This window comes from Primulina eburnea, chromosome 7, assembly GCF_022965805.1.
Source record: "Primulina eburnea isolate SZY01 chromosome 7, ASM2296580v1, whole genome shotgun sequence".
NCBI lineage: Eukaryota > Viridiplantae > Streptophyta > Magnoliopsida > Lamiales > Gesneriaceae > Primulina > Primulina eburnea.
In genome coordinates this window covers 6,863,767-6,935,855 of record NC_133107.1, presented here as the reverse complement: position 1 = coordinate 6,935,855, position 72,089 = coordinate 6,863,767, and the positions used below count along the sequence as shown (strand labels likewise).

Sequence of the window (72,089 nt, the reverse complement as noted above, 5' to 3'; positions counted from 1 at the left end):
ATTGCACCGTAATGATCCCGAACCAAATTAAATATTTTCATGGATGACTCAATAAATATTCGACCTGCAAATTGATCCGTGAGATCGTCTTATAAGAAGTTTTGTGAAAAAAAAAACTCTTGATTAAACAAAATTAACCAAATCATTTTTGGTATGTAAGCGCAATGTGGTGGTAGATTAGATTACTGAGGGATAGGGTTTTGGACACATGCAAGGGTTTCGTGACAGCATTCACTGTCTAATCCTGACCGTCAATGCTCTCAATTGACTAATCGTGGGGCCATTACTTAACAGTACTAGCCCTGCATTATTTGGTACGTACCACATAATACTCTTACCATTAGCCACTCTGAATTTATGGCGCGTGTCATCACGCCTAGATTTCTATTCCAATTCCACACGGTAAAAGTAAAACTTTCACTATCTGATGTTATCCCACGATCCATTTACGTTACAAATTTCTTATTTATATTATTAATAAAAAAACTATTATTTTTATAAAAAATATTATTTATTATTAAAATATTTATATGATTATTATGTCTCACAGATAAATATTCTTGAGACCGAAACTTGCTATTATTAAAACTCGTTTGTGTAAATAAATTAATAATCACATGGTGACGTATTTCCATTTGGCAAAAATTTATGTGAAACTGTCTCACGGATCGTATTTTGTGATATGAATATCTTATTTGGATCGTCCATGGAAAAATATCGTTTTTTATGCTAAGAATATTACTTTTTATTGTGAATATCAGTAAGATTGACACGTCTTACAAAAGACATACTATTTTCATTTACTTTTCAAATTATATTAATCATGAACATGATTACAAACATCATATGGGATGCTTGTGATCCCACATTATCTATTATGAATTATAATTTGGTGACAGATTTTTTATTCCTAAATTTATTATATATATATATATATATACACACACATATATGGTGTACATATGTATATATAAGTAAATAGTAGTGATTTTTCATGTAAAATAGTTACGGATCTATTGTTCACGAAATGGTTTGACTCGTTTTATATGTGAAGCGAATTAATATTTTTGATATAAAAACAATATTTTTATAAATGAGGTCGGGTCGAAATACATCTCACAAAATTATTTTATGAGACATTTTAGTAATAATTTTTGTGATTAAATAAATAGACACCTTGATGAAAAGTCATTGAATATATAAACATAATTTTTTTTGTCAAAAAAATTATAGATACGTACAAACGATAATTAGATACATAGGTATACATAATCTTAGTTGCTTTTAAATTTAGGATGAGAAAGAATGAAGACAATTAATTAAATAAAGGGAAAGGAATCTGGACCATCAATAAGAGACAACGATGGATCCATTCCTTAATCACACGGACGCAGACCTACACAGACAAACAACTTGTAAAACCCATCGCCTCCACCTTCATTCTACTCAGTTTTTTTATGAGACGATCTCATAAATCTTTATCTGTGAGACGAGTCAATCTTACCGATATTCATAATAAAAAGTAATACTCTTAACATAAAAAATAATACTTTTTCATTGATAACCCAAATAAGATATCTGTGTTACAAAATACGACATGTGACATAAGTTTTTGCCTCACACTATCTTTATGTATACTTAAAATATTAAAAATTTATTATTTTTTATTATGATAGAACCCGCAACAGTTACTTTTTTATATTTATCGAATAAATCTCGGGCTAAAATAATAATTTCCAAACAACGCTGGTCAGGTAAATAGAAATGGACAAAGGTTCACTCGATAAAATATTGGTATGAGGAATCGAAATTTTGATAATTGATCAAACACTCACATACTCCACCAACTCAAATATTTTTTGGAGCAGCGTATTTTATAATTTTTGCACTTTGTAAGAGACAAAGTAAATATCAAATGCACTAAATACATGAGATGCATCATGAATACAAAATACCCATAAATAAATATATAAATATCATTGTTAAAATTGATATTTTTTTCTTATCAATAAATTGAAACTAATTATTATAATACTCACCAATCTGATTAATTTGTTATTGACAAAAACTTGTGTGAGACGGTTTCATAGATCGTATTTTGTGAGATAGATCTGTTATTTGAGTCATCCATGAAAAAATATTACTTTTTATGCTAAAAATATTACTTTTTTATTGTGAATATCGGTATGGTTGACTCGTCCCACAGATAAAGATTTGTGAGACTGTCTCACAAAAGACCTACGCTATTTGAGTTAGTTACTTAGCCTCTTCGAATTATTACACAACATTGTTACTAAGGAAAATTTCTCAAATACTTCGTCATGAGCTTTATGTATAATGGCACAGTCAGGATTTTTAAATCTGACTGATAAAATCTTAGATAATACATACATATCCAATATTATTCGATTATATGTGACGTTACATATAAATCGAAATCATATTAGGGATGGCAATGGGCCGGGCCGGCTGGGGCAGGTTTGTCATTACCATCTCCATTCTCGAATTCCATCCCCACCCACATCCCCGCCCCGATCCTTGCTTTTTCGGGTTCGGGGAATCCCCAAACCCAAAACTTCGGGGATCAACTTCTCATCCCCGTCTCCGTTTGAAAAATATTAATATGTCAAGATGATGATGAATTCAGAGATTTTCTCAAACCAAAAGTTATTATTATCTATTATTATTAGAAATAATATTAATATTAATATCAATATTAATGATAATAAGATTATTAATATTTTAAAAAATAATATTATTATTATATTAATAATAATATTATTTTATTACTGATATTATTTTCGGGACTGGGTTCGAGGATTTCGGGGATGGAGATAGTAATCTCATACCTGCCCCGAATTACATCGGGGATTTTAAAATCCCCGAACCCGAACCCAAACCCGAAAAAATCGGGGATCCCCATCCCCGTTTCGGGTTTTCCCCGCAGGGACCTCAAACCCGTGGAGAAAGTTGTCATCCCTAATCATATTCAAAAATATATTTAAAATGCTGACAACTGACCTCAATACCTCAAATTTAGAATCGAGATATCGAATTTTAAATCGAATTAAAACAAGACAACTCCGCCTGTTTGAACACAAAAATCTGTTCTAAATTTGGAACTTGAGAATTTCAAGAAAAATGGCGCACAGAGAAGGAAAGAGATGGAAGTCAATAGATGCGTAGATAGAGAAGTTCGTGTCACACGCCATGTGAGATAACAGCTGTGTCCACTCTTGCCCATCTCCTTGTTTAAACTGTGTAAATTTTTTATTCCATGTCTAGTAAACAACTTATATTTTTGTTCGATTTGATTTATCTTACTAACATAATTTACATAACATCATATTAATGGATGATTTACTCAATATACATCGAATGATACTGATTGCCGGTGGACTAAAATAGCGAGATATACAAAGTTTTAACTTTGCCAATGAACAGTACAAAACGCGATTACGTCATTATATCAAGTCAACCAATATATTCAATAACACATAGATATACATAATTTAAGAATAGATATATAAAATTTTAAGTTATAAAAAATATAAGTCTCAAATTTATTTATTATGTGGAGGAAATTTTTTGCCCATCGTCATTGGGTCGAGTATTGCCTATCAATCCCAAGATAGGAAGGTCTCCGGGCATGCTATATTTCAATGAATTTTAGGCAGATTTTGAATTAAAGATATGAATAAAATATGATATAATATAATATTTGATTTGATTGATAAATGATAATTTGTTTGATTTGATTGATTAAATTTGAGAAATACGATAAATTATAATTTTTAGTAATAAAACAATATCAATAATATTATTTATTAATGATAATATTGTAATTTAAATTCAGTGATTTGATTAATGTAAGAGAAATAATTAATAGACGAATATATAATATGACAAAGTAAACATGAGATATAATAACATAAATTATCAAGAGTATGTGTCTTGTGAAACGGTCTCACGAATATTTATCTGTAAAAAGGGTTAATCCTATCGATTTTCATAATAAAAAAGTAATACTCTTATTATAAAAAATAATATTTTTTATGGATGATCCAAATAAAAGATATGTCTCACAAAATACGACCCGTGAAACCGTCTCACACAAGTTTTTGCTTAATTATCAAAAGATTAATTATGTATAACTTCAAACTATGTCTTCGAGTTTTTTTTTTAAAAAAATTATATATCAAATATTTATTATTTAAAATAAAATTGCTAAGCGCTAAATCCAAGCTTTTCGCGATTTTTAAGAGTGATTTCTTGATATATTATTACTAATTTTTTATTATTTGTTTTCATTTATTCTCATTAATGGCATCATAATTGTACATTATATTTAGAAATTCCAATGTTTGATGTACCTTGCAATCCTCATACGTCATATATAACTAACTAATAAAGTTCTACACAACTTTATTTCAATTTCGTAATTCATCTTGATGGAGTTCCGAGTCGAAATTTGACTGTTTTTTAAATAATATATTTAAATTCAATAAAGCTATATATTTTAAATTGGAATCATTTAATACACTTAAATTTTTTTTTGTGAAAAGGAAAGTTATATCATTGTTCTTAATGCAGAATTGAAAGTAAAAAAAAGAAAGTTAGTCTTTTCAGAAAATAATTTTTTTAAATGAAAGTAAGTCTCTTGTGAGACGATCTCACGAATCTTTATTTTTTAGACGAGTCAACCATACCAATATTTACAATAAAAAGTAATACTCTCATAAAAAGTAATATTTTTTCATTGATGACCCAAATAATATATGTATCACAAAATACGATCCGTGAGACCGTCTCACACAAATTTTTTACAAATAAAAAAGAAGCTTCGCTAATTTAAAGTAAAAATGTGAAACATGTAATTGACATTAGGATCCCACTTATGAATTGTGGCTCTTATGTTTTAATACCATTAAATCATATTGATCTTTCATATTTTTATAAAAATTGATATGTATATCGAGATCCAAATGTTAACATTTTACTGCAGGGAAAAATATTTCAAATGTAGTATAGAATAATCTCAGGCAACATAATTGGCGGCTCGATCAAAAGGTAGTAACTGAGTTCAAATATTAAAATTATATTTACAAAAATAGAAAAATTAAAAGTTTTCAAGAAATCATAGATTAAAATATGCAATATATGATCAAATAATGATTACAAAAATCACTCAATTATTTCCCATATTAACAATAAATTTTTTTGAGAAACAAACTTTTGGATCAAAATTTGATAGAATTTTTAGGACTTGTCCAATTTATTAGAAGGCAATATTTAATACAACCAAGCTTCAAAGTCTAAAAAGAGAGAGAATTCAAACATGTAATTTACTCCAACGGGGATGCCATCTATCCCTTGCACGAGGCTTTGATGCTGAATACCCATCCTACGTCCCTTACACAGTCCTTTTTGACTCCTTTCATTTTCACCTTCTCTCCTATTTCTGTTTATACACACATCATCTTCTTCCTTTCTGCGATGAAAGAAACGAAAGTCCAGTTCAGTTCCTAACCAGAAAAAAAACTAAATTACCCCATCAAGATTCAATCTTTGAACATGAAACAACGCCACTGTGCCGAATCTTTCTTCCTTTGTTATCACCTTTGTATCTTCTTCTTCCTTTTCGTTACCTTGTCATCTCCTCAGCTGTCTTCCGCCGCCGTAAATGGAGTCAATAAAGACTCCCAGCTGCTCATTTCATTCAAAAACTCGCTTCCGAACCCCGACCAACTCCTCAGCTGGCAGCCTAATATCTCCCCTTGCAATTTCACCGGTGTGTCCTGTAAAAACTATAGAGTTTCCTCTATTGACCTCTCTGGTTATACTCTCGACGCGGACTTGTCGAAAGTTGGGAGTTTCTTGCTTTCTTTGCCGGGATTGGAGTCTCTTGTGCTTAATAAAGCTGCCATCTTTGGTCAAATATCCTCTCTTTCAAGATTCTCCTGCGGCAGTGTGTTAAGTTCTGTAGATCTAGCTGGAAACGCCGTCTCAGGTCCTATTACTGATATCTCTGCCTTTGGGGTTTGTTCTGGTTTGGTTTTTCTCAATCTTTCCACGAATTCGATTGGCCCCCCGCTGAAAGAAGTTGCCGGGAGCTATGGGTTGTCGTCTTTACAAGTTCTTGATGTTTCTTTCAACAGCATTTCCGGTTCGAACGTGGTCTCTTGGCTTTTTTCGGGTGGGTTTTCTGAGCTGCAGCGCCTGTATTTAAAGGGTAGTAAATTGGGAGGGAGTTTGTCAGAGTTAAACATCAACAATCTGATGCATTTGGATCTTTCCCTCAACAATTTCTCCTCGAGTTTTCCCTCGTTTGGGAAATGCTCCAATCTGCAACACCTGGACTTGTCTTCTAATAAATTTTACGGTGAAATTGGGAACTCGCTTTTTTCATGCGGGAAGTTGAGTTTCCTCAATCTCACCAGTAACCAGCTGACAGGAGATGTTCCAATGCTGCCAATTGGGAGTATACAGTATCTTTACCTCCAAAAAAATGGATTTCATGGTGTTATTCCTAAAATCCTATCTGATTTGTGTACAACGCTTGTGGAGTTGGATTTGTCGTATAATTATCTGATAGATCCTGTGCCTGAAAGTCTCGGCACCTGCTCTTCTTTGGAGTTGCTCGATATCTCGAACAACAGTTTCGTTGGTGAGTTGCCTGTCGGAACCCTCTTGAATTTGAGAAATTTGAAGACTTTGGTTCTATCTTTCAATAATTTTGTGGGTGGGTTGCCTGATTCTTTTTCAAATTTGGGAAATTTGGAAACATTAGATGTGAGCTCCAATAGCATTTCTGGTTTGATCCCTTCTGGGCTTTGCCAAGATCCGAGGAATAGTTTGAAAGAGCTGTACCTTCAGAATAACATGTTCACAGGCGCAGTACCTGAGAGTCTGAGCAACTGTTCACAGTTGGAGTCACTTGATCTTAGTTTCAATTATTTGAATGGGTCAATCCCACCTAGCCTCGGATCCTTGTCGAAGTTGAGGGATGTTATCTTGTGGTTGAACCAACTGCAAGGTGAGATCCCTCAGGAGTTTATGTACTTGCAGAGTTTGGAGAACTTGATCCTCGATTTCAATGAATTGACAGGGCCGGTTCCAGATTCTCTTAGCAATTGCACTAATTTGAATTGGATTTCTTTGTCTAATAACCGATTGACCGGGGAAATTCCAGCTTCTTTAGGCCTTTTGCCTAATCTAGCGATTCTCAAACTTGGGAACAATTTGTTATCGGGTAATATTCCTGCCGAGTTGGGGGATTGTCGAAGCTTGATTTGGTTGGATCTCAATACGAATTTGTTGAATGGTACCATTCCACCTGCTCTTTTCAAGCAATCCGGCAATATTGCTGTGGCATTGCTCACCGGGAAAAGGTATGTTTATATAAAGAACGACGGAAGCAAGCAGTGTCACGGAGCTGGGAATCTGCTTGAGTTTGGGGGCATTCGGCAGGAACAGTTGGACAGAATTTCAACAAGGCATCCTTGTAACTTTACCAGAGTGTACCGAGGCATCACTAAGCCAACATTTAACCACAATGGTTCGATGATTTTTTTCGACCTTTCTTACAACAGATTGGAGGGTAGCATACCTAAGGAGCTTGGGTCGATGTTCTACTTGTTTATACTAAATTTAGGACACAATGATCTTTCCGGCACCATTCCTGAAGAGCTTCAGGGATTAAAGAGTCTCGCTATTCTTGATTTGTCTTACAATAGGTTGAACGGAACGATTCCCGTGGCATTGGAGAGCCTCGCATTTCTTGGAGAGATTGATTTGTCGAATAATAATCTCTCTGGACCGATTCCTGAATCAGCACCGTTCGACACATTTCCTGATTCTAGATTTGCAAATAATTCAGGACTTTGTGGATACCCTCTTCCACCTTGTGGGTCGGCATTGGGCCCAGCCACTGGTCAGCATCCGAAATCTCACCGTAGGCAAGCATCCCTTGCAGGCAGTGTGGCGATGGGATTGTTATTCTCTCTCTTCTGCATATTTGGTTTGATAATCGTGGCTGTGGAAACAAAAAAAAGGAGGAAGAAAAAGGAGGCAGCACTCGAGGCCTATATGGAGAATCACTCCAACTCGGCTACAGCACAAAGTGTGTGGAAGCTAAGTGCCCGTGAGGCGTTGAGCATCAGCATTGCCACTTTCGAAAAGCCTCTTGCGAAACTCACTTTCGCGGATCTTCTTGAAGCCACAAATAGCTTCCATCATGACTGCCTAGTAGGGAGTGGTGGTTTCGGTGATGTGTACAAAGCTCAGTTGAAGGATGGAAATGTTGTGGCAATTAAAAAGTTGATACATGTAAGTGGACAGGGCGATAAAGAATTCACCGCTGAGATGGAAACAATTGGAAAAGTTAAGCATCGGAACCTTGTCCCACTCCTTGGGTATTGCAAGGTTGGCGAAGAACGACTCTTGGTTTACGAGTATATGAAGTATGGAAGTCTCGAAGATGTTTTACACGACAGAAAGAAAATAGGGATAAAGCTAAGTTGGGCTTCCAGGCGAAAAATTGCTCTTGGATCTGCCAGGGGATTGGCTTTTCTTCACAATTGCATCCCACATATAATTCATAGAGATATGAAATCTAGCAATGTCTTGATAGACGAAAACTTGGAGGCTAGAGTATCAGATTTTGGGATGGCGCGGCACATGAGTGCCATGGACACACATTTGAGTGTTAGCACGTTAGCCGGAACTCCGGGATATGTCCCACCTGAATACTACCAAAGTTTTAGATGTTCTACAAAAGGAGACGTCTATAGCTACGGAGTCGTTTTACTTGAGCTGCTTACCGGTAAGCAGCCTACCGATTCAGCTGATTTTGGTGACAACAATCTTGTGGGATGGGTGAAACAGCATGCGAAAACGAGAATAAGCGACGTTTTTGACCCACAAATAATGAAAGAAGATCCAAGCTTAGAAATCGAGCTGTTGCAGCATTTGAAAGTGGCATGTGCCTGCTTAGACGATCGACCTTGGAAACGGCCCACGATGATACAAGTCATGGCTATGTTTAAAGAGATTCAGACAGGATCAGGACTCGATCCGGCTTCGTCGATTATTGCCATCGAGGAAGGCGGCTTTACTACAGTTGAAGGGGTAGAAATGAGCATAAAGGAGGGCAATGAATTCAGCAAGAATTTGTGAACATGGTAGGAATTTTGACGGTTCTTGATCATTCATTCGAATCCCATTTTCCCAATCAAAATTCCGTTTCAAACCGGAATAAATTGTACCAGTAATTATTGTATTTACAGCTAGTCGTATTAGTCCCTCGGAAGAAAATCTTGGTCTCATCATCATACATAAAATAACAAAGGTTGTTTTAGCTTGTAACAATATTGTTGTACATATATAGTTTGAGTTTGTCACCTTGTTTTAATTTTCTCGTCTGTCTTTATTTTTTTTTCCATGGATTTTCTCTGAAAAACAAAAACATTTTGATCCACATTTAGCCTTTGAAGGTGTCGAATCTATCAGCTAACAATGATGTTGACTGAGTGGATGATATTTTTAGTAACTTTATATTTATTTCTTTATTTTTTTTCCCTCCCCCACATTCCGACATCCCCACCACAAATTAAAATTAAAAAAAATGTCAAAATATGTCTCTTGTACTACATGCACACAGGTAACACACATCAAATCCTTCATTAAGAACTCGGGGATTGTTTTTCAAGCTGTAGGCCCTTCATATTCATGCTTGCCAACTTTCATGTTTGAAGCCATTTTTTGGGGTGTAATTTTCGATTTTTCTTTCTGTTCACTTTCATGCTCCAATAATGGCAAGAAGTCCATCTTGCCTGAGTCTTCCTTGTATTAATTGTGCGAGTTTGGAATACAAGATTGTGACTAGTGAATTCCATTACAAGGAAAGAAAGGGGAAAAACGATGTATAATCAGTTAATTTTTTACCCTTCACACCAATCTATAAAAGATCAATAAGAACATTTCAGTAGCTTTAATTACTTGTAAATCTCATTATATATGGAAAGACATTCGATACCAAAACTCGAAAATATAAGGTTGGTTGCCTGATGCAACATTACTTGTATTTCTTCGGTAGATGAGATCTCACATATGTGAGCACTACCCTCACTTCATTTTAGCAGGTAAGATTTTGCCACACATACAATTTTAAAAAAAAGAAAGTGGGTCTTATATATGTATGGACAAATCTTGGTTATCCATCCTATCATGGAGCAATGCCTACATAGGTAGGATGAAATAAACCTATTTCTTCCGTCTCATATATTTATATTGTGTGTGTTTTCACAAAGAATAATAAAGTTATTTTAAAATAAATTTTGGAAAGAAAAAATCAATTTTACTCTTCTTTAATGAATGTTATAATAAAATAAAAAATATTAAAAATAGTTAATACATTTAATGATGATGGTAGATCAGTAAAATAATTCTAAATATGGAAACGGAACTATATATTTGAGACACATGAAAATATGATATTTATATTCGAAAATGAGGGAGCTATTGTTTTGCAGGAAAAATAACAATCCTTTATTTCTAGGAAGATACTGAATGCTAGGTGAGTCTATGTTATACCATGAATTTTACTCTCGATATATTTGTATAAGATGATCAGCTGATTAACTCACTGTAAAATAAAAAAATCTTGATGAAACAAACATTTTTTGTTTTCAAATGAGACGATCGGTCGATTATTTATACAAAATAAAAATCGAGAGATCTATTCCTATTGTAGCATATACTCACCTCGAATGCCCATGTTGTAGAATACAAGTTGTCATGTTAGCCGATCATCTTACACAAAACAAAAACCGAGAGATCTACTGCGGAGGTAGCACATACTCACCTCGAATGCCCATGTCGTAGAATACAAATTGTCATATTCTATTTCAACTCTACTTATTTCCAGAACAGTGAGTGGTCCTAAAAAAATTACATTTTATTAATTATTTTATGTCCGTGCTTGTCTTTTTTAGCTTGTATATGTGCCATGCGCATGTGCACCTGAATTCATGCTTGAAAACTATGCGTTCCACGATGCAAGGATGCTCTACTACCAAAGCTGACTTTGCCTTTCTTTAGAATTCCGCTACTTTCGATTCTACTGCATGTTTTTCGATTATTATTTAATTTTTTTTGTAGTAATATTAAGCAGTATATATAGCAAACATTTTTAAAGTTTCGTGATCCGAGCCCGGGCTCGCGACTGCGTGAGTGCACAATGAGTCCCTATAGCAACTACTTCGTATTCGTATTCGCTTTACGGAAATGATTCATCCAAGTTTCTCTAAAAGTCTATTATAAATCATTATAAACTAATTTTAAATATTTCATTTTTAAGATGTGAGATAAGATATATCACGATATAGATAATGCTGTTTTGAGAATTCAGAAGAAGCAGTAGAAGCAATGGGACTTTTTGGAACCTGATGGAAAAAATATATCTTCTTATTTAATTTAATATTCCCTAGTGGACAATTCCTAGGCTGGACCATATAAAATAACTCCAGTTTCTTGTGGTTTCAATGCATCAAGCCACATTAATTTTTTTTTTTATAATATAAATAAATAAAAATGGACAGTGGGATTCAAATTTCTATTTTATTTATTGCTTGAGAAACTTGAGACCTGTCTTGATCTGACCGTCGACTGCTTGCATGATTTAATTATCTCATTTCTAATTCTTTCTTCACGTTATCTTGGGACATGGGTAAGGATTTTTTTTTTTTGTCTGAAAATGATTAAATGCATTTATTTTTTTAATCCATTTAAATGGATTAGGTGTGAAAATGGGCATTTTAAAATTATTATTTAAAGATTTTATTTTTTTTTTTGTTTCAGGGATTTAAAATTTTCTTTAATAAAACACATTACACATATATGTTAGGAATTTGACAAAAACTTGTGTTAGACGGTTTCACGGGTCGTATTTTATGAGACATATCTTTTATTTGAGTTATTCATGAAAAAATATTACTTTTTATGCTAAGAGTATTACTTTTTATTGTGAATATCGATATGGTTCTGTGTCTCACAAGAGACCTACTCTTGGAATTTTAATGGAGGAAAAAGAATTCGAGATGGAAAATGAAAAAAGAAAAAAAAAATCCACGATCCCTTCGAATTACTTTCTCAAAATAAATAGTAAGTATTGGATATATTTAATCCGGGGACATACTTTGTCATCAAATTAATTATCTATGCTCAACTTGAAGTATACAATTATTATAGTATTTCATAGAGTGGCATAAACACGTTTCTAATCATACAACTAATATCACAACCAAATTAGTTAACGACGAAGGAGCTGTATCATAAGAAGACAAAAACTTGTGTGAGACGGTCTCACGGGTCGTATTCGTGAGACGGATCTCTTATTTGGGTCATCAATGAAAAAATATTACTTTTTATGCTAAGAGTATTACTTTTTATTATAAATATAGGTAGGGTTGACCCGTCTCACAGATTAACATCCGTGAGACGGTCTCACATGAGACCCACTCATAATAAGAATATTAAAAGTAGAGATTTGGATAATATAACTATATCCTAAAACTCGAGCATAACGTTGGATGAAACAAAGACGTCAAATCTTATCATTTGAACTAGACGATAGTAGGAAGCCGAAATACCTCTTCGATGGGTACAAATTAATTTTGTTTGATGATCCTTGTGACTCCATATCTAAAATTGAAATCATATTTTTAAATAACAGCAAATCATAAATAAATCTCTATATCAATAGTTAAATGTGTGTTCATTCTCTGTCAGATCGATTTTTTTTTTTTGTAGTATCCGACTAACCCAAAAAATATTTTTGCATTCCCTTGGCATACATGTGCTTTTTCGGATGTAATTCGGTACGAAACGTTGAAAATTTAGAAAAAAAAATATATGATATTCAGAATTAATTAAATGTTTTAGATTTGACACTAATATATGAATTTTGAGTACCTAAACATATATAACAACTTTTGATATTAATGATTCGTCTTTTTCGAATGAAAATTTAGGTACAAATTTTGAAAATCTGATATTAATATATGATATTTTGAGTGCTAAATATTTCAGATCTAACAATAATATATAATATTTCAGCATTAAATATTTTAGAATCGCATACTAATATATGATATTTGAGTACGTAAAAAAGTGTAGTAAGTATTGATATCAATATAGTTGTTCTAATTTTATACTCATAATTTTATCTTTTGTACCAAATCTAAACCAATTCGTTTTGCAATATCATATATATATTCCAAATTTTCAATGTTTTGTGCTATGTTTCATTCGAAAGATAATTGTAGGCTCAAGGAGCGCATAAACCTTTTTTTTTTTTTGGTGAATCAGAGACGGTAGAAAAAAGTTTGGTCTATTAGAAACTTAACACACATTTTAACTTTGTTTTTCATGAGATTTCAAAACAAGTCACCCTTTAAATAATCCTATTATTACAAGTCTCTTGTTTAACTTAGCAAGTGAAATCATGCATGTATGATTCCTCCCAAGATTGTTTTGGTACACCTAACCTGTAAATGCAAATATGAATTCTAATTCCTAGCTCTATTAGTTAAAAATTCCAAAATTATAATTTCCTCGAGTTCTATGTTCACATAGAGGGAAAATTTTATACTATCATTATACAATACTGATACTCACGAGAAATCTAGGGTCCGATCCCAACGAGCGTCACTAGTTCAGACGTGGGCTTTAAGATGACCCTGAGACTGAAATCAAGAAAAAGACCGTTAAGAGGGGGCCAGGAGGGTGTCCTGGCGTAGCCCCTCCGACGCTCAAGTCAGTGACTGAGGATATATGGAGGGAGCAGCTAAGGGTGCTGCTGAAAACAATATTGAATTGAATCCCTTATCATACGCTCAAACCTGGTATTTATAGGAGAATACCTGGGCTTGTCATGGGCCGGTCACCTGTGGGCCTCAGAGATGGGCCGGGAGTTTGGGCCGGATCTTGATGGGTTCATCCCTGGGGTATCAAATACCTTTTTACGCATTTAAAAATGAACGTTTATCCTCGCATAAGAAATCCATCGAAAAAGTGTGGATATCGCATATATTAATAGATGTATAGATCTCATATATATCGATAAACATAAAAATAGGGTCTTATTATCCCACGTCGAAACAATCAAGCAAATCCCATTCCAAAACTTTCTTAATGCGATGCTCACCGTAGAGTTTAGACTTGATAAATAAATGAGTTTGATCAGACACGAGCGTGTGACCTTGAAAACGTACGTTGCCTTTAATTATGAATCTAATTAATTACTTTTATTTGTTGATGAATTATTAATTTGTCACATCGATCATGTGGGAAACATTATTTATTGCATATAGTTATCTGTCATTTTGATCAGTGTAGTTTGGTTGTCCTCATTCAGTACGAAAATGGTACCACGCGTTTACGAGACTTTTTGTTTTAGACTATTCTTTTTATTACTATTGTATCTTTAATGTAATGTTATATTTTTTGAATAATATATGTTAAAGATTTTTTTTTTTTTGAAGCAATATATGTTAAAGATGGGAACTTTGAATTAAATTCAATCTCTAAAGTTAGCTCAAGAGAAGAGAATTGTCAAAGTCTATACATGCAACTCTTAGAGATTTTATCTAATCGATGCGAGACAACTAACATACACTCTCAAGCCCGGGAATTAGAGGTTATCACAGTGCGGTTTTATGTTTTTTTTTTAAAAAAAATTCAAACCGAATTGCCATATGCGGTCTGTTAGTATTCTAAAAAAATAATCACGGTTTTACATGTAGAATTAGTCTTACGGTTTTTTGAGCGGTTTCAGACATTTGCGGTCGGTTTACTGTTTTTTTTAATGAAAAATATAAGAAATATATTTTAAAACAACAAAAATATAGTGTATTCAAATATAAAATATAGTTCGAATCATATAAAGATAAAACTAGATAAAATAATAATCAGTATTCAAAAATTTAACAAATTGACATTTATACTATTTCATATTTTTTTTTACTTTCAAACTTCAAACAAAATATTGTGTTAAAAAAAATACTCTAATCAAAGTCTAATATGAAGAATAATTAAGAAGAAAATAAGTTTTTTTGTTGGAGTAATAATTTTGAAGATAGATGAGATATAATAAACGACGACTCCTTTAATCGAATATGTTGTTTACAAATTATTATAATCCTAAGCCAAATATTATGGCAAGCGATTTAGGCTGTGCGGTTCATGGCAAAAAATTAACCTAACCGCGTATGCGATGCGGTTTATGATTACTATTTTTAATCGCGACTGTTATAAAATATTAGAAAAATGGTGCGATGCAATTCGATTCGGACGGTTAATAAAAAAATTTGATCACCCTACCAGGAATGAATATTTGGCGTAAAGTTTACAAATGACACAACTATGGACTGAACGAGTATCACTTACTATGGGCAGTCCTACACATAAATGTGAAACTTGAGCTATGATATCATGTTAAGATTGGAACAACTTAACTCAACCGCCAAATGATAGCTCAAGAGGAGAAGATTGTCCAAGTCCATATATGCAACTCTCAGTAATTTTATCTAAACGATATGAGACAACTAACAATATAAATCCATGCTAGTTTAAATATTAACACTTATAATTTGTGAGTCTCACATTCCATGTACACATTATATTTATATATTTATTTTTTAACACACTTCCACGTCATAACACTAATTATTTGTGAGTTTTGTTATTCATTCATTCATTTTTATTCTTATTTTATATTTATTTAACATATTTTAAATCTTATTTACAATATTTAAGTGATTATTATTTTAAATAAATAATAATATTATTTTTAAATATATTTATTACTTAAAATTATTTCTTGCTGTTTTATTTAGTAGTGTCATTCATTTAAAATTTAAAATTTATTTTTAAATTGAAATCAGGAGTACAACATAGAGAAAACAAATCATATTTTCATAAAATTAAAAACAACATATAAATTAAACGTTTCGAATATACAAAATACTAATTCGTGGATGTTATATTATATCCCAATAATCTCAACTACGTCGACACACAGTTGACGATGCATTTGATTTTCACATAATACAGAATTTTTTCAGAGATAATCATGAAATCCTCGGTTTGAGCCTTAGATGGGTTGTGCATGTTCGTTAACTCATCGTTGAACCAATTTGTCACGTTACCCCTTTATTTTCGTATATGTACAATATTTTTTAATAATTAATTGGATTTATATTAATGAATGTCCAATAGAAACTCAAAATTATTACATGTCACAATTTGAATTGATTATATTTAAATGAGTTCATGCTATAATTATGAAAAACAACCAGCGACTAAATCACAAATTTGAAATGGTGAATTAAAAAAAAAAAAAAAAAAGACAATGCTACCAAATTCTTGTCTCCATTATAAAAATTCTTAATAATACAGCTGAGATATGAGTTGGCCCCATTTCCCCCCAAGATTACTTGCTTGAAATCTCCACAAGCAACCCATGTCAGACAAAATTTTGGGTGAGACGATCTCACACGTTGTATATTGTGAGACAGATATCTTATTTGAGTCATATATGAAAATTAATTATTACTTTTTATATTAAAAGTATTACTTTTTATTGTAAATATCGGTAGAGTTGATCCGTCTCACAGATAAAGATTCGTGAGACCATTTCACAAGAGACATACTCCCATCTCAACTACTACAACTAATAATAATGCCCATCCATTATTATTAGTAGGAAATGACCTTTTAAGTCATCTCGTATAATTTATAGTATTTTAATTTCACACACACACACACACCTATGTATATATATATGTATATATATATGTATATATATAATATAATTTCACATGTATGTTTGTTGTCTGAGGGGCCACACTACAAGCTTAGCTTTCTTGTAAATCCATGTCTCTGTATGATTTGTTCTCTCTCTTTTACCTCCCAACACACACCCCTTTCCATTTCTCTTTTTGTTCCTTCATTACAGCCATTCGTCACGATATTTCTACCACTTCAGCTAATAAACCAATGGCTTCTAGTTCATGTTTGTGTCCGCAATCCAGACGTACAGTTTATAATATGTGAACTAGCTAGAATAACTAATTGTCGGCACGACTGATAATTTATTCGACTTTATCCGTTCAGACACTGACTGCATGAGATTTTCATCTAGTTTTCGCTGAATGTATTTTGTTTAAGTCAGATGAAGTATCGGTAAATAATGTTATATTTATATACCATTAGAAAATTTAAAATAGTTTTATATAGCATTTATGGATTATTGAAATTTACAAAGCAATCTTAAAAAAAATACTGTAATGAAAAAAATAATATACTAAAACGGGGGATGTATGTATTACGGTGCATGGGGTGACGCCACGTCAATAGATGGCCCGTTATATGATGTGTGCATTTAACAAATTTTTTTGGCCCACAAATTTTTTTAAAAATATCTAAATATGTGATCTAACTTTTTTTGTTTGGATGCCAAACAGAAATTTCATAAATAAAAAAAAAAAAAGAAAGAATTTATTTGAGTCTGAACTTGTCTAAAGCTTGGTTTTGTGATACATTTCACAATTTTAGAAAATATATATATATACTATTATTATTAAAATGAGTTGTGAAATGATCTTTACGACGGTAAATCTAATTGTCACTATTTGTCAAAAAACGAAAAAAATCGCTGGAATTAAACATTAATCCTACGTGTTTTGATTAATAGTATATTAGTATTTATTGAATCTACAGTGAACATAATACTTTTAAAGTAGGTCTCTTATGAGACGGTCTCACTCATCTTCATCTGTGAGATGTGTCAATTATACCGATATTCACAATAAAAAGTAAATTTTTCATAGATGACCCAAATAAGAGATTCATGTCACAAAATACGAGTTGTGAGGCCGTCTCACACAAGTTTTTGCTATACTTTTAAGGCAAAAATTTTTGTGAGACGGTCTCACGGGTATTATTTGTGAGACGGATCTCTTATTTGGGTCACCCATAAAAGAGTATTACTTTTTATGCTAAGAGTACTATTTTTTTATTGTGAATATGAGTATTATTGATCCGTCTCACAGATTATGATCCGTGAGACGGTCTCACATGAGACTCACTCTACTTTTAATATCCATTTTAAGATCATATGATAATATTTCATTTATAACCAGTTTTAAGATCTTATCTTAAAACTTTTCTACAATTATTCTGATAGTATCACATCTTTTTTCTCCTAGAATTATGATCTGTTAAATTAAATTATATATCGATTGTCGCTGTATAAATTAAATTATATTATATAATCACAGAAGTATTTTATATATTATGATATGAATTAATCACTTGAAAAACTAAATAAAAAAAAAATCAAATTCGCTTATTAACTATTAAGTCGATACATATAAATAATACATGTATTATATAATCACAGAAGTATTTTATATATTATGATATGAATTAATCACTTGAAAAACTATATATAAAAAAATTAAATTCGCTTATTAACTATTAAGTCGATACATATAAATAATACATGTATTATGGACATATCATATTCATTAGCAGTGGTAATACGACAAGCAAAGCCGAACCCGCGTAAGGCGGTGTTGGATAATGTCTGTCATATATTTCTAATTTCAGGGTCCGCCGCACACTATTCTACGGATGATCCACAATCTTCTGTTTGTTAGGTATGTTTATTGTGAGATGAATTCATATATTTTCGTTTATGATATGTTGAATCGATCTATATATAAAATAAAAAATAATATTTTTTTATTGATCGGATCGAGTATGAGATCCGCCTCACGAAACGGACTTGTAAGACGAGCTTATTAAGGTATTTGATTTGTTTAATAATCTTATAATTAGGTACTATAATTTATACCACACAAAACGCATGTGAGATTATTTCGTGAGACGAATATCATATTTGGTTTACCCATGAAAAATATTATTTTTAATGCCAAAAGTATTAATTTTATTGCAAATATGAGCATGATTGACTCGTCTCACGAATAAAGATTTATGAGACCGAATATTTATTATCTACCTTTCTAACAAATTAACATATAAAAACTAAATTTATTTAATTTTTCATAGCTACGTTATCTATGGATACTAAGTTAAACTAGTTTGTTTTGACTTCTTGCATGAGAATCCAAAACTATGTCCCATTTTCATGCTTCGTATATTAGTATTTTATTTGGTTGAATGTTATCTTTTTTCCTTTATTTTTTTTGAAGCAAAAAAATAAAATTATGAAAAATAATATATTGGATTTGATATGAGATAATATTTTGAAAAAAAACAATATTTGGATTCTTTTTAGTAATACACAAAGAATCGATATATTTAAAAGTTAAAACTCGAAATTTTTGTTAATTTGTTTTACAAAAGTCAAATTTTACTTCCAAAATACATTGAATCTCGACTTAAATCTCACACACGCATACAATGACACAACTCGAAAGTCAAATAAACTATATATAAAAAAATTAATGCTTTGCGTACATAATAAGCATGAATATCAACACATTCCGGCGTGACGACGTAAATCTCTCTCTAATAAGTTGGAGCAATATATAAAATAAATCTTTGTTTCATCTTATGTTTAATTCAAGTTTGATAAAAAAAATCTTGATTATAAATCATTATGTTGTCCATACATATAAATTTATCATCTATATATCATATATATCATTAATCATCCAATCGAACCAAACTGTTTGTATATCGAACAATCACATTTATTCATAGATATGCGATCAATTATTTTTTTGTGGGCAGAAAGTTGTGTGAGATGGTCTTATGAGTCGTATTTTGTGGGACAAATATTTTAGGCAAAAACTGGTGTGAGACGGTCTCACGGGTCGTATTTGTGAGACGGATCTCTTATTTGGCTCACCTACGAAAAAATATTACTTTTTATGCTAAGAGTATTACCTTTTATTGTGAATATGAGTAGGGTTGACTCGTCTCACATATTATGATCCGTAAGACGGTCTCACATGAGACCCACTCAATCTTTTATTTGGATCATTCATGAAAGATTATTACTTTTTATGATAAGAGTATTACTTTTTATTGTGAATATCGATAGGGTTGACCCGTCTCACAAATAAAAGTTCGTGAGACCGTCTCACAAGATACCTACACTTTTTTTATGTATCTCGTAGGCAATAATGAATAAAGATCATTTAATGTGTCATTCTTATAACTAGCATCTCATCAACTCAGAAAAAATAAATTACTGAGTTTCAAATCCACGTTAAAACAAAAATCGAAGAAAATTGGGATGGGGATGAGGTAGCGCACGTGATGTCACGTGGGTTCAATCAAGTTTTTTATTTTGGAAGTTTGTGGGTGAATCCCATAAATTAATCAAAGTAATCCTTGAAATTAGTAGACCCTCACGTGCTCTTGTTTTTTCCTTATCGTCCCACACGCAATGCCATGAAATTAGTCTTTTCTCCTTCGAATAATCTAGATTTTTTTTTTATTTTTATATTTTGGGGAAAAAATTCATTAGTCCAAATATATTGAATTTTAAATAATAAATTTAAATTATTAACAGTTCGATTTTGTCTGGCATGTCTGGGGTAGTGGGTATCTTTCATTTTTTTAATTTATTTATTTATTTATTTGTTGACTGGTCATAAGTAAGCAATATAATAAAAACTTCACAGATTCCGGGGGGATTCCCGTTTTATCAAATAAAATATTTCTTGGAACCCAAAAAAATAAATAATACAGAGTGCTACTATTTATTTATTTTATTTTCTTAGAAATACAATTTGTATATTTACCCAAGGCAACAAGTATCCATTCGATCTCTTACATGAGACTTATTCTATACTGGTATACCGATGTATACATTGTGTGCTTATACAATATTGTTTATAATTCATTTGATTAATATTTAAATGAGAATCAAAATATAATTATAAGAAATAGTTAGATATTACACTATAATTTTGATATAAAACAATTTTGGTGAATTTGTCCATAATGAAGGGCAAAAATGGATATATATATTTTGTTGTCCTTGACATTTCTATCATGTTCTCAATTTTAATAAAATAAAATATATATATATATATATATATATATATATATATATATATAGTTTTGATATCTTGCATACCTACCGTGCACATCTTTGTGAACACCGATGAGGTGTCACTCACTCATTGGATGTGATGAAATATAGAAAAATTGCGCATCCAACGAGTGAGTGACACCTCATCAGTGCTCACAAAGGTGTGCACGGTAGGTGTGCAGGACGTCAAAATTTTATATATATATATATATATATTATATATATATATATATATATATATATATATATATATATATATATATATATATATATATATATATATATTACACTTTGTCTGTATCTAATTTTTTTAATTTTGTTTTTCCCCTCTATATAATAGCTGTATATGTTGTTATTTTTATTTTGATAAAAACTTGTGTGAGACGGTATCACGAGTTTTATTTTGTGAGACGGAACTCTTATTTGGGTCATCAATGAAAAATCATTACTTTTTATGCTAAAAATATTATTTTTTATTATGAATATCGATAAAATTGACCCGTCTCAGAGATAAAGATTCTTGAGACCGTCTCGTAATCTTTTATCTTTTATGTGGAATTTAGTAAGTAAGATATATTTTAGGGTGAATTTACAAAATTCTTCCCGATTTATGAATCTCAGCTTTACCCAGAGATTGCATTTGTGGGCTTGTGTGTTCATTTGCTAACATTTAATGGATCCTGGCCCAAATGAAAATTAAAGTTATGGAAGCATTATTTTGTTGAACTGGTTGACGGCCCATGTCTTTATCGGAAGACCCAATAGTTCAATTAGTAAATCTTTTGTTGGCTTTGTCCGAACAGTTGAATGATAGTTTGCAAGAGCTTTGAATTGTTTTTTTAGATATTTAAAAAAGCAAGCGAGAAACAAAAATGGAAAGGGTTTATAAATAAAAGTCCAAAGCAAACACAAGCTAAAATTTGAATGTTCAGAAAAAAAAAATGTTTCTAACGTTAATTTTTAGTAAAATAACGTCATTCTTAACTTATATATCACTATAACTTATAGTAAAATTTGGTTCCTCTTTCACTAAATGCAATGCATATGCACCTGACACAGGCTATCAAATTTTCAAGAAAAAAATAGGTTTAAGTTGAGGTGTGTGTAGAGTGTATTAGTGTGTGTCTTCTTATATACATTTGTATTTAATTTATTTCGATGTTTTTTAACACATATTTTCTAGAGTAGGTCTCTTGTGAGATGGTCTCACGACTCTTTATCTGTGAGACATGTTAACCCTACCGATATTCACAACAAAAAGTAATACTCTTAGCATAAAAAGTAATATTTTTTCATGGATGAGCCAAATAAGAAATTCGTCTCACAAAATACGCCCGTAAGACCGTCACACACAACTGCACAAGTTTTTGTCTATTTTCTAATGCACAGTTATACTTATTTGGACTTTACAATTTTGTTTTAGATTTATATTTTCGTTCCACTTATTGAATTATTATCTTCCTTTCTGACTTTAAATTTAAATTACTAAATTTTAGTACCATGGTCATGCCCAATGAGAGGGGGGGGGGGGAGGGGAGGGATAGTTGGATCTAGCTTGAGAAATCAAGTCAAAACTGCATAAACATTAAGCATTTTTTCCCACTTTTATATGTGAATTTTGTATACGATCATTATGGGTAATCATACAATATCAATATTCTTAAAAATTTGCGAGTTGTAACATATAAAATTCCATACATGATATGTAATATCATAAAAAGACTGGTTATACGGCAACAAGCCCGATAAAATAGGGGCATAAAAACGAAGTTACACACAAACAACATTGCATTATGATCCATACATTTATTTATTCTTAGAATTTCAAGGAAATCCACATGATGTGAAGTGCTCGGAGGATCTATATATATATATATATATATATATATATATATATATATATATATATATATATATATATATATATATGGAGATCCTAGGCAAAGAAATGACCAAGTTGAGATATTGTAGATTGAGATTCATCGTCATTGTCATGTGATGGAGAATGTATGTGTCTTCCTTCATATGTAGTTATCACCATTCTTGGGTCGTCTGCTAATCGCTCCACACGCTTTTTTACACGACAGTTATCTTGTGTACATCTATAGTAACTCCTGCATATGATTGAGAGGAAATTGGCTATTCATGAATCTTTTTCTCGAAAAGTACAAAACATTAATGCACAATCAAAATAAGATAATAAACAACTTATTTTGAGAAAAAAAAACAACAATTTTGTTGTTTTTTAGTAATTTTAATCCTTTATATTGTCTAATTTCAGTTTTAATCATGTATCTTTTAATTTTAAGCAGTTGTAGTCTTATCTAAAATGTTGAAGTGACACTTACACATTAGTGTTATGCCATGCATGTAGGCATTACCATAAGTTGCCCGTATAAACGTCAACCGGGAAAAAAGACTAAAATTACAAAATAACAAAAAGATAACGCAGACCAAAATGAAGTTTGATGATATAAATGACCAAAATCTCCAGAAAATCATAATAAATATGTAAGACTGATACTGAAGTTTGAGAAATCAAGTCAAAACTGCATAACATTAAAGCATTTTTTCCCACTTTTATATGTGAATTTTGTATACGATCATTATGGGTAATCATACAATATCAATATTCTTAAAAATTTGCGAGTTGTAACATATAAAATTCCATACATGATATGTAATATCATAAAAAGACTGGTTATACGGCAACAAGCCCGATAAAATAGGGGCATAAAAACGAAGTTACACACAAACAACATTGCATTATGATCCATACATTTATTTATTCTTAGAATTTCAAGGAAATCCACATGATGTGAAGTGCTCGGAGGATCTATATATATATATATATATATATATATATATATATATATATATATATATATATATATATATATATATATATGGAGATCCTAGGCAAAGAAATGACCAAGTTGAGATATTGTAGATTGAGATTCATCGTCATTGTCATGTGATGGAGAATGTATGTGTCTTCCTTCATATGTAGTTATCACCATTCTTGGGTCGTCTGCTAATCGCTCCACACGCTTTTTTACACGACAGTTATCTTGTGTACATCTATAGTAACTCCTGCATATGATTGAGGAAATTTGGCTATTCATGAATCTTTTTCTCGAAAAGTACAAAACATTAATGCACAATCAAAATAAGATAATAAACAACTTATTTTGAGAAAAAAACAACAATTTTGTTGTTTTGTAGTAATTTTAATCCTTTATATTGTCTAATTTCAGTTTTAATCATGATCTAAAATGTTGAAGTGACACTTACACATTAGTGTTATGCCATGCATGTAGGCATTACATAAGTGCCGTATAAACGTCACACGGAAAAAGACTAAAATTACAAAAATAACAAAAAGATAACGCAGACCAAAACTGAAGTTTGATGATATAAATGACCAAAATCTCAGAAAATCATAATAAATATGTAAGACTGATACTGAAGTTTTCCCATTTTTTTTTTAAAGCTGCTTTAGTTAATTGATTTATATAAATTGAGACTCAATAGGTACATTAAATCGATTATCTTCTAACATGGTAGGCCATTGTGGACAAATTATGTCTTCACTTAGCAAGGAAAACAAACATGAAATGAAATGACAATACAGGAGGATGGTGCAGTTGCAAACTGGCAATGGCTGGCTGGAATCATGACATAATTTTTTTTTTTTTAAAAAAGAAGTAGCTTTTTTTCTAGGAGAGTGGGATCTCTTGATGAAAGAAATTAGGTTTAATAAGTACTCTCACGCAATTTAGGGAAATAATTCTCTCAAAATCTCTTCGATCCTCAAGATTTTATATTCTACTTTTATATGAATTAAATCAATCAATAATTGCAAGGACATGTTCGTACATTGAAAAAATATTTGGAACATGGATTTGAGAATTAAGGATGGAATTTATAATTAATAATTTAGCAATAAAAGTTCAATTTACTTTTCGTCCAAAAACAAAATCATGAAAGGGTATCTCCGTAGATCTTCATCCAGAAATAATGAAGGGTAGAAATGATCATCATTTCGTCTTTATTCACCATGATTTTTTAAATTTTTAAAAAATATATATGCAGAATTGTAGGAGTTAAATCAGGCATTATATATGCTTTGGAGTTCAATGCTAGCTAGTATAATTATTACAATTGTTAGTTGCTACAAAATTTGAAAGAGCAATTATGGAATTACTTTTGCTTTTCCATATATATATATATATATATATATATATATATATATATATATATATAACTTTTTAATAATAGTAAACAAAAATAATAATAACCATGTGATTGGTGATGAGAGGATAATAATGGTAATCTTTGTAAGATGCATTAAATCACTATATTCACGCCAAATAAGAAAATTTACATAACATGATATGCGGGAAGAGTAGGGAAGGAAGACATAAAAAATAAAAATAAAAATAAAAAAAAGTTTTTAGTTTCAAAAAATAAGAACAACGAAGAAGAAGAAGAAAACTCTCCAACTTGATCGAAACTAGCAACTTTAAGGTTACGATAATATAACGATGACGATGATAATGAAAAAATACTTAAGTTATAATAAATATTCATGTAACACTTTGTATGTTTGACGCTCATTTTTTTGACATGTTATGATTTTACATTTGACATAGGAGGTATCGTCAAATACATAAAATATAAGGCAGTGAAAACAACCCATAAATCTTCACATACATACAATAAATCTCTATTTTTTATGATCTTTACTTTTATTGTTTTTGCTTGCTTGATATGTGTTAAGGAACTAAAAATTCTGGGTTTCTTTTTCCCCCCCCTCCAGAAACTACAAAATCTGAATTTCAAAAAATGAAGAAACCGAACAGGAATTAAGGATGAAGAAACAGAAAGTAGGTTTAGACATACCTAGGATGTTGGGTGTTCTTGACCACTTTCTGTCCATATTTTCTCCACTTATAACCATCATCCAACACATCTATATCACTCATTGTTTTGAAGCAAAATCTTGGCTCTCTTACCTTTCTCCTTCCCTTGTAAATCTTCTTCATCTTGATTGGTGATACCCCAACGATCTGATGCTCATGATCTCCTACTAATTTCATGCTCATGCAATCACTCACTTCTCCCCATGCCCTGCCATATAATCAATACATCATCTCAAAATCATTTAATTAATGGATAAAATGAGAGGTCTCAACTACTTAAATTAACTCCATTAATATATAAAAACGGTTGTTGTTGTACTAGCTAGCTAATTAACACCTACACGGGATCTTGATCGATGATATTTCATAATAAAACAGAAGGGAATTAATGATCATTTCTGTCAAAAATCAAAGAGACATGTTTTCTCTTTTGATTTTAAATACAATAATCACCTAGCTATATTCATCTAATGACAAAATCACAAAAAAACACACACACACACACACACACACACACACACACACACACACATATATATATATATATATATATATATATATATATATATATATATATATATATATATGTTTCTTTGCTTACCAATAATTTGGTGGTGATCTTTGCAAAGAAAGAAACTGTGATCCTGCAAAGTTAGTTGTGAATTCATCATCCTTTTGCTTTATTGGTAGAGGTTGATCTGCAGCTTCAAGTGAAGGAAGAGGTGTTGTGAGACTTGTTGCGAGGGTTTTGAAGGACTGATGATGATTTAGGGGGAATTCTAATGGAGTTGAGGTAAAGTTTGTGTGGGGATTAATAGGGAAAAACCCTGAAAGTTGTGATGAGATTATTACATGATCTTGCTCCTCAAATACAGTACTTTGGTTCAGCATGCTTGCCTGAGATTTTGCTGAAAGAAATTCAGATCAGGATTTGTTATTTTGTGTCGTGAATTTTCTTGGGATTTGGGTTCGAAGAAATTGTGTTAAAAGGGCTCTAAATTGAAATATACGCTTCTCTCTTGTATATACAGCCAGTGGACTTCATTAAAGTGTAAAGGTTAGGGTTTCTATCAAATTTTTTGAGTGAAGATGAGTTTGTATAATACAGTACGTAATTTGTTTCATTTTGCCCACACACACATATATAGAATGAAGTTACTCTGCACACTACCGTGTGCACCTTCGGTGGGCATCAGCCCACGTCCGCTTTTTTCAGACGTTCGACAGGATGTTCCCGCGAACATCACGGAGACATTTAAAATAGTAGGGTTCTTGAGACCCAGATGAGTGTATGAGCGACGATCGATGTGACGTTTTCGCAAGATGTTCTCATAAATATCTCTATAATTTTTTTTATTTTTATTTTTTAAAAAAAGCAGACGGCTAACACACACGGTAGTGTGCAGGGTAACAACATTAATTCTATCTATATATAAAAATATAAACGTGACGCACACACATATATAACATGGATTTTAGTGGTCTTGGTAACCGTGCAGTGTGATCTTGAAAAAATGAGGTAAAAAGGAATATATATTATTGATTAATTATAAAGAATATTTGTTGGGATAGGGACTAAATACCAAGAATACACTGGACATGTCATTTTCATCTTCCACTATTGTCTGCACATTTTACTTTGATCTTGGAAGTTTTTATATTTGAAGCAAAATAATGATACAAAGTACACACGAAATTCAGTCCAGGAGCTAGTTTTGACAAGGGTACTAACATATTGGACGGACGCTTTAGCTCTCGCAGTTCTCTTTTTAAAAGTTAAAATAATATATACCACCATTTTAAAGTCTGGTTTTTTTTTTTTTTTTTTTTTTTTTTTGCAATTTATCTAACCGTAGCTTCAATCAATAAAATTAATTTAGAAACTACATTTTGTGAATTTTTAACCAAATTAAAACATAACATATAATATAATAATGCAGCTAGAAAGAATTTTGGATCGTACACTGTTCCCCTCATAGACGGTCACTTTATTTTATCAAGTCAATGGTGCAAGTGTAATGCATGGATGTCCTTGTTTCATTTATGGTGCTTTTTGAAATATATATTTTTGAAAATATGTATGTTTTTTTTTAAATAGAAATATGTTGGGTTCCTAATTTTTCAGTAACTTGCTGACTGAAATCTTAAGTTTCAAAAACATTAAATCAGAATTTGTTGGGTGCAATAATTTTCTTTATTGGATAGAGCAATCGAAACGTGGTGTTTGAGCTAAAAGATTTGAGTTGCACCGTTACCACCAACTACAACTTTTGAAAAAGCGGCAAGAGTTCAATTCTACAATCGATCAGAGCCAATGTAACGTGTTCAATTATCATTTATGGCAAGATATACAATTATTGGGAGAGAGATTGTTGGTTGCAATAATTGTACATGTTGGATAGAGCGATCAAAACTTGGTGTTTGAGTTGTTGTACCGTATAAAAGATTTGAGTTGCATCATTTTCACCGGCTATCACTTTTGGTAAATCGGTTAGTGTTCGATCCTACATAATTTAATATGATATAATAAGAATATAATTTTGGAAAACCATAAAAAGTTAATTATATATACAAACTAAACGAGATTATATTCTGTCCAATCATAACTAATCAAGTTGCTCATGTTAGCTCGTACCAGAGTACGCGATTACTACTTAGGAACAGCATTGAGTTTAAGGACGTGATTCCTTTGTGTTAGAACCAAATTGCAAATATGGACACGCTGCTTTTGTGTTAGTAGAATATGCTTGTTTAGTTCCAAAAAAAAAAAGAGAGAGTTTATTTTGGATTTGAAGAAATATCGTGAAATCAATGAAAATATGTTTTTGGGAAAAATAAAAAATAATTTGATAATGTGTGGTCTCATGATTTCCAGAGCTGGAAAATATTTCCATGCACGCCTAAGATTTCTATTTAAAAAATGTACTATATTTTAATTAAGTGGTTAATTTGATTCATTGAAATGACTAAACTGGGTGGTGTCGAAGATAATTTGAACCTAATCTGGCGTGGAATATTCTCTCCTCCAAAAGTCAAAAAACATAAAGAATGGTGTTTCATTGAAAAAACAAAAGGAATGTCATGTGTAGGGACTAAATTGTTAAATATTATTTATATGTTTTTGTTTGTTTCTGCAAATGGAACGATAACCTTGCACTCATTGAATATCATATTTCATGAATACAGGAAACTATATATATATATATATTTTAATTTTTAATGATATTATCTGATAATTCATGACGTCAATTTATTAATGTATCTGTTAGACGGGTTCATCTTAGTGATATTACAATAAAAAGTAATACTCTTAACATAAAAATAATACATTTTCATGAATGACCCAAATAAGAGATCTGTCTCACAAAATACTACCGGTAAGACCGTCTCACACAAGTTTTTGTCATATGTTGTATTATTGAATAAGTACATTCTCCAAGATTATATTTTCCACAAAACAGAGTTTCATAAATAAAATACCAAAATGAAAACCAAACATTGCAATTTCATCGTATATATACGGTACTTTTTTTGTTTTCACAAAGGGTAGGTGAATGTGAATATAGGACTTCTTTTGTATCAATTTCTAGGGTTTCTTTTCTTTTTGTCCCAAAAACAAAAATTTGATATCAAATGGTAATGATGATAAATCTTGGTTGCATATCCTCATATATATCCTCTCTCTCCATATATATATATATATATATATATATATATATATATATATATATATATATATATATATAGGGAAAAAAGCTTGTTGCCTTTCTACTCCTTTATTTAATCCACTAGTACCTACCATTTCCCAAGTTCCAAACAAGCCTAATAATATTGTTATGATCTCTTCAATTACACACATTAATCTAGGAGGTTAACTTTATTTTGCAAAATTATTGGTGGGGGCCATAATTTTGTGCATGTCATCATTCATTTGATTCCATAACACTAGCCATTGATGAAGCAATCCTAGTTGGCTCATTTTTCTCATTCATCGACTTTTCATTCTATTTTTATTCAACATTCCACTGCTCATGGTTATCTATGTATTTTTTGCATGTTAAATCTCATCAATAGGCAAATCACGTGCGATAAAAGATTCGTTTCACAAAATTGATATGTGAGATCATGAGTTCATAAGAGTTGTCGTGTTTATCATCTGAGAGTAGTATATGTCTGTATGATGTGAAAAAAGATCTTAAATTATGAATTGAGTATAATTGTAAGGTTTCGAAAAATAAAGTAAAATGTGAGTGAAAGTAGAAAGAATTTTTTTAAAAAAAAAAAAAAAACAGAAAGTATAAAGAAGTTTGGTTAACGTTTGCATGATGTAATATATATATAACTTTTGCATCATCGATGTAGATATATAATGTATGTGTATGTATAGTTTAGTGAAAGATGCAACATACATGAACAGTACTGTTGAATTGGCAAACAAGCATCATTTCTTTTTGTCTCTGGTCACCAAGCTGGCCATCATGCTTATGCTAGTTGAAGGATCTAGATTTTGTTCAGTATCTTTTTAAAAATTTACAAAGTCATATATATGTCATAGGGCCCCTGTAACCTTCAAATTTCAAATTTCCATATACATTTATTAGATCTTTAAAGATCAAATTTATGCACACTTTATTTGTATTTTTGTACTCGAATTTTGAGTATAGTCGTAACATGTCATAAACTTGTTTTTGGACATATTGTTTACCTATATTTGAAGGAGTTTAAGCTTAACAAGTTTGTTCATCGAATTAAAGTGAGTCTGCACAAAGAGTTGCAATGAGCAAAACTTAATAGTTGAATCCTTTATACAAATGAATAAGGGTAGACATCGAAGCTTATTTTTCAAACTTTCAAAATCAACTTTGTGTTCTTGATTTTGCATTGCATTTATTTTCTTTATATCAAACTCTAGAGGCCTCTCATAATATATTTTGTTCAATAAGTTCAACACACTTTTTCCGCACTATTTTATAACTTGTTTGTTTTTTGAACATAGCTGTGATCAAGAAACCAGCTTGAGCTTATTTATTCCAGCTTGAGATGATTTTTCTTGAAATAAATCTCATTTATTTAAAAAAATTTATCATATTTCTCTAAACACATTTCCGATCTTAACAGAATATAACCGATAATATGACCTCACACCTGAGAGGATAACATATAATATATTGATATCAGTAATTCATGGAGAAATTATAAGAAATTTATGTGTGCTATATGATTATGTTTTTCTTAAATGTTCTGCATGAAACACTTGTTATATTATGTCAGAATTTTTGAAAATTACAAGTTTATATGATTTATAAATTATGTTTAAATGTTCATTACAAAAAAAAAAAATCTAAAGACAATGGTGAAAAACCGTTATCATAAGTCTTGTAAATTGTTTTTAAAAGCCATGTGGTTAATGAGTGCGCTCAAAGACAACGGTGAAAAACCGTTGTCGTAGACGTCTAAAGACGACAGTGAAAAACCGTTGTCGTAAGGGTGCGCTCAAACACAACGGTGAAAAACCATTGTCATAGACGTCTAAAGACGATGGAGGATGTGAGAACCCAAATTTTTGGGCACGTAATTAATTAAATATAGACATGTATAAGAATTTATTTTCGAGTTATAATAAATTCGAAAATATTAAATAATACACGGTATTTGAAATTCCAAGCCAATAAATATATGGAATTCGAAATCTTGTGCAAGATACACAGTAAATTAAGGCTGTATATCCACCAAATTGGAAGGAAATATTACATACAAGGCAGTTTTTCTCAACAAGAAAGCATATCAATAGTAATGGAAGGAGTATCTCGAAATTTATGGAAGGAGCGTCTCCAAATTTTGGAAAGAAAATCAATTGTTTTATGGTAGGATTCTCACACAGCATCTATAAATATCCCATAATCCTTTAAAAATTTCACCCCTCAATCTAGCAAGCAAAATTTTCGAAATTTGCTCTCACAAGTGCTCCCAGAATTTTCGAAATTTTTTTCTCTAAAATTCTGTTGCCGTCATCAAAATTTTGGGAGCACTTGTGAGAGCGGTATAAAAACCGTTGTTGTAGCCCATAAAAGACAATGGTTTTAGCTAAATAAAAAACCAGCACTAAGACAACGGTAGCAACCAAAAAGCACGCTCATAGACAATAGTTTGCTAAAACCGTTGTTAAAAGTAAAAAGACAACGGTTTCTGATGAAATCGTTGTCTTTTGAGTGTGGTTGAATGTGAATTTCTTATAGTGGTCGTGTTTGATAGGCCCCATTTGTTGAATATTTTCTTTAACAATTGTTGGAATGTTTTAAAAACTCAAAAAATAATTCTATGCACCAGGGGAAACTTTGAGGCGCCAGGAAAGGGCCCCTCAGCACCCCATGTGTGGCATGAAACATTCAAAGCCGCAAGGGAGGCGCGTAACCGCCTCTTGTTGCACAATAGAGGCACCTAATTAGTGCTGCCCTGTGTGCCCTAGAATTTCCACGGCGGTGAGGGATGGCCTAGGCGCCTTCTGAGGTGCATAAGAAACCCTCTGTACCCTGGAGTTTTTCCAGGGCTGAGGAGGAAATGTCTAGGTGCCCGTCACTAATTGACAAAATGTTGCTATTTTTCATGATATTTTGCATTCAAATAGTGTTCTTTGATAGTTTTTGTCTAAATTTTGGATGAAGGGACACCCCTTTAATGAAACAACATGTCTTGCTGATTAATATACTTAAATACATTATTATATATAAAAAATACTTTTGCATCAGAATTTTCTGAATATCATTGCACTCATATTACTCTTTATATTCTTTTTTTTTTCAAAGAGAGTCTATTTTATTTTGTAGTTATTATTCTTGAAATTACTGTGATGTATTTCCAAATGAGTTACTGTATCTTGGAGAAGAATTTCCATATACCGAAGCACCAGGATGGGGCAAAATTCTTCATATGGATAAAATGTTCAACATTTACCTCAACTCTCAATTTCTGTAGATTCATATGCCATTTTCAAGATTTTAGGTATCATCTACACAAACAACACTTACACCTTATCTTCTCTCACCGGATAAGAATAAAGACAAATTAGACGAAGAATATAATCAACTTTGGGGTTGATGATGATGCACTTTCATTGCTGGTGCATTTTAAATTCTGTTAGAATTGTGTTATTTTAAGTTTATGTTTTCACACTCTTATGTTATTATTTTTCATCTCAAAGACAACATTTTTTTTATTAAATAAACTGATTTGGTTGAATATTGTGCTAGAATATAGATATGTGAGACCATCTCATACCAGAATAACTCAAAATAATTGAGAACATTATCAAGATCCAAGTTATTTTCATTTTTGGTATAATAAGACATAATTAGGATCTTAAAACATCTATATGTATGTCATTGTAAGTTTTTGGGCATTGTGTTTTCTTAAAGCAATAATTAGTACTCCGAAATATATTATGTAAGGTTTGATACTAAATCATGATTCTCCCATCTCAACTTTGAGCAATTCTTTTAAATAAATGTACATTCACGGAAAATTTTTACGAATTGAGGCATTTGTATAACAATTATACCGTCACATCTTAATTTTGACTAATGAGTGACAAAGATATTTATGAAATATGGTTTCTCTTTCTTTATTTGGGATTGAAAATTTTATTTAAGGGTGCATGAAAATGAAATAATTTCTTCCAATCGAGACTATTACATGATATCCATCTCTAATAGCGTGGGCTTATTAGTCATCGTAGGTACGGATCTATATCCATGATATGAGTGGATCCGGTCCATACCTGCAATGAAAAATAATAATTTGATATAAAATGTAATACTTTTCGCTCAAATCATCATATGTTACACAATATTTATTCATAAAATAATTGACAAAAAATGATATTTTGTGATGAAAAATAATACTTCACACATAAAAAGTATTATTTTTCATATGTCAAATATTTTTTGCTCAAATCGTCATTTATTAAGTAATTTTTTTCATAACACAACTAACAAAAAATGATATTTTTTTGCAATGAAAAATAATAATTTGGACATTTAATGCTCAATGGGTATAGGGAAGATCTATATCACAAAGTTGCTTTGTGAGACGATATCAATAAAAGTTTTAGGAGTATGTCTCATGTGAAACGGTCAAGGATATATATTGTGTTACGATCGGTGGAGATGTTTAGATAGAAGAGTGAATAAACATCTCACAATTTGTTCCTCAACTTAGCAGCCAAAAATAAATCACATTGAGATTGTTTAGAAAAGTTCGAAGGAGATATATTTTCTACGTCTCTTCTTCTTCTGTTTTCAGAATGATTCTCCAGAAAGAGATTGATATTTACAATAATTTGACACTAGTCACTTCAGTAAAACTTACTACTGTCTAATTGAAACTCTTAGCAACAACTTTTTACAACTTAATATCAATCTGCACAGAATGAATCTTTCTATCAGTTCCAAAAACTCACATACAATACAACTTGAATTCGATACACTATGAGCAAGATTTCAAAACAGAGGATCTCTAAAATAGATCTGATAAAAGTTTATGCGTGTAGTTGTAAATATAATTAGAGCTTGCAAATATCATATATATTAATTAACATATTGTAAAGAGAGTGTATAAATTTTAAAGAGTTTGCTGAATCTCGAGATGACATTTTTATAGAGAATTTGTAATGTTCAAATTTGAACGACTATAATCAAATCTTACCAAGAACATCACCGAAATAGTACTAGATGTCACGTGTCATTCGTCTTATTTCAAAAATAATATGGAGCAACAAATGCCTGGAACACTAACATAAAACGACAACAATGTTTTTGTCATTTATACTCAAAACAATATGTGATACTTGAATTTGGTGATAAATATGTTTTTCACCATTTAAGGAAATAAATAAGATATAATAATTCGGCTAAAAAAATGATTCAGTAGGCAGTAGAGATATTCTGATAATTCAGTAAGACTGCCATTTCCTTAATTCGGTAGACCCTCAGGAATATAGAAAAGATATTCTGAAATATGCACGAGGGGTCTGTTGAAATTTCTTATTTTTGGAAATTAATACTTTCGTATTTTTAAGACTCTAGGCATATCACCAAAACTTATAAATATTCAATATATATCTATGATATGGGACGTCCTGATCTATATTTGCGAAGAACATATATAAATAATAATAATTTTTTATTGTTCAGGTTTGAAATTTGTCTCACGAAATTGATTAATGAAACCATCTAGAGTTTTATATATATATATATATATATATATATATGTGTGTGTGTGTGTGTGTTAAAAGATTGTTTGATAATCCAAGAGAAGGTGAAATAGATTACAAATTATTTTTCGGGGTTTGTAGCATATTTCATATTATACAAATAAATCGATTTTACATAACATAATAGATTAGTGTGTAGTGAATCCAACAATATATTCTTAAAAGGAAATTTTATTGTTTGGTGCGATAAAAATTTCACCCAAATTTTAAAAAATTATCGGAACATTTTATCAAAAATTTAGTATATTTTATCGAAGTATTATACCAATCACACAAAAAATACATGATAAATGCACAAGATTTAGATAATTTTTGCAAATAGTTAAAAAAAAAAGTGATTATAATTTATATATATATAAATTTGCAAAACTTTGTAAAAAAAAAAAAGTCGATAATAATTTTTTAAGCATCTGCAAATACTACCTTATAGATGTCGAAAAGCGCTTCAATCATTTACTCTATTCATTTTCAATATGAAAGGAATTAATTGGCAATTTCGGTATACACGACTCTTCTAGAATTACGAGACATAATCAACATTATTAAAGTTAAAATTATAATATTTTGTGATAAAAAAACAGTTGCTAAATGCCTGTTGTTTACTCGGTGTTTAGAATATCATGCTAGATGTGCCAAAGTTGCTAAATGACTAGCTAGAGTTTGTGGATATTGCGGGAAGATCCTTGCTTGTTTAAACTCTTATTCTACCCATTTTTACTAGAGCCAGCATGATTTTATTGGAAATTTACATTTGTAGACAAAGTTTGACTTTACGTTAGCCAAACTACTCAAAGTTTGATCTACGTTATTCTCGGATGAAGACAAAGTTTACCGCACTCTTCGTGCTCGAACAATATTTAATAACGTCAAAATATCAATTTTAGTCTTATGAGTAAGTATCAATATGATATTTTTAGTCTTGAATATTTTGTTAAATCAATTATAGTCTTGTAACCATGTTTTAGTTTGACGATAATTTTAATCCATTCTTGTTAAAATCAATAGTGTGTTTTAAGTGAGATACTAGGAGTTTAATTTATTGGTTAAAATTTGACTAACCGAAGTCAGTTTATATAACTCGTTGTATTAAATAAAATTTTCTAATGAAATCCTTCATGTTCGTGAAGAAAAGGAGACATTGAAAGTTTGTCTACGAATTTCTATAAAAAAAAACTTGTCTAATTCTTTTTACTGCTTTTATTTATCTTTTAATTATCGTTTATTGTCGGAATCTTGTTGTTTGGTCAACCGGTTGTGTATTGTTATTCAATGAGTCTAGCAGACTCTACTAGTTATTTATCGTACTCGGCTGGATCGAAAATCATTTTAGTTGTTAATCCAGCTGAAGTGATTCATATTAAAAATCTATAAAATATTTATTCACGTTCTCGGAATACATTTTCAATTTTACCAGATGTCAAATTACTCTTAATCTCGTTTAAAATCTATTTAATCTAGTAAAACTTAATGTTTCATCTTGCATTTTAGAATCTTGACCTTAATTGAGAATGGTGTCATGCGAAATGTTGCACAAGATTGTAGCAAAAATAAATTGTAGTTTGAGCCCCAATCAGAAACAATGGAAAGTTTTAGGCCTTATCTAGAATATCAAAATTATTTAAATTAAGAATAAATGAATAAAATAAATTCAAATCATCACACTATTGTTTTCCGATTTCAGTATTCCCTTAATTCCAATTCCAATCCCAATCGCACGTATGTTGAAGCTGCCAATCGAATCGCAGAATCGATAATTGTGAGTTTGCAGTGTGATTACCGATTGAATCGATCACTTCAATCGTCGTGGCTTCTCAGGTTCAACCCCTAACTTCTGCTCTTGTACTAGTTGATTGCACTGTTTTATGTCTCTGTCATTCATTTCATTTGTGCGCCATGGTTGATCGAGCTGAATAGGAAGTTGGAAAAATGGTACAAGTTTTCATCAGTCAGTTCTGGCCTCTGGGTTTGTTTGTTTCCGTGGTTTTTTTTTTTTTTTTTGGGATTTGGTTACAGCGTGAAAGGAGTGAAATTAGTGCTGCAACGAAGGATTTTATTTCTTATTTTGGGATTGTGCTGGAGATATATGTGTATTTAAATTGGAATAATTGGTGTTAAGCAGTTAGTTTTCTGATTCTCCTGTCTCAAGGCATGAGGCATGAGCTCCTTCAGCAATTGATTAATGGATTTCATTCAACAATCCTAACGTCTTGGAAGTTTTCTACCAATAAATCTCAGAACTATTATCTATATATTTTTTAATCTTCATGGTTTTTTTTTTTTTTTTTTGCTTTTTATTATTGAATTGAATACTTGGAGGCTTTTTCCTGCAGGGGTCTATGGACATTGACTGTCCTCAGGACGGTGATGGCCCTGCTATACTGCAGTTACGGAAATGGGATTTTGATGAATTTCCATATAATCCTTCAAGTTTTAGAGAAGGTTTTATTTCTCCTGCAAGGAAGTCGTTATTGTTGCATTCAAACAATTTTGAAGCATTGTTGATTCCCTTGGTTAGAGGTGACTTTCTAAACTTCATCCCTGTTTGGTTATTTCACGACACCAAATTATGTATTCATTTATTTATGCAATTTTTCACGCAGATCAATCTGTGAATGACAAGGATCCTGAAATCATTTCTGTTGAAACTTCTCATAGTCCACCTGAATTGAATGTGCCTAGCTGTTCTGGTTCAGATGATTGTTGTTCTTCAGGAGTTACCTTTTCAAGATCTACTGATCATTCACATATATGTGATGTCGATTCTGTGGCCTGGGGCCTTTGTGTGGGTAGTTGTGATCAGCATGAAGAATCTTCCTTTCAAGAGCTACTTTTTGTATGTGGAAATCGTGGGGTGGTTGTGCATGCTTTTCCTCAATTTTATAAATCTAGTAAAATAGTGAAACCTTCACAAGGAGGTGATGTTGAGCGAGGGATGTGGGTGGAGTGGGGACCACCGACAACCTTGTCTCCATGTTTGAAGGTTCCAGAAGAGTCCAAACTGCATTTTGATGCCCCTGAGACAAGAACAAATGGAGTTCATACAGAATACGAGAAGGATAGGCCATCAGCAAGTGTTGCTCAAAAGACTTGGCTACGGACTTTACTGACTAGAGTTGAAACACGAACATCTGGTAGTGATGTGTGTACCAAGTTCCCGAACAGAGCATTATTTCCAGATAATGTAGTTGTTTCCTTTAGGATATTTGATCAGGAATCAAAGATCTTAGATTTTCTTTCTCCCGATGGTAACATATCTCCAGAGCAATTGAATGGGAATATGATTGGTGCGAACGCTGCCCTCGGTAAAACAGATACAGATCCAAGTTCGTCCTTGCCAACACTCGAGGATGACTGTGCATCTAATTCGAGAGGTGGAGGTGTAAGCAATCTGTATAAATGTGTCAAAATATTCTCTAGCAGTTCAAATCATTTAGTTGGGTTTGTCTTATCCATGATCAATTCTCCATCCTTTAATACTGATTCTGTTGAAGAAAATTGTATTTATATTTGGATTGTCGTTGGGAGGCTAGTGTACTGGGGAATACAGTGGGTTTGCTCAGTAAGGCTGGATAAATATTCTGAGAGGCACCCATTGGGTGAGTGGGTGGACTTCATTTTTTCTCTGAGATATCTTATCTGCTTGAGTAAATCTGGACTGCTCTCTTTTTATGGTGCTACAAATGGTGTCTTTGTAGCATCTGTTGATATTGTAACTATTTGTAGATTTGATTGCTGTCCAAGTTTCCAGGAGCCAAAAAATAATGGTTCTGTTCCTAATGAAGGGCATGATGACTCAGACCCCTGCGTTGACAGTCTTTCTGGTAAAAGGAAGTTTAGGAGGCTCTTGATGTTTCCACATTCCTCAATGCTGGGTGTAATTGATGAAAGCGGTGTCACCTTTATGTTATGCACCGATAACCTTGTCCAAGTGAACCATCATTTGCTCGAAAATGTCATCCCTCATCAGGACTATTTTAACCTTGAACTTTTAATTGGTTGGGAAGTATGTGCAGCTGAAATTGGCTACCAAAGAGCTTTTGATGATATTTCAGCACGTCAAGACAAAAATCTGTTTCCAGGTCAAAGTAGAAGTTCTTACTTTGGTAATTTACGGAGTAAGATTCTTTTGAAAAGTTTAGAAAGTAATATCATGTATCGGAGGAGTCATAATGATCCATATATCCCCAATCGGAATAAGTATCTGGATTTTAATTCAGCATCTTACCTCACAAGGAAAGTTATTCTACCCCCAGTTGGACACAATGAATATGGTGTTATTTGTTGTTCTCCTTTCGGAATTACTCATCTAATTAAGAGAGATAATTGTGGGAAAAAATGGGGTCAAGTTGTGCATTCTAATCTACATTCAGACTTCATCGTGAATGATGAAATAAACTATAACAAGCCAGGTTGGGAGGTCTCTTCTGATGAATCTGTCGGATGCAATTTTAATGGATTTTTATATCTAGTGACGAAAGAGGGCCTTTCAGTTGTTCTTCCTTCAATTTCAGTTCCCTCAAATTTCTTCCCCATCGAAGCGTTTGGTTATAGGCTATCCAAGTGTACTGCTAACTTAAATAGTGGAGCTGGGAATCTTTTTGGAATTACTAGAACTACAAAACTCTGGTCACCTTGGAAATTGGAGGTCTTGGATAGAGTTCTTTTATACGAAGGGCCCGAAGTCGCTGAACAGTTATGCCTCGAAAATGGTGAGAACCTGTATGGAAGCAATAATTTGCCCCCTCTGTCTTCTAACAAATGCTACTGTTTTTTTTCTTGTGGTTGATCTGTAAATGTGTTCCATCCCTAATAGCAATATATTTTTCGAGAGAATTTCTCTCAAATCTTTCATCCTTTTTTTTTAAAATTTTTTTTTAATCTAAAACTTCTAAGTCACATAAAAGCCACTTTCAATCTGTCATTTGATATTTCACATACTGGAATACTCCTATATTTACTCTCAGTCAATATAATTCTGTATTGATCAGTGTGAAATTGATTCGCGAATGTTTGATTCTAACTCTTAATGTCATCATCTTCCTACTTCCTCCCATTTATTTGAATCTTTGTTTTCTCACTTTAATTCTTGGATCTTCATAGCATGTTGAATATCGAAACTTGGTTCATTTTACTTTTTAATATCTTCAAAAGCTCATCTTGATTTTCACGATAAGGAAACTTTGTGGAAGTCAGAAGTACTTAAGCATAAATTACATGACTTTGTGGTGTTTTAGATGACAAATCTTTCCAAATATTTTACTGATCTCTTTACTTAGTTGGGCTTATGATTAATTGACCTGTATTTACATTAGTTTGACGAAGGTAACTAACACTTGACGAGAAATGGTTTTGTGATATTACAATGATGAATATTTTAAGGCATTTATGGTTTTGTCGTGTTTTTGCTCCTCACTCAATGAAAGCTTACTGCCATTTTGGGAATTGCTCTGCCTGCGACAGGAAGTTGATTCATTGATATTCGAAGTCTTGTTATTTTTTTTATTCATGTACTTGCTTCTGATATTATTCTTCTGTTGAAACTGCTAAAGTTGCATGGATTTGTTCAGAAAGAGAAAATACAAAAGAAGGTTAGGATAATTTAACCGATGGTATTAGAAACGTTTACAGGATGGGATTTGGAAATTTCTCGGACCCGGCGCTTGCAGTTGGCTTTAGACTTACTGAAATTCGATGAAATTGAGAAGTAAGATTCCTAAATTTTGCTGTGGCTTTGCTTGATTTTATGCCATAAAAAATGAGCTGGTCGATATGAAAAGTACTGAAAATTTAACCTGAATGGGTGTCTCATGCTTTGTGTTTTGCATTTTGTTCGAGAACCTGTGAAAAGTTAGAATTTAATATCGAATTATCTAAATTTCATTCTTCTTAATGGCCATTCAGATCCTTAGAAATGCTTATGGATGTCAACCTGGCAGAAGAAGGTATCTTGAGGTTGCTCTTTGCTGCTGTTTATCTTATTTTATCTAAAGCAAGCATCGATAACGAGGTTTTTGCAGCATCAAGGTATGACTAATTTGATGTTTATCCATTGACATTATTTTTAGATAAACACTTCAACATTTGTCTGCTTACAATTTATGACCCTTGTTGGAGGCTTGTGAAAAGTATAATTCATTTTTCCTGCTAAGTTTCCATTTGTGTTTTGGTGGCCTCAAAGATTGTAGATTGGCTGGTGGCATTAACTTGACTTCTGCATGTGGATATTGAAAAGCTTTAACCTCTCGTTTTCTTAATTACTATTTCTTAAATGATATGTCTCGAGTTGTTCTTTTCCAAATTATTTTTAAAAAATATAGTTACCCCCAACCACAGTATTTTCTGCTATTCCAATCATCGTAAATTAATCACTCAAAATCATGGTTTATCACCTGTTACAACCACCTTAAAAAGCTATTCACAAATCATCATAAATTAATCACTCAAAATCTTGTTTTATCACCTGTTACAGCCATCTTTAAAGCTATTCACACAATTGCTTAAATGTATGAATAAAGCTACCAAATTTTGAAATAAAAATTTCTACGCATTGTAACCCCAGATACTAACTAAGAAGTGTCTGCAAGAATCTTCGATGAGGCTAACATGCTCTGTGTTGTATGTTTTTCATTTTAGATGTGCCGATTGGATCTTAGGACGTTGGCATATCGAGACCCCAAAAGAAACTATTAATTGTGTCTATGTGATGAAAGACATCCGTTTGTTACTGGAGAAACTCTTTTTGGGAACAAATATCTTACTTTGGCAAAAGACTAAAATTAAAGGTAGTTAGCTTGATAAAACACATAGAAAATCTACACATAAATGAAAACTGAATCCTCAAATAAAATGAGAAATTTCCTACTCGAAATCACAATGGCACTGAAATTGCCACTTTGTGAACGTCACAAAAGAAAAGAAAACACTTAGAGTGTGCTCAGCGAATAGAGTTATGGTGTAATTTAATTTCTTTGAGTTCCATTTGAAGAATGTAGTATAAGGCTTTGGTTCATTTGTCTTATATAATCACTTAGTCATATATCCGAATGTCTGTATACCAAAGTGGATGAAATGCTGTAACAACACATCACTAGTATTGGTCTCGATTGAGCTAGGTGGATATCCTTCTTCTCTACTGCTCGTTGAACAAAAGCCAATATTTAGAGACGGTAGTCATAAGAATGTATTCCGTAGTTATCACCCAATATATAATTACATTTTTTTGGACAATGGCAATCTCAAAGTTTTTATCATTGCACTTATATGGGTGTGAAGATAAATTTTATCAGAATATTGCTTCTCATAAATTGAGTAGAATATTTTTTATAGAAACATATAAAAAACACACAAACAGCAGGCTTGTAGGTAACTTATTAATACAAACCATCATTTTCGAGGAGTAAGAACATCACACCCCTTTGTAAATGTGTATTTTCAGTGTCGAACCTTGTTTTGATTGGCTGTTGTTGGATAGCAACAAGTGTTCCCATTCTTCTATGAACCATTACTACCAGGTATCGTTTTTGGTACAAATTACAATGATGAACTCATGAACATTCAGGAACATGTGTTTGATCTCAATGGTTTCAAGTTCAAACAATTATTTGGAAGAGTATTATTGGGTAGCAATAATTTCCGGATGTTGATGTGGTACAAGAATCAGAATTTTGCTTTTACACTGTCGGATTGTTTTAAAAGCTTGAGTTAGAACATTACTGTTGCATATAGCTTTTGATACGTCGCCATGTTCTTGCACATTTGAAGCGATTGTAATATTTTCTTGGCTAGAGCACCCTCAGATTTCAGGAGTATGGATCCAATAGTATAGTAGTGCCACTATCTTTAGCTTTTCTCAGTGCTGTATGTGGAATTTGTTATGGTGTATGAATCATTAACCTTGCATAAGTGGATACAGTATAATGAATAATTGTGTCGTAGTTTGAGGAATATCCTGGTGAAGCACATCCTAAAAGAGAAGTAGAGCTAGTTGTGGTTATAAACATTGGATGTTTCATAAACTAGATCTTTTTAGTTAATAATGCAAAACATATAGTTGTTAAATGAATGCATTGTGGAGCTTTATTTGTTCAAAGAATCTATAGAAGTTTCCATTTTACTCTTTCTTTGATTTATACAAAACCTTAGATAGCACGTTTTCCTTGTTATTTTGCTTAGTTTGTGTTTCATTATTGGTGAAGTTTGTCTTTCAATTTCTTTACCGCAAGCTGATTATATGTTGGTTTTCTTCTTCAAGCCATTAGATTACTGTAGATGCTATTTGTCAAAATATTGACTGACTCACATGTGTTTAACTTGACTTTTGGTGGTTATTTTTTTTCAATGGCTTGATCATTTTGAAGTCAGTGGGTTCCAATTAATGTGATGCAGGCTTCTAGCATTGGCCACAAGCTTTGCAACCAGGGCCATTCGTAAATATGGCCTATTGCAGCATGAGAAAGACCCTGAAAAGCCAGGTTATGTTAGAGGTGGTGAAAGTCTCTCTCTTTCATTAGTCTTAACAGATAGAGAACTAGATGAAGATAAATATTCAAGGAGGCTCAAGGAAATGGCAAATTTTTTGGTGGTTATCCGTAATCTGCAGAGGGTACTAGATTCCAAATTCAAAAGGCCAGGTCAAGGATTGGTAGGTTTCCAGATAATTTTTTGTAATTTTACAAGAAGCATTGTCATGATTGTTAATGTATATATTTTAATTGTTCTAGATGGATGTTGTGGGGTTGCCGAGTTTGGTTAATACAGATTTGACCGAGGATGAGTTCAAGATTCCAGTTGTTGCAGCAGATTCATTGTTATTGGATAAATCGGCCCAATATGAAACTGCACTTTCTGCTTCAGAAACAGACTTGAGCAAAGCTGAAAATCTTGTTCTAATGCCTGTGGGTAAAGTTGCTGCCAATACTGTTTCAGATTTTCAAAACACTGATGGTGCAGTCATAAATTTTGAAGGAAGCACTCAAGGAAGTATTTTTCAGTTTGAAAATCCTAGGGATATGATTGCTCGTTGGGAGATTGATAATTTAGACCTTAAAACTGTTGTCAAAGATGCTTTACTTTCTGGCCGCCTGCCATTGGCTGTGCTCAGATTGCATCTTCATCATTTGAATGATTCTGTACCTGGCACAGAATCTCATGATAACTTTAATGATATCCGCGTTGTTGGAAGAGCAATTGCATATGATTTATTTTTACAGGTTTGTTAATTCTGGTTCTCTAATAAAAAGAATTACTTATTCTTTTTTCTGAATTATTCATAACTTTCTATGGATAGGATGAGATAGGGCTTGCAATAACAACATTGCAAAAACTTGGGGAGGATGTTGAGATTACACTCAAACAGCTTGTTTTTGGCACTGTTAGAAGATCTCTTCGTGTTCGAGTTGCTGAAGAGATGAAAAGATATGGATACCTTGGATCGCAAGAATTGAAAATATTGGAGTTGGTATCACTTATTGAGGTATGTGAGATGGTTACAAATCATTTAATTTTTGAAAATTGCTAGGTTTATATCGATTTGAAGTTACTTTTTAGCTAATACGACAGTTTTTTCGCAAAAGAGGGTATATCCTTGCAGTAGCTTCTTTGGGACACTGACTAGCCGATGGAAAGAGCTCAAGAAAGCAGCTAATGAAGTTGCACCAGGGGAGATAAGTCTGCACCTATTGCATCCGCTCTATAACAATCTTATCATTTCGTGTGGTGAGATTGATGGAGTTGTTTTGGGTTTATGGACTAGTGTTGATGACCGGTCCATCGATTCAGAAGTTGATGGCGAAAATAATTATGGTGCTTATTGGTCTGGCGCAGTAGCATGGTCAGATGCCTGGGATAAAAGAGTTACTGATCGAGTAAGTCAGATGTGGCCTTTTCCTGATTCATGTTGTTAATATCACTGTTCACATCTCCGTAAAGGTTTGGGATAAATAACAAATTGAAATGTCTCCTTGTATTAAAGAGTCTCTCTAGCTAACGTTCATCGTCTAAATAATTGGTATATACTTGTTTGTGTATGCTAATTTCTATCATGTTTTTATCAACTCTGTGACAGATGACAAGATGCTACATATATTCCACAATTTAAAAGAAACCTTCTGTTCATGGATAACTTCTGAAGATTACGTATTATATTAGAATAGTTTGTAGGGTCCTAAAAGGAGCTTGTTGAGGTGTGTGGAAATATTTGTAATAGTTTGAAGCCACAATTGAATAATTATGTGGATCCATTTCAGTGTAGAAACCATTATGTGGATTAATTGCTCGAAGGTTTTTATATTCAGTGATGGTAGTCAACCTGAGAAATTATGGGACAGAAATCATACATACTTGCATTTGTATAGTTACGTGACAGAAATATCTCATATCTTATGTTTGGCGTCAAAGTTTGTCCATTGAATGGCCACGTTTTCTTTCATGATCTTTGCTTTCCACTTTGTTCCTATTAGGTCCCTTAAAAACAAATTAACATGATTTTTTAACTTGTGATTTTTCTACTGAAAAGATTGCCATCTGAAGACATGTGACCTTAATTACATGCTGCCACCTTTTACCTCTAGTGGATGTTTTCCCCTATGTTTTTGAACTTGCAATTTATTTATCATTTTCAACAACGGAAGCTATAAATCATAAAAAATTATGTTATTTTGTTGTTGTGATGGTCTGAATACTGTTAGAGCCATGAATCCTGCTAAGATTTAATGGTTATGAAAAGTTAATGTGGTATATATCAAAATCTTAGAAAATGAAACGATACAAACTCCAGTTTTTCTTAGTTGATATATATTCACTAAAACATACTAATATATTTTTAAGATCATATTTTTGAATTCACTAGAGAGGAATTTGGAATGTTAAAGATAATTATACATTAATACTGTGAAATGGTAATTGACCATACTCATCAATTTTCTGCCTCTAGCCACCCCAAACAAATGAAAAATGACCACCAAAACACCTCATTTGCCAAAAGGACAAATGAAACAATGAGGTATGCTTATGATAATCTTCCAGTTACTTGCCTTCATAACAATATTATTCTTCATTGTGTCAAAAACCTATGATATTCTGTTTCAGAGGACAAATGAAACAATTAGGTATGTTTATGATAATCTTCTATTTACTTACCTTCTTAACAATATTATTCTTCATCGTGTCAAAAACCTATGATATTCTGTTTCAGAATCTAGTTTTGTTGTGACAGGAATAGCTTAGATATGAATAAGGCCATGGGCTACTCTTGATTCTTGAAGATCGTGAGATTCAAGTGTAGCATTACTTGAGAAAATGACTCAATTTTCCATTTCCCTTGAGAAAAGTGCGAACTAATTGAGACCATTTTAGGTAGTTTCGACCATAAAGCCAATATGCGGGCTGAATATTATGCAACTCACATGTATTTCCTTTCCTCTTATGAAAATGGCCTCGGCCTCGTACCCCGTTCAAACTCCAAATGGAATTATAGATTTTATTATGGTATCTCTTATTTGCTAAGAAAGATGGATTCGAACATGATGTGGATTATTTTATTTATTGGTCGGTGTCGGTTGTTTGTAAACCATTCGTAAACTATTTCTTACAAACTAAGAACACAAATATATTTTACTACCTGCCAAACTTGCTCATATAAAACTCTTGAGGCAAATTTTTCGAGGAAAACTTTAAATTAGTTTTTCTTTTTTCTTCTTGTGCAGGTATTGCTGGACCAACCTCTTCTAATGGGTGTGAATGTATTGTGGGAATCACAACTTGAATACCATGCATGCCACAATGACTGGTCCGAAGTTTCTAAGCTACTAGAAGTAATTCCATCATATGCACTCTGCAGTGGAAGACTCAGCATTAGGTTGGATGGTACACATTCAGCTTCAGGCATTGAGAGTGGAGGGAGTGTTCCTGGATATCATAATTTTACAGACGTGGTTGAAGAGCTAGATTTTGTGTGTATGGATGTTCCAAGCATCCAAGTTTTCAGGTTTTCTGAGAGTACCATGTGCTCAGAGAGTTTGAGAATGCTTATGGAACTGCAACTCGCAAAAAGTTATATCTTTTTAAATGATTATTGGCATGGTACTGAAGACATTGTGCCTTTGCTGGCACGTTCGGGTTTTATATTTAAGGTACATGACAAGTCATTGCTGGAAGCCCCCACTGACTGCTCATCGGATAATCTGATAGTTATTGGTGATGTATCAGTTAATCCAGCTACAGTTCTAGCGTTTCATAAAGTTGTTATACACTTCTGCGCACAGTATAACTTGCTGAATTTTCTGGACATTTACCTTGACCATCACAACCTCGCAGTAGATCATGAATCTCTTTCACTTTTACAGGATGCAGCTGTAAGTCAACTTATGATATTTTAAAAAAATTATTTACATGTTTTACGATTCAATCTTTAATTATTCTGAGACTTTTGATTAGGGTAATATGATGCTTATAAAATGTCTCATACCACATGTTTCTTCAGGGTGCTAATGAGTGGGCAAAGTGGTTGCTTTTACTGAGGGTTAAGGGGAAGGAATATGATGGGTCATTTTCTAATGCCCGTGCAGTTGCTTTGCGCAATTTAGTTCCTGGGAGTAAACTTGGCATTCATGGGGTTGATGACATCATACATGTGGTTGATGACATCGCAGAAGGAGCTGGGGAAATGGCAGCTATAGCCACATTGATGTTTGCCCCTATTCCTCTTCAAGAATGCCTTACTAGTAGCAGTGTTAACCGGCATTATAGCTCAGCTCAATGCACCTTGGAAAACCTTAGACCAGCCTTGCAACGTTTCCCTACATTGTGGATCAAACTCGTGGCAGCCTGTTTTGGACAAGAACCCAGTTGCGGCAGTTTGCCTGTTAGGACGCAAGGTGAGTTGTTATACTTATACCTGCTACCCCATCTGACCATATATACTATTGAATCTCGCTCATATCTTATTTCTCTCATCAAGTTTTTTTTTTTTGGAGTACGGTATCAGGGTATTCTGATTTGTTTGAGTACTTGAAATGGCGGGAAGGTGTTTTCTCCTCTTCTGTACGAGATACTTCATTTCGACTGATGATCCCATGTTGGTTTCCAAAGTCTGTTCGGAGATTGATTCAGTTATTTGTGCAGGTTACTTCGAATATTGGATTGATTATATGTATTTCATGTTAAGAATTGTTTTCAATGTTTCGAAATCTAATATTTTTATGGTGTTTTGTTATAGAATTCGTTAAAGTATTTGTTTGTTATGTTAGTGTTAATATAAAAATCATTCTAAATGCTAGAACATGTTGGTGTTAATAAAAAAAAACATTCTATGTGCATTTCTAATGATCTCTATCACCCAAATGTTTCTTCTGTCTCAACAGGGGCCAATTGGCTGGCACACATTAGCTGACTCCGAGAATGGAGAACTTTCTATGCTGAGAGACATCTACTATGTGGTAAATTCCAGTGGCCATGCTCAGATTAGTGCGATGTCCTGGGAAGCTGCTGTCCAAAAACATATTGAGGAGGAACTCTATGTATCGTCGTTGGAGGTTTTGATCTCTTCAGCTCTTAAAATCCTTACTTATGCATGTAAAGAGCATTCTTAGACGCCGAAATTCTCCAAATTGATTCTCGGAAAAAAATTAGGATTGCCCCCTCTTTCCAGAAGAAAGCAGCAATCAGGAAGCTATGGATCCTGTTTCATAAACTCACCCAACTTTATGACTCCCCTCCCCCCATAGCTCCTCGTGTTATATGATATTCTATTTTCTGCATTGACTTCAGGGAACTGGAGTTGGCCTTGAACACCATTTACATCGTGGGCATGCAATGGCCGCTTTGAATCACGTTGTCTCTGCAAGGGTCTACAAGTTGAAATCTGACAGTAAGGAGGAAGGAAAATATGGGCAGCTTAATGTCCAATCTGATGTGCAAATCCTGCTTGCACCTTTAACAAAGAGCGAGGAGTCTCTGCTCTCATCTGTAAGAATACAGTCTTTGAATCATAAAGATACAAAATGGTTATAGATAAATGGCATCTAGAAAATCAAAATATGTGCTTCCAGTAGTTCTTGTTTTGGTAGTGTGGTAGAGTGTGATACCTTGATTGGTTTCTGCAGCTGTGCATGAAAGCAATCTGCCTATCCTACAGAAAAGTCGTGTACTTCTTTGATTGCAGATCATCTCTGTGTTTCTTTATTCCTTTGCTGTGTCTGTATATGTTGCTGTGCATAGCTACTTCTGATTAAGTGACAACCATTTTGTACCTCTGTATTTGCATGAAGCTAGGAACTGGGTTAGGATGATGTATTTTCAAAGTGGAATAAAACTCACATGTCATCAAGATTCAAGAACTGTACCCTTTTTGGGTTCAAATCTAGATGTGAGACATTGAATTGTCACCGATATTGTTGTAAATTATATACATGATTATTATCAAAGGGTCTTTTACAAGAGCTCACCCTGAAGTTCCCGTGCATATGGTACTGACAGTAGATATCAAAGTAGATTAATCATTCACTTCATGAGGGGGTCACCAAGGAGGTAGTATAGTCACCCGGGAATTACCACACATTTTAATTGAGATGTTGGAATGCCATATATGGACCAGAATGTTGAAACCTGTGGAAACCGTTGTTTGCAATGTGGCGTGAATGAATCGAGTATAGCTTAAACAGTTAAACTTCAATAAACACAAAAACCTTGGAAAAATCTAGAGGAAGAACGATATAAAGGTGAATTAATGAGAATCAGAAGCCAAATGTTGATGTTGGACAGTTGAAGTGTAAAAGATGCAAACAAAGGAATAAAAATTATTTTGTCCGATAAATTAGACTTTGAGCACGAATTATGAATATAACAAGACCAATTGGTGCATTATGCTACATTATTTGAAATCTTTAGTGTGGTGATTGTTGATTTGATAGATTCAATTTGGATAATATTGGCTGATTTTAACAGAATCAATTAGGATAATATTTGATTTGATTAAGTTTAGTTAGACAAGATATTCTCCCATATTTATTTGGATTTTATGTTGATATGATTTTGTGGTGTTTACGTAAGTGTACTCTACACTAGCCTTGTATATGCAGAAATAAACCGAATAAAGTATTCTTTTATTCCTCTTGTCGTGCATTTATTTCTACATGGTATCAAAGACCGATGATCGATCATGAACTTCAAAGCAGCCATGGTTGGCACCGGATCGGCTTCTTCCGCTACAAGTGACTGTGATAACACATTGGAGGGCGGATCTCAACCTCCTTCAAACATCGCCCTCTCCGATACAACTTTTCTTCAAATAGCGATTAACAGATTGAATGAGAGGTATTATCTTGAATGGGCACTATCTGTCCGTCTCGTAATCGATGACAAAGGCAAATTAGGTTACTTGAACCGAGAGATGAAGCCTCCGCCCTCGATTGATGCAAAATAAAAACAACGGTGATTTGAAAATTCCTTGGTCACAACTCACAACATGGTTGATCGATGGTACTTGCCATCAGAAAACCGTTTATATTTCTTCCGACAGCCAGAGAAGTGTGGGAGGCTATTCAAGAGACGGACTCTGATATGAGAGTATTGTGTTTCTTGCTAGCCTGGATAAAGAACTGGACAAGGTTCGCGGCCGCGTACTTGGCTGCAACCTTCTTCCAAACATTCAGGAAGCATGTGGAAGAGGCTCGTCTCCATGTGATGCTACCAAAGTCCATTGATTTGCCGATAGTTACAGAAAGCTCTGCCATGTTTAGCAAGAACAATAACCTTTATGAGGACCGAAAGGGTGGGAAATCAAAACCTTTTTGCGAGAAGTGCAACAAACCATGACACACCATCGATACTTGTGGCAATTATACAAGAAACAAGCCCATCTAAAAAAAAGTCATACACCAACACCAACACCAACATGTACGGTAACAATGGCCACGCCTTTCAAACAAACATTATTGACTGTGGACAACAAACATCTTCCTCAGAAAAGAACGTCTTCCTTTCACAAAGGATCAACTGGACCACCTGTACTAATTGTTTCAAACTCGTTCGAATCCTTCCAATCCTTCCTGTTCACTAGCCCAAACATGTATCTCTTCTGTGGCAAACATTGTAACTTCGATTCGAAATAGCTCGTAGATTCCGGATTCAGGTGCTACGGATCATATGGCGGGTTCGTCACAATTTTTTTCCTCCAATATTTTTTGCGCCGGGAAGCAAAATGTTAAAATTGCTGATGGATCTCTTTCTCTTGTTGCCATGAAAGGAACTGTTACCGTCTCTTCTTCTTTGGCACTTAAAAATTTGTTGCATGTTCTTTTCCAATCGTATAAGTCTTCATTTTTCTCCAAGCAGCAATCGACGTTGTTCACAATTTATTTTTCATAAAGAATCAACCACATTGAAATCGACAGACACTTTATATGAGAGAAACTTGAAGGACTTATTAGCGCGCCACTCGTTCCAAGTACACTGGAACTTGCAGACATCCTAACTAAAGGGCTATCAAGACAACTCTTTGAAGATCGTAGTAAGAAAGTTGGCAATAATGAACATCTTTGCACCAACTTGAGGGGGGAATGTTGATTTGATAGAATCAATTAGGATAATATTTGATTTGATTACATTTAGTAAGACAAGATATTCTCCCAGATGCATTGGGATTTTATTTTGATATGATTTTGTGGTGTTTGCCCGTGTATTCTACACTAGCCTTGTATATGCAGAAATAAACTGAATAAAGTTTTCTCTTATCCTCTTGTCGTGCATTTATTTCTACAGTGATTTTTGAGCATGTCTCTTTAATTTTACATTCCGAACTTTTTTTTATGAAAAATTACTCTCTTATTATAAGTTCTGGGATCTGAATGAAGCTTTACTAATTTGGAGACTATTGTGAAGTTATTAACAGGTCAGTATCTTTCCTTTCTGATGTTAGGTGATACCTCTTGCCATTGCGCATTTTGATGACACTGTATTGGTGGCATCCTGCGGTTTTCTTTTGGAGCTCTGTGGTTTATCTGCTGATATTATGCGAATAGACGTTGCTGCTTTGAGAAGAATATCTTCTTTCTACAAGTCTGCTGAAAACAATCAATATAAACAATTATCACCGAAGGTTTCTGTTTTTTATCCAACGTCTCTTGAGACTGATTTAACAGAAACTCTTGCGCGTGCGTTAGCTGATGATTATCTACGTGAGTGTTCTAGTAACATGACCCAGAAAGGTGACACAAACTATAGCACTTGCAATCAACCATCACGAGCACTCCTGCTTGTTCTGCAGCATTTGGAAAGAGCTAGTCTTCTGTTGGCAACCATGGGTATGACCTATGGATCTTGGTTGTCCAGTGGAAATGGAGATGGAGCTGATCTAAGGTCTCAGCAGAAGGCTTCAAGCCAACTCTGGAAATTGGTTATTGTGTTTTGTCGGATGCATAATATTCCATTGAGCACCAAATACCTTGCTGTATTAGCAAGAGATAATGATTGGGTACACTTTTTTCTTTTTGTTCTCTCTTTTTAATGCATGAGTACAGATTTTTGAAGTCTAAGAGGAATTTGTGTTTGTCCCCGCTTGCCAAATTAGGTTGGGTTTTTGTCAGAAGCTCAAGTTGGAAAATATCCCTTTGAAGCAGTAATCCAAGTGGTAAGCTTCAAATGAGTCATATAAATTTTTTACCTGACAGTGGAGTACTTATTTCTTTGTTTTTAATTGATAACACTGAATTCCATTTCATATTTATGTTGTCTGCCTCGCCTCAGGCGTCGAAGGAGTTCAGTGACCCCCGATTAAAGATACACCTATTAACAGTATTGAAGAGCATGCAGTCTAGGAAAAAACAAACTTCTTTATCAAAACTGGATTCCGCAGGAAGGAGTGATACTTTCTTGCCAGATGAAAACCTTTACATACCTGTTGAATTATTTGGAATTATTGCAGAATGTGAAAAACAGGAAAAACCTGGGGATGCCCTTCTCCTGAAAGCAAAGAACTTGAGCTGGTCAATTTTGGCTATGATTGCATCTTGCTTTCCTGATGTTTCTCCATTGTCATGCCTAATAGTCTGGCTGGAAATAACTGCAGCAAGGTTCTGATTACCTCCTCAATCATCAACATATTAACGAGAACTACTTATTCTTTTCAAGCTTTTTGCAAAAACTAGCCGTTGTATGTCAAGCACATTTTTTTGTGATTTTCCTCTAAAACTACAGTTCTATGACAATCATTTCGTTTCTTTCTTTTCCATTTTTTTTGGAATTAAAGGAAGAGTAAAATGGCAGTTTCCATCTTAGCAGGGAGACTTCAGCTATCAAAGTGAATGATATTGCCTCCCAAATCGCAAAAAATGTTGGAGCTGCGGTGGAGGCTACAAATTCCCTTCCGGCTAATTCTAGAACTATAACCTTTCATTATAATCGAAGAAACTCAAAACGCAGGCGTCTTGTGGAACCCATTCCAGTGAGTTCTTTGACTTTGGAGGCATCTACAGTTGCTGAAGATTTTGGTATGATCAACGATCAAAGTATTGTTGGTGAAGCAAAAACAGATAAACTGACAGATGGAGATACCAATTTTTCAAAGGACTCTGATGGTGTGGCAATATCCTTGACCAAAATGGTCGCTGTGCTCTGCGAACAGCATCTGTTCCTTCCCTTGCTTCAAGCTTTTGAAATCTTTCTTCCGTCATGTTCTCTTTTACCTTTTATCCGAGCCCTTCAGGTTGTTTACTTCTCTTTACGCTTTGTTACAATTAATGAACAATTTGGATGATAGAATTGCGCCTGTTGAGAAAAACAGTGTTGCTCAAATTTGTTGTAACAATTTCTTGCTTGCTAATAATTGCCATGTTTGCTTTTTAAAAGGTAAGTTTTAATTTGCTTTAACTACCTGATCATTATCTACTATTCCATATGAAAATTTCTTAATTGTAACCGGTATTAGTTTCACCCTTTCCATTATGAGAGTCAATGGTTGATGCATGTCTTGCCTAGCCTATGATGTTATAAAAAACTTAACCCTACTTGAAATTGAGTTATACGAGGCACATCATTTCTTTCCATAACCAGGTTTAAGAATAAGTTATTTGAAACAATTTTCTTTTATTCTTGTTTTTTTGGGTCTTCAGTTAGTCATTATTTTCAAGTGTTCGTCTGTACTGTTGAAGGTTAAATATTAATATGTTCTGTGAATTGAGGAGAGGATGGTAGGCTTAATTTCGGCTACCAGGCTGAGAAAGATATCGAAGATAAAAATTCGAAAACCCTTGTGTGTGTTATTTTTCTGCTAAAGTTATTTTCTTTGGGTGATTTTAATTTTTCCAATTTATTTTTTCCTCATTTTTTGATGGAGCAAAGTTTGTTAGTCCCTTGTCATTTTAACTTGTTGACATCACTAATAGATTCTTTTCTCGATTAACTAGATTCCTTTCTCTTTCCAGGCCTTCTCGCAGTTGCGTGTTGCGGAAGCTTCAGCACATCTTGGATCCTTTTCTACGAGAATTAAGGAAGAATCTCCTCATATACAACAATATCGTGAAAAAGAAGGGACAAGTGGAATTTCATGGATAAGTTCTACTGCTGTCAAAGCTGCTGATGCAATACTTTCGAGATGTTCATCTCCATATGAAAAGAGATGCTTGCTACAGCTCCTTTCTGCTACAGACTTTAGTGATGGAGGATCTGCTGCAACACATTATGGAAGACTATACTGGAAAATTAATATGGCTGAACCTTCTCTGCGAAGTGATGATTTTCCATTATTAGGAAATGAAACACTAGACGATGCTTCACTTTTAGCAGCTTTAGAAAAGAATGGGTATTGGGAACAGGCACGCAGTTGGGCCAAACAGTTGGAGGCAAGTGGTGAATCGCGTTGGAAATCTGCTGTCAATCATGTTACTGAGATGCAGGTAAATTATCTCCGATCTTCTATCTTCCGTAATTATTTGCCAAAATATCTTTAAATGTTTGTCATCCCTTTCATATTTAGAGGTGTTGTTTTTTTATGTATGCCACCATGAAAGTATGTGGTGCTTTTGGAACCTGCACCATCAGTTTTTTATTTATTTCATATATTCATTACATTAGGATTTTTATTTCCGAGTGCTTGTTAAATCTTTTATAGTGCTCTCCTGTTATGTTTCAACTGAAGATATTATCATTTGTTTTGTTGAAAGATGGTCTAATCATGTGTAGATGCTTCTTTTTTAGATTATAATCTAACAACCTTCAAAAGAATTGATGACGAATAGTTAGTTTCCCTACACTCATACACAGGAACATAGTATGCATTAGTGTGGAAAAGATTTTCGATGTATTACTCAGAGAGATGATGTTTGCACAAGCTTCATATGATTTTTGTTAACTGCAGATATGCAGCATGTTCACGATGTTAGAGAACTGAGAGTAAGGCAGCATCCGGGCATGACTATGGCCCTTGAAGACTGATTAAGAACCATTTATAATTTACATCTAAAAAAATGGCAACACGGAGAGTTTTCACCAGAATATACCAAAAAAATAGAAGATACCAAAACTCTTCTGCCAATTTTTCATGAAACAACCAGTTACAGTAAAGAGCATTATTTCTCCTAAATTATGTACCTATTCGGGAAAAAGAACAAGCATGGCTCAAAAATGAGAATTAGGCGCAATTAGGAAAATCATGCTTAAGTTGATAAATTGTTTTAGATGAGCTGTCGTACATATATTTCATCAGGAGTCAAATCAAACATTCAGTTAAGGAATAACTTAATGGTCATTTAAATGCATGTATCAATATCCGCAAGGATCTTCGCAGTCGTGTTTCTTTCTTATAAAGATTTATGTGTAGATAGAAATAGCAAAAAGTATAAGAAACAGTAGTATAGTGTGTTTTTAACTTTGAAAAATCGTAAACCATCATAGATTATCACTCATCAAAATTTTAAAAAATCATCTTGTTTAGCTTAATTTTCAAATTAAAAGCAGCTGCTTACATGCTATTTCTTGTTGGATGTGCAATTTTAGGAATGAATACTGCTTCATTTGAAGTCTAGTCACTTGAGACATATTTCTGTTTATTTCTGTTTGTAAGATATATATGCTACATACCTGTTATCTTCAGAGATCCAAAGTATCCTGTACGACGAACATGATTGATTGTTACTTCTATAATGTGTTGAAGTTCTTTGTTGAAATTTTAAATTTAGATCTCAAGTATCAAATAGGATTGATTATTGAGAAATTAAGCACTGGCTGAACTATCCATTGCTTTGATTGTTTATACTTTATAGTCAAGGGTGGTTAAACTCATTTATTTTTATTTAAATTATTATTTAGCTAATTCATGCAGTATGGGCTTGTTGCTGCTCACGTTGCTATCTGGTACTACTTTTGAGTCTGGAGTCTGGACCTTGAATTATCTTCCACTCCAGTGACATGGTCGAGTTTGTGGGGTCATTCATTCACCTTCTTTTTCCTTAATCATCTAAATCTTTATTTTAGCTTGATGAAGTATGAGGGGGAGATTTCATATTTTAGTCCTACTTGGAATCTTTGTTCTAATACTGAATGACCTGGATTTTGTTACAGTCACTCAATGTAGAAACTTGAGTAATGCTAAGTGCTTATCAGTTATCATGTCAACTGTTTTTTGCATCCCTCGAACCTTTTGCATTTAGTCTTCCCCACAAGGACGAATAATGAGTACTTTACCATCACTAAAGTACTCAACATAATCAATTCTGCTTAATACAATGTTTTTTGTCGAATATTGTTTAAATTTTGAACCAAATTATGTTGCATAGACAATGTAACTTGCAGCCTTGAGGTTATGTCGCGATTTCTGTGAAATAATCTGTGCTTCCCTTCTTGAGTCTGATTTGTGTTGTAATGTGTGCTTCTGTTCATGTCTAGGCTGAAGCCATGGTTTCAGAGTGGAAGGAATATCTTTGGGATGTCCCAGAGGAGAGGGTTGCTTTGTGGAGCCACTGCCAGACTCTTTTTATCAGATATTCCTTTCCAGCAATGCAGGTAAAACTATTCACTAAGAAAAAGATTAGGTAACAGCAGGCATCATAAAAGTATTTTCTTGCATCTTTCATTCTGTGTTATATGCTTTTACAGGCTTTATCACATGTTTTGTTTTTTTGGGATAGAAGTTGTAGTGGGTGGTGATGAGGCAGAGTAATGGACTGACAGTGCATCTATTTCCCCAATCTGTGGTGGTAACAACTATGACATTAGCTGAGTTGCTTTATGTTTTTCAGGCTGGGATGTTCTTCCTCAAACATGCTGAGTCAGCAGAAAAAGATATTCCGGCAAAAGAACTACTTGAATTACTGCTGTTAACTCTACAGTGGCTGAGTGGAATGATAACTTTATCGCATCCGTAAGATTTTTTTTAACAAGATTGTTACACGAACTTGAATTCCAGTTTGTGATCAAGGACTAAGAATGAATAATGTTTATTAGGTTTTATCCGATGCATCTTCTGCGTGAAATTGAGACTCGAGTGTGGCTCTTGGCTGTGGAATCAGAAGCTCAGGTGAAGAATGAGGGTGACTCCACAGTAACCTACCCCACCTGTGAGGCTAGAACAGGCAAGGGTTCTAACTTGATAGATCGTACTGCAAGCATTATTACAAAAATGGACAATCATATAACTGCGCTGAGAAACAGAACTTCGGAGAAGAATGATCGTGAAAATAGTCAGCTACATATTAGAATTCCTCAAACTATGGACTCTAGCTTTTCAAGCATGACTGAAGGCAACACAAAAACAAAAAGAAGACCAAAAGGCTCTGGCTTATCAAGAAAGCCCTTATTTGATGCAGTGGACAGAAAGTTTGACTCTGAATCTACTCCACTGAACCTCAGATGTGACTCACAGTTGGATGACGAAAACTGTAAGATAGATGCATCAATATCAAGGTGGGAGGAAAGAGTTGGACCTGCTGAGCTAGAAAGGGCAGTTCTTTCATTGCTAGATTTTGGGCAAACAAATGCTGCCAGACAACTGCAACATAAACTGTCCCCAGACAAGGCACCAGCTGAGTTCTCACTTGTACATGCTGCTTTGAAGCTTGCTGCTCTTTCAACCCCTGGAAACAAAGTATCCATATCCACTTTGGATGATGAAACTCGTGATATCATACAGTCATACAATCTGCAGACTGGTCATCGTGTGATTGAGCCACTGAAGGTGCCACTTTGTTTCTGTAATTATATGCACTGATGGATTTTTATGGTTATATTCAACATCATGTGATCTATCAAGTTGTCTGGTCATGTATATCCAAGGTTTATATGACAGTCTATTTCCACTAGAACTTTAATAAAATTACTTCCGTAATTCTCCCATTCGATTGGTTCCTTTTTGGTCGATTCTGTCTGCTGTATTTTCTTGCACGAATGTATGAGCTTGTACACAGTATTGGCTGATTGCCTGTGTCTGCTTTTGATAATTACCTTTTTTAGAAAGAATCACGATTCTACTCGTGCATGTAGACCTCCAGATTGATAATTCAACTGTTGATTACTTTGTTTTTTGTTGTAGGTCTTGGAGAACTTAGCTGCAATTTTAATGGAAGGTAGTGGACAGGGTTTATGTAAGAGGATAATATCTGTTGTGAAGACTGCAAATGTGCTGGGGCTCTTATTTTCTGAGGCATTTGATAAACAACCAATTGAACTGCTACAATTGCTTTCTCTCAAGGCACAGGATTCTTTTGACGAAGCCAATCTTTTAGTGAGGAGTCACTCCATCCCAGCTGCTAGTATAGCTCAAATTCTTGCAGAATCCTTTCTAAAGGTGACTACGAGTCTGATGCTTGAGTGTGTGTGTGTCTGACCTCTCGGTTGTGCAGCAAAAAATTTTGGTTGAGTTGCACTTTCCTTCTTGGTCCACATCGAGCAGTTTATCATAAACATAGTTTGATTTCGAAAGTTTTTGAGATCTTTATGAGTTTTTACTTGTGTTCAATATTTTTCAGGGTCTATTGGCAGCACATCGTGGTGGGTATATGGAGTCTCAGAAGGAGGAAGGTCCTGCTCCACTTCTATGGAGGTTTTCAGACTTCTTGAAATGGGCTGAGCTTTGCCCTAGTGATTCAGAAATTGGTCATGCGTTAATGAGATTAGTTATCACCGGGCAAGAGATACCACATGCATGTGAGGTAATGTGGGTAATGTGGTTCTACTTGATGTGGATGGGTGCAGCCACAGGATCTTGCATTAAATTATTTCGTGGTCTTTTAATCTCATGTCGATGGTTAACTTTCTTGTTTCTTTCATCTAAGACATCTTGATTCTCAGACACTTGGTTAACATATTACAGCAAATCTGACATTTTAACTAACTTCCCTGGGTGGCTATCTCGTTGCATTTTAAGCGGCTAAATTACTTATTTGCCAAATTTTGATTCATAGGTTGAGCTTCTCATTCTCTCCCACCACTTTTACAAGTCGTCAGCATGCCTTGATGGAGTAGATGTTCTTGTGGCTCTGGCAGCAACCAGGGTGGAAGCTTATGTATGGGAGGGTGATTTCTCATGCCTAGCTCGCTTGATCACAGGAGTTGGAAATTTCCATGCACTCGATTTTATACTCGGAATTCTGATTGAAAATGGTCAACTGGATCTCCTCCTTCAAAAGTACTCAGCAGCTGCAGATGCAAATAGTGCCACTGCTGAAGCAGTTAGAGGATTTCGAATGGCTGTTCTGATATCCCTTAAGCAAATCAACCCGAGTGATCTTGATGCATTTGCCATGGTTTGAATTTGAACACATGCAATTTCCCACCTCCAATCCCCCTTGGCTCCCCAGCTGAAAATATTAAATGTTTAATCTCCCTGGAGAAGTGATAATCCACCTTCAGTTTTAAAATTCTGAGAAAGATCGATTCTTTTCATGTTCTCTCATTAATTGAATCCCGTTCTCCTGTGCAGGTCTATAATCACTTTGACATGAAGCATGATACTGCAAGTCTTCTGGAGTTACGAGCTAAGCAATCTTCTCAACAATGGTTTCTCCGTAATGACAAGGACCAAAATGAGGACCTCCTTGAATCCATGTGTTATTTCATCAAGGCTGCTGAAGTTCACTCCTCTATTGATGCTGGAAACAAAACCCTCAAAGCTTGTGCTCAGGCATCTCTTGTATCCCTACAGATTAGAATGCCAGATACAAAATGGCTCGATCTTTCTGAAACTAATGCAAGGCGAATATTAGTTGAGCAGTTCAGATTTCAGGAGGCCCTAATTGTTGCTGAAGCCTATGGTCTTAACCAGCCAAGTGAATGGGCTCTGGTGCTGTGGGAACAAATGCTTAACCCTGAGCTTACCGAGCAGTTTGTTGCTGAATTTGTAGCCGTGCTACCTCTCCAACCATCAATGCTTATCGAACTTGCAAGATTTTATCGATCTGAGATGCAAGCCAGGGGAGACCAATCCCAATTCTCAGTTTGGTTGACTGGAGGAGGCTTGCCAGCAGATTGGAAGTATCTAGCGAAATCATTTAGATGTTTGCTTAGAAGGACCAGAGATATCAGGTTAAAATTGCATTTGGCCACTACAGCAACAGGTTTTGGTGATGTAATCGACGCATGCAACAGGGAATTGGATAAAGTACCTGATAATGCTGGACCCCTTATTCTAAGAAAGGGACACGGGGGAGCGTACCTTCCTTTGATGTAATGAACCTAGCACCAAGATAAGTCAATGGACGTGTGCATTTCGAACAGGATCCTCATCGGACAGTCACCGATGCTAACATACATCATGTCAATATTAGGTAAATCTATTCTAGTTTCGAGTATTTTTAAAGCACAGAGCTGTGAAAAAAATACATGGGAGTGAATTCTGCTGAGTGAATTCTTGTTTTGAGAATTGAGGTGGGATTTTAGGGATAGTTTTATTCTTTTATTAAAATCTTCCAAACTGATGCTAGTTTGGATTGTACGATGAAATTTTGTCCTGTATTAGGAAAACATGGTTTTGTAAAACATGTACACGCTGTACAAATGTGCGGAATATAATGTTGGTACCGGTTTCGGGTTTCCTCCTGTTTGTATGCATACGGAGCTCACGTGATTCAGTGTTACCGTGGGAAAAGTATTTTAATTGGAAAAATATAGAATCGAGTTGTATGAAGAAAATTTTGTACTTCAAATCAAATTTATTCAATAGTTGGATTTGAAACTCGAAATTTTAGTATTTTTCGCTCGAGTATTTGAAATATTTGTACATGATGGTGAGCTTTTAAAAAATAAACACTCAAAATAAATTTATTTAATATAGAAATATAATAAAGCTTGTAAATTGTACAAAATAATTTAAACTCAAGTTGAGTCGAAATTTTTTTTGAACATATTTGAGTTTTACTCAAATTTGATAATTTTATATTTCAATCATATATTTTCCGAGATTCCTCATTAATTACAGCCCTTGTATATTCCTTGTCTTAATCCTTCCTCTTGAAGTTGCAAGAGGAATGAAATTCGAGTTTGACCATCTATTTCTCATAGTTTTATATTTGAGTTGAACCCTAATTTTATGGAGCTAATTTGCGATTGGCTAGGTTTGGTTTGAGTCAAATTAAATTAGAGTTTGAGAATGATGCAATCTTGCTAGCTCGTAACAGTGAATTTTTAGTTCTAAACGCAAAAATGACAAAATAAAGTCGAAAAGAAGGAATGACTGCAGTCATTATCACAGGTCTAAAGTTACACATGTTTCCAGAAACTTGAAATAAATAAGCATTTAAGAAAATAGTATCGGTGGCTCATACTTCTCAACTTTTTCATCCTACAAGCTTGGCACTTTTATGCACTTAACTAGTCCAATTTAACCCAATATCTTATAATTCTGCTTTGAATTTCGAATTTTGCTGATTCTTGGGATGCCTCTCCGCAAGCAATCGCTTCGTGCTCTCGAGAACACCAAAGAATATAGAACCTCCTATGCCTATCCACAGTACTCTCGGCCCGATTCCCTGTGATGAAACAAATTTTTACACAAATTTCTTTGCATAAACAAGGTCTTCATAATAGAGTGCCTGAATTTAAAACCAATGGGGGATTGAATGTATACCTTGAGTAGAGCGGGTGCGCCTTCTTCTCTTACAATGGTTTGGACACAGTCAACTATGCCTTTATACTGGTTTGTTGATCCCTGTATGGAAACATGACATTAAAGTTCACAGGCCAAAATGCTGAAATATACGTTTGATGTATGTATATATTATCACCCTTCACTGCACAACATACCATATGCAAAAACATTTGTGTGTGGGGAAAAAAGGTTCGATTATACCTGAACCATCAACCTAGTCTTAATCACATCAAGAGGAGTTGTCACGGCTCCAGTCAGAGCACCTGAGATACAAATGAAATTAAATGTTGATTTAAATGAAGTTATCAAACTCCACTTCACGTGGAGAACGTAAGCGTGAGAGATCATTGGATGCATTAGAAAGTCATATTACCTGCAAAAGCACCAATTATAGCATTTTCAGGATCATTCAGATCTCTCCTTGCCTAATAAGACAAAACAATGATGATGATGATGCCTATTATCATCCAAATCAGCTTAGCATCAGTTAGTTAAGCATGAATACTAATACCCTAATTTTATGGAGCTAATTCTATACAACACATTTATTCACCATTGGCATTCATCAGGTCAATTAAACAATGACCATCATGCAATGTTTACAAAAGGGAACTTACTGCCAATTTATAACCAATTCGAAGTTGTTCATAGATGCAGAATTGAAGCGCATCAAATGGCAAATCTCTCAGCAAAAATGATCGATATCCCTAAAACAAAAAAAAATATCAAATGTTATTAAATATTGTTTTATGGTGCTGAGTTGCAGCCATTGAAAAGATGAACATTGTTATCAACAAATTTTTATGGTTGACGACAACAAATCATTAATTTCCTTCCACAGAAAGCATTCAAAAATCATAAGGTCAACAATAACACATTTGAGAGGGACCGGTGGAAAGAAGGTAACAATTCTTTATGTATATTCTCTGGCAAAAACAGCGCAGATCAGTTTTTAACAAATGATAATAAGGGAAGCTAGTATACCACAAAAAGACCTTTAAAGCCTTCTTTGGAGACAATGAGCCTCACAGCTTCTGGGGCAGAACCAAATTGCCCAGTTTGCATCCGCTGCTTAACTACCTAATATGTCAAGAATAATGAATTGTACAGAAAAGATAAAAGCATTAACACCAAATGTAAACGTTGAGATGGAAAACATTAACACGTAAAACAAAAGGCTGATTCCCAACAAGGGAACGACTAAAAGCAAAGAGGGCGAAAGATATTTACCTCCGTAGGAACACGAACAAAGGAAGCAGCAATGCCTCCAAGGGCACCTGCAGTCTACTTACAAATCAGATATCCATATGGAGGAACAAGAAAACAAAGATTGAGAATGTTTCTGCAAGATGATTCAACTCTGTTGTAAATATTTGATGCCAACACTGTTTACATTTTCCAAAGATGTCTTAAGATTTATGACACGAGAAAAACAAATTCAACGAATAGCATGGTGCCCAATCACTACTGCTGATATTCCAAATGATTTTTCGTTTTGGGGACGCGCTTTTTCACCACGAAAAGCATGTGATTCAGATTAACATAATTCAAAGCTGCTAAGAGTGGACAATATTTTGGTCGGGGTTAAATCAAACCCAAGAGTAGGAAGAACCTTAACGAACCACAAAAATGGCACATCATTTGGTAAGGTGCCGAGATTGTAAGATTCCCTGGCATGAGATGTTTTTGAAAACTAATGGATCAGTTTAGGAAATGGCAGAGCTACTGTAGTTATTCCTACAAAGTATATATCTGTTAACATGATATGAATATGCACAATTTTAAACATATTACCAACTAAACAATATAAATTTTTCTGTTGCATTTGGTTGCTTTAGTGGATAATGAAGTGTTTGATTGGTCATTTGGTTGGGTAATTAAATATAAGATATGATTGGCTAAATGGTGGAAAATAAGATGAGTATTCAACATGAGATTACATTTAAGTAATAATATTAACTGACTAATAGGTAAAAAAATTTAAGTTTTTAAGAGTGACGATTTTTAAAAATTTTAATTTAAAATTCTCCATTTTCCTAGCAGCATCAAAGACATCTTCAACCCAATCGCAAAATCAAGACTCTCATCGACGCCCACCTCCACTTCCCAATCCCATGATAACTATACAATATAGGAAGGGTGCGGAACCAGGCTACATTGATGGTCACACGGGCTGGAATATTGCCCCAGTTAAGGGTTTCAGGTTTTGCTTGGGTCTCTGTCCTTCTGCCTCATTAACAATGTACTTCCATGTGGAGTTAATCCATTTTTTAAGAAATTTTTGATAGTCCAGTAACAAGCTCGTCTAAACCTTGTGCCTCATCCACAATGAACTTCCACATCCATTGAGTTGAAGCAATTCTCTCCAATCCATGGAGTTTGACCAATTTTAAGAATTAACTTTAGGGGGGATTCACAGTACTAACACAATATATTCTACTGTACTAAAGGTAAAAAACATCTCACCTCACAAATGAGATGAGGTAAGATGATTTGTCACAAGAAAATGCAAGATAATACCAAGTAGTAGTGATTTTGTAAAGGTGTAGTCGTGTAGAATATGTCATCCGACAACTGATAAAGAGGAATTATTCTTTACATTCCAACAAAACCAACCGAATACACCATTTGAGTATCAAATTTATCCGCTCATGATACCCAGGGGACAGGAAGCCATACATAATATAATGTCAAATTTGGCTACAGTTAAATTCTTACTCATACATATCTGCTCTACAGCTCTCACTCTCACATGATACATAACATGATATTATGAGCTAGAAAAAAAACAGGGGTACTAGACACTTGACAGCTTTTTACATGACTTAACTACAAAATGCATTTTGCAAGGAGCTAATTTGTCAAATGAGACTCCAATGCACAGGAAAAAAGGCAAAGGCGATTTCAAAACACCAGGGTAATTGAATAAGAAATAAAGGTGACAGATGAGAAACCCAAGCCATAAGAAGGTTCGATCGTTCGAAATCTCTAGCTCCATGTCTATTCTGTAATGCATTTCCTTCTGTTGTTCACACCGATGAGAATTGGCAATGATTTTAAGGCTTCCAGTAAATAAAACACCATCCAAAACCTAATCAGATTATAAATTTATAAGTCAATAATAAGGTGAGTAGAAATCATCTAACCAGGTGAGCTACGGCACTAAGATTTTCTGGAAGGCTTCTTAGAAGTTTTTGCTTGGCAGGTTCATAGACACCAAGAAAAATAGCAGATGCCCTGTCATTAAAAAAAATTATCAATCAACTCGCCCATTTTTTCTAGACCGAATAATTACAATTTAAACACCTGCTGTACACACAGACAGATTAACAATTCGAAGTTCAGGAAATGTGCAACAGATGGATTTAAACATGCACTCACGGTAAGACCCCAGCAAGATTTCCAGCCAGTCCAGAATATAATCCTTTAAGAACTATCTTTCCCCCACCATGTGCTGCCTACAAAATAAATTAAATGCTAAGAAAATTATAAGATGTCAGAAAAATTATTCAGCAGATAATGCTTCGACAATTAACAAAAGACATCCATTTTTACTTATTTTATGAGGAAGCGGAGAACCGAAGGGTGATTCTAAAATTTGATGAACATTTATCCATTTAAAAGCAAATAACATGCATAGAGAGCAATGTTCATACGAGAAATTAAACTTGAACTTCCATGCAAGTGCACCATCAACCTCACTAACTTTCTCTTTCCCTCTCTTTTCCTTCTCGAGCGAAACACCAAACACACATCTCAGCAGTTTCAGTTTAAGTGACAGACTGAACAAAGTGTCCATTAAAATAGCAGGTTATAACCATAAGAAACATGACTAGCTAAGAACACTGAAAACAAACAAATATTTAGCATTCAAACAGTTTGGACCTTATACCATGAAAGAATAACAAATGAAACTGACCTGCAGTCGTGTCTTTATCGTATCAATAGGATATAAAGCTGTTTCAACTACAACACCAGCTGTGCCACCAGCTATAATACCATCTACAAGAGTCATTTCATAAATATTAATTCAACTCATTATTGTACAATGTCGATGGAGATTCACATGGGAATCCAAGCATGATGATACATGATCTTATACATTATATCTATGAATTTAGGAATTTCCCATGCAATATGCATTCAAATAGCTCTAAATCCAGATTCCTTACATCAAAAATCTCGAGGACAGATTAAAACTGGAAGCATACAGTAAATATCAAAGGTATTACAATAGAAAATGCTATTAGTTGTCACCAATATATTTGTGGTTCACAAGCAAACTTGGCATACAGCTTCAGGTAAAAGATATAATAGAAATGGAAGAATTATTTGACAAATACCAAATAATGTCCGCAAAAAATCGAATGGCTTTTCTTCTCTAACACTGACAGAGGCAAAAAACCTTTCTGATTGCAACTGAAGACTTTTCATTTTCTTATTGGATGCATCTGCAAAACTGGATCACATTGTCAACAAAATCCTATAAAATCCCAAATAAAAAAGACAATAAATAATAACACGTGAATCTAATTTTTTAGACGTAATTTCGGTCTACCTTTCAGTAACACTTTATTCGGATTACAAATATAATTAGAAACACTAAGAAACGATTTTTTCGCATTTTTTTTTCATTACAATCATCCACATGTAGAATATTTTCGAAGTACAGATTGATTTTTCTCTACACGAAAATGTGAACTTTTCCTCTTTACCATCCGCCATATGAATTCAAATATACGTGGGAAATGCAATGAAAAGTATATCTCCTTGTAAAATTCCATAAAAAAAATATATTTCATTGTGTAAAATTCACGGAATTTCATATTTGCTTAATTACTCTAAAAATCATGAGTGGATTTCTGGGCCGGGATAAATGAAGTATCGCAAGTCGCGACAGATTCCTGTAACTTATGGCCAAATTAAAACAAGTTCTGAGCATCTTATGCAACCGAAAAGTTTCAAAATTTCAAGATACAAAATTCCCATTCAAGCAGGTTAGATTGTTCAAGTTACCAGACGAAAATCCAGAAGAGCTCTTCGCATCAACAGCTAATGTAAACGGGCCCATCAACACCTAGCTATTAACATTGTCACGATTAAAAGGAAGAATGAAATTCATGAATTCAAACACACCAGAAGCACAACTCTCACAAATATACGCTGCACACACGCATATATACACAATTATAAACAGATAAATAGAGTACCTAGCGAGGAGCGAGAGCGCAGAGCCGGAGGAAAGGTATAGAAAGTGTAGATTCCAGTTATCCAAATGTACAGATATGGCTTTCCGTATGGTTTTCTGCATTTAAAGGCCACCGCGTTAGGTTTTGGAAAAATAATATAAATAAACGAATTATACATGCTACTTGTTTATTGAATAATACATTTTATGTTTTTTTAACATATTTTATAGTTTTTTATATTTCAAAAAAAAAACATATTTTATAGTTTATATAAATCAATTAAATTAAACCATATTAAGAAAATTTTGTGAAATTGTGTTGGGTTAAGCATGCATGAGTGAGTAATACTGAAATAGGTGACCCCCTGGAAAGTTTTTCGTGCGTCAAGTTGTTGATGTTGCGTCGCTTGATTTGGTTTACTAGGTTGTTCGTAAAAGAGTAAAGTCTCTGCTGGGGATAAGGTCGATGGTAGAGAGATAGTAAAATTGATCTCTAAGGGATACGAGAAAACACCACACACCTTCTCGGACTCGTAGGCTTAACAACCCGACCCATTAGCACACAAGTAGGTGTACTCTGAGCTGCCATAAATATAATAAAATAAAGTTGTGTCTTGACTAACAGCTATAGTTTTTTTGCATAATGGTAAGCGTTTGATTCTAAGTAAATGTATTTTGTGCTACCACAAGTATAAAGAAACAGGTTCCGTCTTGACTAACAACTATAAATTTTGTCCTAGGGGTAAGCACTTGATCTTAACATGCTAATTCGTCCAAAAGGTTTTGGTAAGGAAAAACGAATTTCTGACTATTGGTTAAGAGCTCACATACTCAACCAACTCAAATACCTCCGATGACATACATTTTACGGTCTTACTCTTACATGCGAGCTAAGATCATTGTAGACTGAGTATTTTAACAAAAATTATAACTAGTTTTAATAATAGTTTAAATATTTTAAGTTGTACAAGCGCCTAAGTTTTCCCGTAAATCTCTATCCCATTAATTGTAATTAGGGATGACAACGGATCGAGTTCGGTTGCCCTCGAGCCAATTATCGCACCTATGAATTATGATCATAATTTTTATTTCTATTGTTTAGGTCTAGAATTCTTTTGAATTTTTAAATTACAGAATGCCAAAAATAAATTATACGATCAATCAATAAATTTAAAATATTTTTAAACTCAAGATAACTCATAGTTAAAAACTAATGAAAAGGATGATCATTCATTTTATATGGCTAGTTTCTTCCCAGAATTAGGCAATTGGCACTAAATTTAAGGGGTGGAGGGGCAACATGCATTAGTATAATCCTTGAAATTCGCTCAAAAAATTCTATAAAATTTACATAAATATCATAAATAAACTAAAAAAATATGCACATATTAAATGTTATTTGAGTTACATAAGAAGATTTTGAGTGAAATATTATATAACTAAAATAATTTGACTGAAAAATATATTTCTTATTTCTTATTTTTTTACTTATTTTTTCGTGCACTTGGTAAAAATATTATTATGATATGTTGGATTTATTATTTATCTTGATATACTTAATTTTTAAGAATGAATTTTTTCAAACAAAAGTTTATGATTTATATATATTTAAGCCCACCAAAATTCTAAAATCATGGTTTAAACCTTGGTCGTAATTATTTTTTTCGTGTGCATTATTCAGGACCCATTTAATTTAATTATTTAAATTAGTGTATGATATATTTTAAATCCATTTCAATCGCACACGTGGGTCAATTAACTCCTCGAATTATTATTTATATTATTTTTTGAGTGAATTATTTATATTATTTTCATTCTCAAATCTTGATCTTAATCTTAATCTCAATCTCAAAATAATTAATATATCTCTTTTTCAGTAATTTATTAAAATCAATATGAATAATAATTTTTTCGGTAAAATATTACAATTGTTATAATATGATAATTAAATTTATATTTATAAATGTGTATCATTATTTAAAATATAAACAAACATAATTTGTAAAATTAACAATGCCCTTATTACAATTTTTTAAATGAATTTCGCAATAATTTATTTATTAAAAACATAATACTTTTAATATACAATAGCAATACCTATATGAATTTTCGGACAAGTATTTTAAGAATGTTTTTAGAGTTTTATGAGTGAAAAAGTCAAGGTATGTGTTTAGACAAAAAAAATTGTAAAATGTTTTTTAAAAAATTTAAAAGCATTTTTTCAATTTATAAATTTTAAATAAATATTTAAAGGTCGTTTTTTAATTTTTTTTTAAATGAGGGTCAAAAAAGGAATTGAAGATAAATCCTCAAATCTAAACATAAATTTATCATAATTCTTTACGGCCAAAATTTTTTGTTCAAACTCCCTAAAATGTTGAAAATGACAAAAATACCCTGATATTTATTGATTTTGATTGATTGATTTATCTGGGCCGGAAATGGTATTAGAGTCGAAGTAAAATTATTTCAAACATATAAAATTATTATTATTGTGTAATTAAATGTCTGAGGAGGAAAATTTCTCAAATAATATTGATCAGAACACAAGTTCAAAATTAATTATTTGTAGCATTTTGGAATAATTCAAACAAGAAGATCTAACCAATGTTTAGATATCTTAAAATCCAAAGGTAAATTTATGATTCAGCCTAACAAGTTCCTGAAAATAATACCAGATTTCTCTAATCTCTCTGAAGATCTTAGAGAAATCCAATAGATGGTACAAAATTATGCAGTATGCTGTATTATGTGCCACAAAAAGGTAGAAAAAAATCGTTGAAAGACAAGAAGAAATTCTTATAACACTAAAGAATATTCAAACAAGAATTTAAATTCTAGGACAACAAGCAAGTTTTAGTAAAAGGACTTCGATAGGCAGGGTACCATCATCTTTTGATACTAAACCTTTATTACACAAAAAAAAAAAAAGGATTGCCAAGGTGAGGTCAAAATCTATAACCGACGAAGGAAAAATGATAAATATAATTAAAAATATCTCAGATAGAAACTAATATGATGACAATTTTAGAAAGAATTGGTCTCGAAGATCTTCAAGACCTTGCAGAATATTTTGCAAATATCAGGGTCGTAGATCTAAAGATGAACACAACTGTGGTGAATCACCTGCAATAACATGATCATTTTCTCATGAACATCTAAGGGAAAGTATAGGATCTCATAATACAAATATGAGATGACCCCAAATAGATTTTCATGTTGGTGAAGAATCACACCCAACGGGAACCAGATCAAGGAGAAGTCAAATTCTCTTGCATCAGACACCCTATGGAAAATCTGTTCTCGAACCTATACATCTTTATGGGGTTATGCTCATTCTTGATGTACTTGATTTCAAAAATAGAGAAGATCTCATAGATAATTGGACATCAGCTATGAGAATCACAACAGAAACATTCGATGGAATTCGTATAGTCTTGAATTATATGAAATATGTTTAATGGGTAAATATATTATGTAGTTTATTACCTATTTGAGGATATTGCCTCAAATGAAGTATATATGAAGAAGATGAAGTCTCAAGTCAATTAGAATCTGATATAACATAATTGGAATCTGACTGAAGACGAAGTGTTTCACATGAAACACATAGTTTGTTTGGTTTTTTTAGCCAGACAATAATATATTACAACATGGTTTAAAAGATCGTGAGAGAAAATTCTAGCTAACAGAGATATCAAAGATTCAATGCAGGACATGTAGAAAAGTTCTAAGGAATTCTTGGCTTAAGAAACAGAAACCGTATTCTAATCTATAAAGTTTCCATTATGGAAATGACAATATCAATGGAATTTATGGGAAACCTGATGGAGATGCAATTAATTCCTTCTGAAGAAATTAAAGAAGAATTACAAAAACTCAAGATAGAAATATCACGAACCATGTTCATGGATTATATCGAAGCAGTCCAGATTATGATAAAAACTATTTTTAAAGAAGGAATAAATTTACCCATTAATATTTATATATGTGATAAAAGAATAAGTAACCTTCAATATTCAATACTGGCAACTATCTCCGGGAATATCTGTGAAGGAAAAATTGTACGAGTAATTTATCCAAGAATTGTCTATAACTTAGCAGATCGAGACTTTTGTCGAGCTATGATGTTGCATCAAAACTTAAAAAAAAAGACTGATGAAAGAAGGTAATATATCATATTATATTATCTATCAAATTTCATATGCTCTATCTAATACATATAATTCAGAATTGTTTATCATAAATGAGTTTATTGAAATACCAGAAATATTTGAAAAAATAGCTCATTCAATTTATCCAAAAAAAACAAGTTTCATTTAATACAAGAAACAAATATCCAGATTCACGACAAACCGATTATACAAAGAAATCAAAATATTAAACTAGAACAAAGAAGATTATCTTTTCAAAAAGATCTAATAACAAGTCAGAGATGAGAGAAAACACATGTCCAAGAAGTCCTAAGTGGACTACATAAACTTATACTACATCACCCAATTTCCGAG

At 33.2% G+C, this 72,089-nt stretch overlaps 4 protein-coding genes across 7 annotated transcripts; 2 read left to right on the top strand and 2 right to left on the bottom strand.

Annotated features, from left to right (window-relative positions):
• The first annotated feature begins 5,330 nt into the window (after window positions 1–5,330).
• On the top strand, window positions 5,331–9,432 carry LOC140837027 (systemin receptor SR160-like). Its single transcript, XM_073202997.1, has one exon. The coding sequence runs from the start codon at window positions 5,575–5,577 to the stop codon at window positions 9,175–9,177; it is 3,603 nt and encodes a 1,200-aa protein (XP_073059098.1). The 5' UTR covers window positions 5,331–5,574; the 3' UTR covers window positions 9,178–9,432.
• A 14,382-nt stretch (window positions 9,433–23,814) lies between these two features.
• Window positions 23,815–27,168, bottom strand: LOC140836078 (probable WRKY transcription factor 24). Its single transcript, XM_073201489.1, has 3 exons — window positions 26,660–27,168; window positions 26,039–26,266; window positions 23,815–24,226 (listed from the first exon to the last, which is right to left on the bottom strand). The coding sequence occupies exons 1-3, from the start codon at window positions 26,947–26,949 to the stop codon at window positions 24,049–24,051; spliced, it is 696 nt and encodes a 231-aa protein (XP_073057590.1). The 5' UTR covers window positions 26,950–27,168; the 3' UTR covers window positions 23,815–24,048.
• A 9,799-nt stretch (window positions 27,169–36,967) lies between these two features.
• LOC140837026 (uncharacterized) lies at window positions 36,968–61,341 on the top strand. Of its 2 annotated transcripts, none has more exons than XM_073202996.1 (26): window positions 36,968–37,141; window positions 37,657–37,843; window positions 37,927–40,035; window positions 40,955–41,030; window positions 41,228–41,350; window positions 43,712–43,967; window positions 44,047–44,535; window positions 44,613–44,798; window positions 44,899–45,189; window positions 47,029–47,676; window positions 47,805–48,198; window positions 48,309–48,445; window positions 48,685–48,855; window positions 49,091–49,288; window positions 52,239–52,793; window positions 52,890–52,949; window positions 53,066–53,391; window positions 53,600–54,023; window positions 54,742–55,212; window positions 57,200–57,316; window positions 57,553–57,674; window positions 57,758–58,487; window positions 58,842–59,096; window positions 59,278–59,460; window positions 59,713–60,054; window positions 60,231–61,341. In XM_073202996.1, exons 2-26 carry the CDS (start codon window positions 37,663–37,665, stop codon window positions 60,975–60,977), a joined length of 9,591 nt encoding a protein of 3,196 aa, XP_073059097.1. In that variant the 5' UTR covers window positions 36,968–37,141; window positions 37,657–37,662; the 3' UTR covers window positions 60,978–61,341. The 2 variants fall into 2 exon arrangements, with proteins under 2 accessions (XP_073059097.1, XP_073059096.1); XM_073202995.1 differs by having other exon boundaries at window positions 53,597–54,023.
• A 565-nt stretch (window positions 61,342–61,906) lies between these two features.
• LOC140837025 (S-adenosylmethionine carrier 1, chloroplastic/mitochondrial) lies at window positions 61,907–67,739 on the bottom strand. 3 transcript variants are annotated; one of them, XM_073202992.1, is made up of 13 exons: window positions 67,604–67,739; window positions 67,410–67,474; window positions 66,737–66,844; window positions 66,313–66,395; window positions 65,775–65,851; window positions 65,540–65,630; window positions 63,624–63,677; window positions 63,378–63,473; window positions 63,011–63,100; window positions 62,767–62,818; window positions 62,595–62,656; window positions 62,373–62,453; window positions 61,907–62,274 (listed from the first exon to the last, which is right to left on the bottom strand). In XM_073202992.1, the coding sequence occupies exons 2-13, from the start codon at window positions 67,462–67,464 to the stop codon at window positions 62,140–62,142; spliced, it is 984 nt and encodes a 327-aa protein (XP_073059093.1). In that variant the 5' UTR covers window positions 67,465–67,474; window positions 67,604–67,739; the 3' UTR covers window positions 61,907–62,139. The 3 variants fall into 3 exon arrangements, with proteins under 3 accessions (XP_073059093.1, XP_073059094.1, XP_073059095.1); XM_073202993.1 differs by having other exon boundaries at window positions 67,410–67,470; window positions 67,604–67,737; XM_073202994.1 differs by lacking the exon at window positions 67,604–67,739 and having other exon boundaries at window positions 66,737–66,852.
• Between the last annotated feature and the right edge of the window lie 4,350 nt (window positions 67,740–72,089).

Excerpts from the sequence above, each read along its gene's own strand:
- LOC140837027 (XM_073202997.1), top strand. The coding sequence starts at position 5,575 with ATGAAACAACGCCACTGTGCCGAATCTTTCTTCCTTTGTTATCACCTT.
- LOC140836078 (XM_073201489.1), bottom strand. The coding sequence starts at position 26,949 with ATGCTGAACCAAAGTACTGTATTTGAGGAGCAAGATCATGTAATAATC. Across the intron at positions 26,267-26,659 it reads AGATCACCACCAAATTATTG|GGCATGGGGAGAAGTGAGTG; the intron begins GTAAGCAAAGAA and ends ATTATATGGCAG. Across the intron at positions 24,227-26,038 it reads AAGAACACCCAACATCCTAG|GAGTTACTATAGATGTACAC; the intron begins GTATGTCTAAAC and ends AATCATATGCAG.
- LOC140837026 (XM_073202995.1), top strand. The coding sequence starts at position 37,663 with ATGGACATTGACTGTCCTCAGGACGGTGATGGCCCTGCTATACTGCAG. Across the intron at positions 57,317-57,552 it reads ATTCCTTTCCAGCAATGCAG|GCTGGGATGTTCTTCCTCAA; the intron begins GTAAAACTATTC and ends TATGTTTTTCAG. Across the intron at positions 59,461-59,712 it reads AGATACCACATGCATGTGAG|GTTGAGCTTCTCATTCTCTC; the intron begins GTAATGTGGGTA and ends TTTGATTCATAG.
- LOC140837025 (XM_073202992.1), bottom strand. The coding sequence starts at position 67,464 with ATGGGCCCGTTTACATTAGCTGTTGATGCGAAGAGCTCTTCTGGATTT. Across the intron at positions 66,845-67,409 it reads CTCTTCTGGATTTTCGTCTG|ATGCATCCAATAAGAAAATG; the intron begins GTAACTTGAACA and ends CCAGTTTTGCAG. Across the intron at positions 66,396-66,736 it reads TTTTTTGCGGACATTATTTG|ATGGTATTATAGCTGGTGGC; the intron begins GTATTTGTCAAA and ends TGACTCTTGTAG.